The 72089-nt window shown below is 41.1% G+C and overlaps 2 protein-coding genes and 1 long non-coding RNA gene across 3 annotated transcripts; 1 reads left to right on the top strand and 2 right to left on the bottom strand.

Annotated features, from left to right (window-relative positions):
* Window positions 1-30179: 30179 nt before the first annotated feature.
* LOC132798020 (uncharacterized) lies at window positions 30180-34437 on the bottom strand. Its single transcript, XR_009633862.1, has 5 exons — window positions 34184-34437; window positions 34022-34132; window positions 31144-31299; window positions 31002-31072; window positions 30180-30941 (listed from the first exon to the last, which is right to left on the bottom strand). It is a non-coding gene; the product is annotated as an uncharacterized LOC132798020 (long non-coding RNA).
* A 6876-nt stretch (window positions 34438-41313) lies between these two features.
* Window positions 41314-42255, bottom strand: LOC132798021 (uncharacterized). Its single transcript, XM_060809750.1, has one exon. The coding sequence runs from the start codon at window positions 42088-42090 to the stop codon at window positions 41806-41808; it is 285 nt and encodes a 94-aa protein (XP_060665733.1). The 5' UTR covers window positions 42091-42255; the 3' UTR covers window positions 41314-41805.
* A 16576-nt stretch (window positions 42256-58831) lies between these two features.
* LOC132798018 (uncharacterized protein K02A2.6-like) lies at window positions 58832-59500 on the top strand. Its single transcript, XM_060809747.1, has one exon. It carries the CDS (start codon window positions 58832-58834, stop codon window positions 59498-59500), a length of 669 nt encoding a protein of 222 aa, XP_060665730.1.
* Window positions 59501-72089: the final 12589 nt, after the last annotated feature.

Raw genomic sequence — 72089 nt, 5'->3', positions numbered from 1 at the left:
CCGAATAATTTGTGGACAATCAACCTCAATGCGTTTTTAAATTTCTTGTCATAACGAGCTATCTTTGCTATTCCTTCATTTGCATTTAATTTCAAAAATGGCTTAATACCAACATAAGTAGATAGCAAGCAAACGGCTTTATTGTTTTCCATAATACATTTGTTATATCGATGCCATATGACGAACCGACATACTCAGTCGAAAAACCTCTCGACTGTTTCCTTATCGTAATGTCATTCGGAAGCTTGCAATTTGGAATGCGATTAACACGCACTGTTCCTAGGAACATATATGTATCCCTTTAGCACGCAGATAAACCATCAATGGTATAGAAGTATAAAAGTTGTCAAAATAAATTATGTAGTTTTTGAAACTTTCTACCGTTTTTGTCAGGCGTACAACAATGTTTGCCGAAGCTCCAAGATCTGGATGAGCAGGCAAGATAACGTTATCACCTGCACCACTATAAATTTCAAACCGGTAGGCATAACCAAATGAGTCGCACAACACAAACAGCTTAATACCCCACTTATGAGGCTTATGCCCAATAATGCCCAATACTGCCGAAGGTGGTGTCTCATTTTTGTGCTGCACATTTGTTCGTCGACACAGAGTCGTGCTTGTTTTGGCACGGAATCAAACCTCTGGTTAAGGTGATCTAAAATAGTACGCGTGCGATACAGTGAATCGTATCCTGGCTCACCTTTCTGGATTCGCTTGCTCTCATCCCGCAGTGAGAAGTATTTTTGATTTCTTCAAACTTGTTTCGCGACATGGTGTGTTTTACAGGTCCAAATGCATTTATACCCCAGTAGCTTTTATATTCAGGTATCGATAAATTGACATGTAAATTAAAATTCCAATGTAGTGATGGACATCGTCAATGCTGAATTTGAATTGATTGGTTATGTTTTGCGTTAGTGCTGACCGAATGGTTTCTTCAACAATCATATTCATAATCTGTGAATCGAAGAAGTAACAGAAAATCTGTAAAGGTGTTGCAAGTTCCTTTATACAATTTGGGAGTGAAGAATCTCCCCGAAAAGCTATGTCGTTGACATGTAACTGCATCGACTGCTGCCTCCATGTCACCTTAGTTGGCACCTTGTTTATAAATTCAACACCTGTTCATAAAATAATTACTTATTTAAGTACCACTTTATAACTTAGATTTCTTACCGGCACAATTAAAACCACCAGAAGAAGGCTCAGATGTACACACTGAATATTCAATTGTCGGCAGTGGTGAACGAGGTCTCTTTACAGGATTTTGGGAATTTTCCAGCTGCTGTACGTTTTCTTTGTCATTATCACCGCTATTGTCTATAAATGAAATAGTTTCGGCGTCCTCTAATGCCGCGTTAAGTGCTTCTACTAAATCCAAGCTGTCTTCATCGTCATCACTAGAGTTACCCAAGAGTTCCTCGTCCGTTTCAACATCATTGAACAAATCCAGCAACTGTTCATCGGTCAACTCGGATAATTTAAACCGACTACGCATTCGACCTGCCATTTCGGTTTGTCTTCAATGAGAAACCATTTAGTAAATAGAAACAAACACAAAAATTGCATGCAGTTGTGAAATAAGCGGTGTTTGTAAAAGGTCGCGTGGTGTCCCAACAGTGCCTCAAGGCACTTATCACAATTTCACCGCTGCAACGCATTATTTGTATAAAGTTGTATATATACAACTTGATTTGGATAATATAATATCTTACCTTCAAGAACAAAAATTTTTAATTGGCTGATTTTGAAGTTATTTCAGTTTTATTAATTAACACAAACACACTACGCATCACACAGCAATTTTTGCGCGCGAATGCATGATGCATGTAAACAACACGGAAAAGTCCCTTTTAAAGCTTCGAGAGCTTTCAAAGCTTCCACTCATAAGCTCACATTTTTATTGTGAACTGACAAATATAATTAAAATTATTAAAAAGTGTTTCGCTTTTAGATAATACAAATTATATAATAAGTGCCTTGAGGCACTCTTGGGTATTAGAGGGTTAATTATTTTTAGTTTTTATTTTAAGATAAGGCAAACTGTTCAATTTCTGCCTCATAAACACTTACTATGTTAGTCCGTTAAATTATTTATTTATTTATTTTTCTTGTCATTTCGATGTAATGTTAGAATTCAAGTCACTTTTGTCATATGTTAATAAATTAAGTATGTCCGCTTAATTGTTTAATCTTATTTGGAACCATGCATAACCATGCAGGAGTAGGTTAACCGAACCACTTTCTTTTAGGGATCCTGCCAACTTTTAATTTTTGGCATTTGAATGCAGGATCCCGGTAGGGTGGGCGTCTGCTCACAATAACAGCTGTGCTGCATGAGAGAGTGGCTCCGTCTTCTTTGTTAATCTACCTTCCTCTCCTTCCCTTTCTCGTCTCTTTCATTATTGTTTAATGTAATCTTCCCATTACACTCCTTCTTCTCTGTCTTCCCATATGTACGCGAATTTTAAATGTATTATTATTATAAGTGGTGCGTCCTATTAGTTGGCCCTTTCCTTGAACCCCATGCTATCTGAGCAAAGCCCGGAGAAGCCAGCGCGTATGCCACGCTAATAAACCTGACACCAGCACCAGACGAATACATCCTTGGTGATTGGTTACACTAGTGCAATAGGCCGCTTGTCGTAGTTGAAATTGACTAAGCCTAAAAGTATGCAACATTTTTTTCTTCTTTTTCTGCACTCATACATAATTATACCTATTATTTATTATATTATTTATTTATATGTTTATTGTCCTAGTTAATTTGTATTATTTAATTTGTTTAGTTGTATAAAATAATTTGTAGTCTGAGAAAATGGTACTCAATGTCTTGTCATGTTTTGTTCTGAGAAGCGGAGCTTTATTTACAAATGAGACTGAAAGCTCCAAAAATAGCGCCATCTATTGGTGGACCACGATATTTACAAGCGTGAGTTACAAGATCAGCTGATCGTGTTAAGTCCACACCAAAAGAGACAACGATTACCTTTTTGAGTAGGATTAGTTGTCAAATTCCGAAAAGAGGTTTTTGTTGTTGGGTTTTTGTAACACAATTGTTAAAAGGTTAGAAAAACCTGAGAAAAAATGTGTTAAAGTGCATGTGTCTGAAAAAAATTATCTCAGTGAAGTGGTTGGCGAAGCCTGTTGCATACATCTTACTTGTAAGTTCAATGATACTGCAATGTATAATTGTTTTACTGATACATTAATGGTGTTTGTTCTCGCAAAAGTGCACCTTTGCCGTCCACCCAACACATGCAATAGATGGTTGTCCACTTCAGGAGTTTGTCGTCCCATATCAAGTGCCGTTTTCCAGATTAGGGTAAATATTTGTTATACGTATATTTAGTTTTTTTGTTGTTCTAAGTTTAGTTTTGTCTATTTATTTTTAGATTCGGCACTCAGTCATAAATTATAATAAATCAGTCATAAATTACAATAACCCAGTTATAATTTATATAAAACCCAGCATGCAAACTAAAATCTAATAACCCAGTCACAATTAATATAAACGCCGTAATACTTCATATGAACGCCATATTAAGTTATATAAAACGCCGTAACAATTTATAATAAACCGATATCAAATTTGAATGTGGTCGAATTTTAAATTCGTTATACGGAAAATTCACCACCCACAAAGGAGGGATTAACGGCCATCCACCCAAAACTCGCCGTCACAGCTTTGCTGGCCACATCAGCTGTTGATACGCCACGAGCAGATGATCTGCTGTTGGTTGCAGACTCTCATTGATCAAAACCAAGCAGACTGAGTTTCGGATGAAGGAAAACATCTGCGGCCGACGGCTTTGCAATCTCAATTGCTATGTTCTGTGGTGTCCTCAAGGCGAATATCAGTGTCACCCAGTAGGAAGGCGAACAGCTGAATAGCAGCTAATGTTTTTTGGTTGTATTATTGTTAGCTTATTTTTCTTGTTATCTTATTGTTCGTTGTATTATTGTTAGTTTAGATTGTTTAGTGTGCATTTTTAAGTGAATGTTTGTAAGTGCTGTAAGTGTATTATGATGTGGCGAGAAAATTGAAAACAATCACTTTTCTTTGGCCCGCCTAGTACAAATACCACTGTTTAATTTTACAAGACCACAATGGCAAACACTTAAGAGTGCATATAAGGCAACAGAAATAGGCAAGATTTCATTGTATAATTGTATTTACTTATAAAATTTAATGATTTTGTATTGCCGCCAAGCAGATACAACCATACCTACATACGTGTGTATGTATGTATGTTTGTTTGATCGTCTTACATAACAAGTAGCTTGCAGGCATGCGCAAAAGCTCGGAAATTATTATCTCTCCACAGCTACACCACAGACAGGCACCAACACAAGGAAAGATCTTTCTGCGTGGGAGTCGCGACTGTATGTAAGTCTGATTCATTCTAACTAATTGATTTCTTATGAGCTAGAGCTAAAGCTTTCGTTTGCTTGTGGTCCCTCTGACCATAGCGCTGCTACAGCTGTTTGCAGTCCCAGCGGTCAATGACCTTGCGTGACTGGCAATAGCAAGTTATTTATTTGAGTGACAGCCATCAGCTGATCCACATTTAATTTCAATATAATGTTTGCCTATATTCTAAATGCTAGCCATGCATTCTAAATGAACCAAAATTAGTTAATTTTAACTATTATTTTAGTTTCACTTCATTTTATTTCCATTTAATACTTCCAAAATAATTATTTATATTATAATTATGCTAGAACATATTCTATATTTATAGGTTAATTATTTTTAGTATTTCTTTATTTATTTTTTTCCTGTTTGGCCTTATTTAATTAATTCCGCCTCATACACACTTACTATGTTTATCCGTTAATTTATTTAGTTATTTATTTTTCTTGTCATTTCGTTTGTGATGTTAAAATTCAAATCACTTTTCTTATATGTTAATAAATTAAGTATGTTCGCTTAATTTAATCATTTTTATTTGGAACCATGCATAACCAAGCAGGAGTAGGTTAGCCGAACCACTTCTCTTAGGGATCCTGCCAACTTTTTAGTTTTTGGCAATGAATGCAGGATCATGGTAGGGTGGGCGTCTGCACACAATAACAGCTGTGTTGCATCAGAGAGTGGCTCCGTCTTCTTTGTTAACCTACCTTCCTCTCCTTCCCTTTCTCTTCTCTTTCACTATTGTTTCATGTAACCTTCCCATTGCACTCCTTCTCTGTTTTCCCATATGTACGCGAATTTTAAATGTATTATTATTATAAGTGGTGCGTCCTATTAGTTGGCCCTTTTCTTGAACCCCATGCTATCTGAGCAAAGCCCGGAGAAGCCAGCGCGTACGCCACGCTAATAAACCCAACACCAGCACCCGACGAATATTACACTAGTTATTCCTTACACTAGCTATAAGTTAGCTGTATCCTATGTTTTGCACAGTTGGGCCACTGTGCAATGGCCACTGCCGATAGGGGCTAGAGAGTGTCGAGTCGCCGAGTAGAGCAGACGTGTTTGCTGCTGGTCTTGCTGCCACTACTGCGAAAAATCAATTATAAACTATAGTCAAGACTTGTGCAGTGGCCCCGCACAACAAACGGCCTATAAGCCCGCCGCCGGCGCCAAATCACTAGCCGAACACAAAAGCCAAATCGCCTGCGCGCGCCAATAAAAGAAAACAAGTTAGAAAGTTACAATCGAGTGTGCTCGACTGTGAGATACCCGCTACCCATTTTAATAAGAGCAAAATATTGCGGTATTATTTTCAAAATATACCGAAAATATTAAAAATACTATAAATACCAAATGGTATGTTTGGTATATCGATACAGCACACCATTCAAAATATACCATAGACGGCACAGTGTACCAGATTGTCGGCCAAAGCAACTAAGAGCCCTAGTAAGTAGGCGTTTTTGCCCATACAAAAGCATTTCCTGAATAACGTCCACAATTTTTATCTTACTATAGTAATTGTAGTATATACCAAAATTTGCAACTCTAGCTTTAAAATTACGCTTGTTATTAGAATTTTTTGATTTGCGGGGGCGGAAGTGGGCGTGGCAAAATTTTAAAAAATATTTGATCTGCGTGCAAACACAACAAATGCTGTCGAAAAAATTATAGCTCTATCTCTTATAGTCTCTTAGATCTAGGTGTTCATACGGACAGACGGACAGACGGACATGGCTATATCGTCTCGGCTGTTGACGCTGATCAAGAATATATGTACTTTATAGGGTCGGAGATTCCTCGTTCTACCTGTTACATACATTTCCTGCCGGCTCAAAGTTATAATACCTGTTGGCGCATTTGATGTACATTATGAAGTTGTCAAATGAAGTTATTAGAATTAGGGCGAAGCGAGAGCGCAATAAAGCTTTCGTTTTGCTCTCTGAGCGAATTCGCCTCGCTTCGCCACTCTAGCTAAGTTAGGCTTAATGTAACTTAGCATAGATTCATAAAGACAGTTGAAATCAAGAACTCTACAGCGCGTCATCTTTTCGTTTCGTTTTCGTTGTACCAACAACAATTACGTCTATTCTTTGTGTTCGCGAATAAAGCGGAATTATAGTTTCAAAAACTCTTGTGATTTTTCATGGCGCCCCGGGTGGACTCTAATTGTTGTTGAACGCGAGTGATTGATTGAAACATAGAAAACAAAAACAAAACAAATTCGCGCCGGTCGTTTATAAAATATAATAAAATATAAATAAACTATGTAACGTGCAACGAGAAGAAGCACAAGGCGACAGGGCTATCGGCATTTGCGGGGCACGCTTTAGAGTCCGGCTCTAGCTCGTCGGCTTTGGGGGTGGTGGTCTTGCTTATGCCAATAACCCTTCCTTCGCTGCTCATTATTATTAATTTAAGATCAGAAATTGAGCGTGCTGCGACGAAGAAGGGATTGCTAGAAAACTAGGTGGAAAGAGAAGGAAGATCCAAAATGTCTCAAAAATAAAAAACAAAGAGAACAAGAGAGAGAGAGACAGACAGAAAGAGAAAGAGAGAGCGAGAATTGAGGCAGGCCATCACAGCTGTTAAGTGATGAAGTCCCTCCCAACCTATGATCACAGCATCAGAGCATGGCTCTGGTGATCCTTTTTAACCCTACGACAGTGGTGTCGCTGGCTTGTTTCGGCTAAATGAAAAGTAAATTATTTCATGGTATACAATATTTAATTAATGAGAGATATTAAACAATATGGCATTATAAATAAAAATAGTACAAAATGATCAATAATACTACAAGAGGATAGTTCAATATTTCTTTTAAAGTTTTTTATACCCGCTACCCATAGGGTAGAAGGGTATTATAACTTTGTGCCGGCAGGAAATGTATGTAACAGGTAGAAGGAGGCATCTCCGACCCTATAAAGTATATATATTCTTGATCAGCGTCAACAGCCGAGACGATCTAGCCATGTCCGTCTGTCCGTCTGTGTGTCTGTCCGTCTGTCCGTCTGTCCGTCTGTCCGTCCGTCCGTATGAACACCTAGATCTCAGAGACTATAAGAGATAGAGCTATAATTTTTTTTCGACAGCATTTGTTATGTTTGCACGCAGATCAAGTTTGTTTCAAATTTTTGCCACGCCCACTTCCGCCCCCAAATCAAAAATCAAATAACAAGCGTAATTGTAAAGCTAGAATTGCGAATTTTGGTATATATAATAACTACTATAGTAGTTATGATTCCTGAAAATTTGGTTGCGATCAGATAAAATTGTCGAAGTTATTAAAGAAATACTTTTGTATGGGCAAAACGCCTACTTACTAGGGGTCTAATTTGCTTTGGCCGACAATCTGGTATATTGTGCCGTCTATGGTATATTTTGAATGGTGTACTATATCGATATACCAAATATACCATTTGGTATATTTTAGTATTTTTAGTATATTTGGTATATTTTTTATAATAATACCCCAAAATATATTTTTAGTATTTTTGTAGTATAATTGGTATGTTTTGAGAATAATACCGCAAAATATATTGCTTTTATTCAAAATGGGTAGCAGGTATCTCACAGTCGAGCACACTCGACTGTAGCTTTCTTACTTGTTTAAATATATAATGTATTTTAATTTCAGTGCTTTGTATTATTTCATGTACCAAATTTTAAACTTTAATTTAATTTTGTAATTTATTTTCAAACATTTTTTTTTATTTAATAGTTTTAATTTTTTTTTCGTATGCTTTTCTATAAATTTATATTTCGTGTTTGTACAATGTAAATCGAGGTGAAAGTATAAAGTGTGTATTTCGCAATAATAAACTCACCAACAGAACTCCTGCGGCGGCGATCGATCTCCGACGAAGGTGTGCTGGAACAGTGCTAAATTAAATAAAAAACAACTTTCGCCAAAACACTTCACATTGTACCTACGCGAAACTGGTACTAGTTATTCAATATAATTTGCATACGTTTTTGTTTTGTTTTATTTTTACTATTTCTTAACTTGCACTGATTTGCATAACTTATTCGTTTAATTTAATTTAATATAATTATTTTTATTTAGGCATTTAGCCTTCGAAGCTTTTAGCTGTTTTGTTTTATATTTTAAAATTTTTTGTAACTTGTGCACATCACATTCATATATGCACATTTGCTTTGTTTAATTCTTGTAGCGCTTCACCTTTTTAATTTGTTGTTTTACAATATCTTAGCGCTTTTATTGTGAATTGAATGCGGCACGATACATGTTCTGATTTTAACTTTTTATTCTTTTTATATCAACAAAACAGCTGCACTAATTCCTTTTGATTTCAACTCATTTTATCTTTTAACTTTTTAACTTAACTTTTAACTTTTATTTTCTCTGTGCAATTTGAAATTCTGCAATTGCAGTAGCGCTTTAATATTAATTTGAAATTTTAAATATTTTTTGTGAACAAATGCACTTTCGATTTTTAAATAATTTTTCAACTTTTTATCGTATTCATTTCTTTAAACAATTTTTACTAAATTAAATTAAATTTAATTATTTTAATTTTTAATATTTCTGTGCATTTTTTTTTTTGCGATTTGGCAATATTAAATTTCTTAACTTGTTTTATTTTAGCTCGTACTGAGCGGCGCTACATGTTGAGCTTTTAATCTATCGTATTGTTTCACTATTTTTCCGTTTTAAACAGTGTAGCGCTTCATTTTAAACTTTTCAGATTTGTTTTAAATTCTCATAAATTCACTTTAACACACACACACACTATATATGTAAGCGATCTGGTCGCTGATGTTCAGGAAAGTAAAGATGAGATGATGCTGGCACTGCCTACAGGCAGTGGCCTGTAGAAACGCTCCGCTGGCCGAGAGGGCCGGTGCAGGGGTGCTCCGCTGGCCGTGAGGGCCGGAGAGGTGCTCCGCTGGCCGAGAGGGCCGGTGCAGGGGTGCTCCGCTGGCCGTGAGGGCCGGAGAGGTGCTCCGCTGGCCGAGAGGGCCGGAGAGGTGCTCCGCTGGCCGTTGCAGGGGTGCTCCGCTGGCCGTGAGGGCCGGAGAGGTACTCCGCTGGCCGAGAGGGCCGGTGCAGGGGTGCTCCGCTGGCCGTGAGGGCCGGAGAGGTGCTCCGCTGGCCGAGAGGGCCGGAGAGGTGCTCCGCTGGCCGTTGCAGGGGTGCTCCGCTGGCCGTGAGGGCCGGAGAGGTGCTCCGCTAGCCGAGAGGGCCGACTCAGGGGCGCTCCGCTGGCCGAGAGGGCCTGCAGGGGTGCTCCGCTGGACAAGCTGCGGCTTGCGAAGGCGCTTGGTCGAAGCAAACTGGCTGTCTGCTTCGAAGCAAAGAACAAGGCCTTGAAGGCAACAAAACCAACCCTGCGAATAAAATTTTAGTCAAAGGAGTCCTCCTATGACATGATAAAACTTTTCTCTTACCAAATATTTGCTATAACAATAAAAAAATCGCCAATAGCGCTCGATGCCTTCCGATTTAAATCTTCTGTAATTACGCGTCTATGTACGCAGCCGGTCATTAGAAAAATGACCAAACCGGTACCGGCCTTCGCTAAGTTGGCCGCGCTCAAGCCGATGCAGCTGGCGCAGATGTCAAAGCTGAGCTTTCCAGTGCAACCGATGCACTTTACGCTTATCAGCAGTTTTACAACACTGCTCAGCTTATCAGCTGCTTACAGCGCTGCTTTAAGCTCAGCTTAACAGCAGCTTAAGCTAACTCGACAGACTAACAAATGCATACTTTTAGGAGCTACGTGCAACAACATGAACCTTGGCTTAAACTCAGCAGACTTTTAGGCCGAATTCAATACATGTTGCTGTAGGCGCCGTTACAACTATTGACTGTGCCAGTGCTGTGATTCTACTTGTGTTGTGTTGTCATCGCTGGATTCTTCGCATCATCGCTGGAGGATACCCTGCAACTGCAGAAAACACACAAGTGGAAAGTGGCTGGGATCATTAAAGATCGCCAATTCCAGGTACTGTGCGTAAAATTGAAAGTAAACAACTGAATTGGTTGCCAAGTTGCAAGATTCTAGTGATTTAAAGACACAATTTTTATTTGCCGTACAGCATAAGTGCAAATTACATTTTGTGCACATACATTGTGTTTGGGATTTCTTGAAAGTAAACAACTGAATTGGTTGCCAAGTTGCAAGATTCTAGTGATTTAAAGAAACAATTTTTATTTGCCGTACAGCATAAGTGCAAATTACATTTTGTGCACATACATTGTGTTTGGGATTTCTTGCAGTGCTTGCACCATCTTTTGCCACTGTCTCGACTCATCCAAACAGGAAAATGGTTGACTTGATCAAATCGTACATCCGAAACTGGATGCTTTGACTTTTCACCAACTGTGAGCGATGGCTTTGAAGATCTCGGCGTGGTTGGGGATTGCATTGTCCAACCTGGTTGTGCAGTTCGCTGGGATGATGGTGACGGAAATTTCCGATCATAATCACGGAATGTGCGACCGCGCTTACGCTTGCTTTGATATGCCACTAAACCAGCAGCAATTGATTCCCGAAACTCCGGAAGCTCCAACAATTTGTCTGTGCTCTTGTTTTCCTTTTTAATGCGCCTGTATAAAACATTCGCATTTGTCGCTGCCATATCAACCAAATGGTAAAAATTCGTGTCACTGCAACTTGTGTTTTGCTCTAATATGATAACGACCCATAAGTCCATCCATGAGGTCAACACCGCCCATGTGGGCATTATATTCCCGAATAATTTGTGGACAATCAACCTCAATGCGTTTTTAAATTTCTTGTCATAACGAGCTATCTTTGCTATTCCTTCATTTGCATTTAATTTCAAAAATGGCTTAATACCAACATAAGTAGATAGCAAGCAAACGGCTTTATTGTTTTCCATAATACATTTGTTATATCGATGCCATATGACGAACCGACATACTCAGTCGAAAAACCTCTCGACTGTTTCCTTATCGTAATGTCATTCGGAAGCTTGCAATTTGGAATGCGATTAACACGCACTGTTCCTAGGAACATATATGTATCCCTTTAGCACGCAGATAAACCATCAATGGTATAGAAGTATAAAAGTTGTCAAAATAAATTATGTAGTTTTGAAACTTTCTACCGTTTTGTCAGGCGTACAACAATGTTTGCCGAAGCTCCAAGATCTGGATGAGCAGGCAAGATAACGTTATCACCTGCAGGCATCACCAAATGAGTCGCACATCACAAACAGCTTAATACCCCACTTATGAGGCTTATGCCCAATAATGCCCAATACTGCCGAAGGTGGTGTCTCATTTTGTGCTGCACATTTGTTCGTCGACACAGAGTCGTGCTTGTTTTGGCACGGAATCAAACCTCTGGTTGAGGTGATCTAAAATAGTACGCGTGCGATACAGTGAATCGTATCCTGGCTCACCTTTCTGGATTCGCTTGCTCTCATCCCGCAGTGAGAAGTATTTTTGATTTCTTCAAACTTGTTTCGCGACATGGTGTGTTTTACAGGTCCAAATGCATTTATACCCCAGTAGCTTTTTATATTCAGGTATCGATAAATTGACATGTAAATTAACATTCCAATGTAGTGATGGACATCGTCAATGCTGAATTTGAATTGATTGGTTATGTTTTGCGTTAGTGCTGACCGAATGGTTTCTTCAACAATCATATTCATAATCTGTGAATCGAAGAAGTAACAGAAAATCTGTAAAGCTGTTGCAAGTTCCTTTATACAATTTGGGAGTGAAGAATCTCCCCGAAAAGCTATGTCGTTTACATGTAACTGCATCGACTGCTGCCTCCATGTCACCTTAGTTGGCACCTTGTTTATAAATTCAACACCTGTTCATAAAATAATTACTTATTTAAGTACCACTTTATAACTTAGATTTCTTACCGGCACAATTAAAACCACCAGAAGAAGGCTCAGATGTACACACTGAATATTCAATTGTCGGCAATGGTGAACGAGGTCTCTTTACAGGATTTTGGGAATTTTCCAGCTGCTGTACGTTTTCTTTGTCATTATCACCGCTATTGTCTATAAATGAAATAGTTTCGGCGTCCTCTAATGCCGCGTTAAGTGCTTCTACTAAATCCAAGCTGTCTTCATCGTCATAACTAGAGTTACCCAAGAGTTCCTCGTCCGTTTCAACATCATTGAACAAATCCAGCAACTGTTCATCGGTCAACTCGGATAATTTAAACCGACTACGCATTCGACCTGCCATTTCGGTTTGTCTTCAATGAGAAACCATTTAGTAAATAGAAACAAACACAAAAATTGCATGCAGTTGTGAAATAAGCGGTGTTTGTAAAGGTCGCGTGGTGTCCCAACAGTGCCTTAAGGCACTTATCACAATTCACCGCTGCAACGCATTATTTGTATAAAGTTGCATATATACAACTTGATTTGGATAATATAATATCTTACCTTCAAGAACAAAATTTTTAATTGGCTGATTTTGAAGTTATTTCAGTTTTATTAATTAACACAAACACACTACGCATCACACAGCAATTTTTGCGCGCGAATGCATGATGCATGTAAACAACACGGAAAAAGTCCTTTTAAAGCTTCGAGAGCTTTCAAAGCTTACGCCAATAGCGCTCGATGCCTTCCGATTTAAATCTTCTGTAATTACGCGTCTATGTACGCAGCCGGTCATTAGAAAATGACCAAACCGGTACCGGCCTTCGCTAAGTTGGCCGCGCTCAAAGCCGATGCAGCTGGCGCAGATGTCAAAGCTGAGCTTTCCAGTGCAACCGATGCACTTTACGCTTATCAGCAGTTTTACAACACTGCTCAGCTTATCAGCTGCTTACAGCGCTGCTTTAAGCTCAGCTTAACAGCAGCTTAAGCTAACTCGACAGACTAACAAATGCATACTTTTAGGAGCTACGTGCAACAACATGAACCTTGGCTTAAACTCAGCAGACTTTTAGGCCGAATTCAATACATGTTGCTGTAGGCGCCGTTACAACTATTGACTGTGCCAGTGCTGTGATTCTACTTGTGTTGTGTTGTCATCGCTGGATTCTTCGCATCATCGCTGGAGGATACCCTGCAACTGCAGAAAACACACAAGTGGAAAGTGGCTGGGATCATTAAAGATCGCCAATTCAGGTACTGTGCGTAAAATTGAAAGTAAACAACTGAATTGGTTGCCAAGTTGCAAGATTCTAGTGATTTAAAGACACAATTTTTATTTGCCGTACAGCATAAGTGCAAATTACATTTTGTGCACATACATTGTGTTTGGGATTTCTTGAAAGTAAACAACTGAATTGGTTGCCAAGTTGCAAGATTCTAGTGATTTAAAGAAACAATTTTTATTTGCCGTACAGCATAAGTGCAAATTACATTTTGTGCACATACATTGTGTTTGGGATTTCTTGCAGTGCTTGCACCATCTTTTGCCACTGTCTCGACTCATCCAAACAGGAAAATGGTTGACTTGATCAAATCGTACATCGAAACTGGATGCTTTGACTTTTCACCAACTGTGAGCGATGGCTTTGAAGATCTCGGCGTGGTTGGGGATTGCATTGTCCAACCTGGTTGTGCAGTTCGCTGGGATGATGGTGACGGAAATTTCCGATCATAATCACGGAATGTGCGACCGCGCTTACGCTTGCTTTGATATGCCACTAAACCAGCAGCAATTGATTCCCGAAACTCCGGAAGCTCAACAATTTGTCTGTGCTCTTGTTTTCCTTTTAATGCGCCTGTATAAAACATTCGCATTTGTCGCTGCCATATCAACCAAATGGTAAAAATTCGTGTCACTGCAACTTGTGTTTTTGCTCTAATATGATAACGACCCATAAGTCCATCCATGAGGTCAACACCGCCCATGTGGGCATTATATTCCCGAATAATTTGTGGACAATCAACCTCAATGCGTTTTTAAATTTCTTGTCATAACGAGCTATCTTTGCTATTCCTTCATTTGCATTTAATTTCAAAATGGCTTAATACCAACATAAGTAGATAGCAAGCAAACGGCTTTATTGTTTTCCATAATACATTTGTTATATCGATGCCATATGACGAACCGACATACTCAGTCGAAAAACCTCTCGACTGTTTCCTTATCGTAATGTCATTCGGAAGCTTGCAATTTGGAATGCGATTAACACGCACTGTTCCTAGGAACATATATGTATCCCTTTAGCACGCAGATAAACCATCAATGGTATAGAAGTATAAAAGTTGTCAAAATAAATTATGTAGTTTTGAAACTTTCTACCGTTTTGTCAGGCGTACAACAATGTTTGCCGAAGCTCCAAGATCTGGATGAGCAGGCAAGATAACGTTATCACCTGCAGGCATCACCAAATGAGTCGCACATCACAAACAGCTTAATACCCCACTTATGAGGCTTATGCCCAATAATGCCCAATACTGCCGAAGGTGGTGTCTCATTTTTGTGCTGCACATTTGTTCGTCGACACAGAGTCGTGCTTGTTTTGGCACGGAATCAAACCTCTGGTTGAGGTGATCTAAAATAGTACGCGTGCGATACAGTGAATCGTATCCTGGCTCACCTTTCTGGATTCGCTTGCTCTCATCCCGCAGTGAGAAGTATTTTTGATTTCTTCAAACTTGTTTCGCGACATGGTGTGTTTTACAGGTCCAAATGCATTTATACCCCAGTAGCTTTTTATATTCAGGTATCGATAAATTGACATGTAAATTAACATTCCAATGTAGTGATGGACATCGTCAATGCTGAATTTGAATTGATTGGTTATGTTTTGCGTTAGTGCTGACCGAATGGTTTCTTCAACAATCATATTCATAATCTGTGAATCGAAGAAGTAACAGAAAATCTGTAAAGCTGTTGCAAGTTCCTTTATACAATTTGGGGTGAAGAATCTCCCCGAAAAGCTATGTCGTTTACATGTAACTGCATCGACTGCTGCCTCCATGTCACCTTAGTTGGCACCTTGTTTATAAATTCAACACCTGTTCATAAAATAATTACTTATTTAAGTACCACTTTATAACTTAGATTTCTTACCGGCACAATTAAAACCACCAGAAGAAGGCTCAGATGTACACACTGAATATTCAATTGTCGGCAATGGTGAACGAGGTCTCTTTACAGGATTTTGGGAATTTTCCAGCTGCTGTACGTTTTCTTTGTCATTATCACCGCTATTGTCTATAAATGAAATAGTTTCGGCGTCCTCTAATGCCGCGTTAAGTGCTTCTACTAAATCCAAGCTGTCTTCATCGTCATAACTAGAGTTACCCAAGAGTTCCTCGTCCGTTTCAACATCATTGAACAAATCCAGCAACTGTTCATCGGTCAACTCGGATAATTTAAACCGACTACGCATTCGACCTGCCATTTCGGTTTGTCTTCAATGAGAAACCATTTAGTAAATAGAAACAAACACAAAATTGCATGCAGTTGTGAAATAAGCGGTGTTTGTAAAGGTCGCGTGGTGTCCCAACAGTGCCTTAAGGCACTTATCACAATTTCACCGCTGCAACGCATTATTTGTATAAAGTTGCATATATACAACTTGATTTGGATAATATAATATCTTACCTTCAAGAACAAAAATTTTTAATTGGCTGATTTTGAAGTTATTTCAGTTTTATTAATTAACACAAACACACTACGCATCACACAGCAATTTTTGCGCGCGAATGCATGATGCATGTAAACAACACGGAAAAAGTCCTTTTAAAGCTTCGGAGAGCTTTCAAAGCTTACACTCATAAGCTCACATTTTTATTGTGAACTGACAAATATAATTAAAATTATTAAAAGTGTTTCGCTTTTTAGATAATACAAATTATATAATAAGTGCCTTGAGGCACTCTTGGGTATTAGAGGGTTAATTATTTTTAGTTTTTATTTTTTTTTCTTTTTTTGCCTTATCTGTTCAATTTCTGCCTCATAAACACTTACTATGTTAGTCCGTTAAATTATTTATTTATTTATTTTTCTTGTCATTTCGATGTAATGTTAGAATTCAAGTCACTTTTGTCATATGTTAATAAATTAAGTATGTCCGCTTAATTGTTTAATCTTATTTGGAACCATGCATAACCATGCAGGGAGTAGGTTAACCGAACCACTTTCTTTTAGGGATCCTGCCAACTTTTAATTTTTGGCATTTGAATGCAGGATCCCGGTAGGGTGGGCGTCTGCTCACAATAACAGCTGTGCTGCATGAGAGAGTGGCTCCGTCTTCTTTGTTAATCTACCTTCCTCTCCTTCCCTTTCTCGTCTCTTTCATTATTGTTTAATGTAATCTTCTCATTACACTCCTTCTTCTCTGTCTTCCCATATGTACGCGAATTTTAAATGTATTATTATTATAAGTGGTGCGTCCTATTAGTTGGCCCTTTCCTTGAACCCCATGCTATCTGAGCAAAGCCCGGAGAAGCCAGCGCGTACGCCACGCTAATAAACCTGACACCAGCACCAGACGAATACATCCTTGGTGATAATAGGCCGCTTGTCGTACTTGAAATTGACTAATCCTAAAAGTATGCAACATTTTTTTCTTCTTTTTCTGCACTCATACATAATTATACCTATTATTTATTATATTATTTATTTATATGTTTATTGTCCTAGTTAATTTGTATTATTTAATTTGTTTAGTTGTATAAAATAATTTGTAGTCTGAGAAAATGGTACTCAATGTCTTGTCATGTTTTGTTCTGAGAAGCGGAGCTTTATTTACAAATGAGACTGAAAGCTCCAAAAATAGCGCCATCTATTGGTGGACCACGATATTTACAAGCGTGAGTTACAAGATCAGCTGATCGTGTTAAGTCCACACCAAAAGAGACAACGATTACCTTTTTGAGTAGGATTAGTTGTCAAATTCGAAAAGAGGTTTTTGTTGTTGGGTTTTTTGTAACACAATTGTTAAAGGTTAGAAAAAACCTGAGAAAAAATGTGTTAAAGTGCGTGTGTCTGAAAAAAATTATCTCAGTGAAGTGGTTGGCGAAGCCTGTTGCATACATCTTACTTGTAAGTGCAATGATACTGCAATGTATAATTGTTTTACTGATACATTAATGGTGTTTGTTCTCGCAAAAGTGCACCTTTGCCGTCCACCCAACACATGCAATAGATGGTTGTCCACTTCAGGAGTTTGTCGTCCCATATCAAGTGCCGTTTTCCAGATTAGGGTAAATATTTGTTATACGTATATTTAGTTTTTTGTTGTTCTAAGTTTAGTTTTGTCTATTTATTTTTAGATTCGGCACTCAGTCATAAATTATAATAACTCAGTCATAAATTACAATAACAGTTATAATTTATATAAAACCCAGCATGCAAACTAAAATCTAATAACCCAGTTGTTGGCGGGCGAACTAAATTTTCTACTGGGGCTTCGCCAGCGCATTTCCTACTGGGCAGTTGTAATCGGTGATTCTCCTTTGCGCATGGGAATTTCACCGTTACGTTCGCTAGATGTAGCAATGCAGCTGCAAGTTTCGGCAGCGTGATTTACTTTGAATTTGTATTTGAGCCCAAGCAGAGGCAAATAATTGTTAACAATTAAATAGGGATTTGAAGGTGTGCGCAGAGCACGAATGTAAGTAAAAACATGAAATTATAATGAAATGTACGAAATATAATGAAAATAATAAAGATTTCAGCAAATATTGATCCACTACAAGTTGTTGTTTTCGAGTAGTGGATTGCTCGAAGTACGAGCAACGGCACACCAACCAAGGCACGGATCCGGTGCCAACATTCTGAAATATTCAGTCTCACTCTGAATTAATCAGTCTCATCGGAAACATTCAGTCTGAATCTGGAATAATATCAGTTTTTGGAGATGGGGAGTCGTGACATAACCTCAACCACGACTATGGCAAATCGGGAGGAACACGTGCCTGGAAAAGAGATGACGAGTGATGGTCAGCAATTAGATGGAGCTGCTCCTCAAGATCAATTGGACCTGCCAATGGTTTACATGAAGCCGTTAATGTGCAGGCAGCTGTCGCGGGTTTTGAGCGCAATGGAGCAGCGAATATAGGCCGCTCATGTTCGTCATATGGAATCAGCACATCGTCGAGTTCATCAACTCCTATCCAGCATAAACCGGCAAACACACAAATGTACTTTGATAGCTCAGGATATGGCACGGTGATCAACAAGCTCCATATGGATTCATCTCGTGGAGGATTGTCAATGCCATATCAAGCGAACACTGCAGCAGCGATGGGTGGTATAATCAATGGATTGCCACAGCCGGGATCAATGGGATTGCCCAGTAATCTTCAACAACCAAATGACATGCACGCTGCCAATTCATTGGCTAGAGTGAGCCTTTACCGGCCGCTCAAATCAGTGCACGACATGTCATCAGCCGAGATCTACCTACTTTCACTGGAAAGCCTGACGAATGGCTGCTGTTCATTAGCAATTATGAGCAGTCGACGGAAAGATGTGGATTCAGTAACGAGGAAAATCTTATACGCTTACAGAAGTGTCTTAAGGGCCAGGCACTGGAAGCGGTACGCGGAAAATTGATGGTGCCAGATACAGTGCCGTATGCAATTGGAACATTGAGAATGCTGTATGGCCGACCAGAAATAGTACACGCCGCGTTACAAGGAAAATTGAGAGACGAGCCAGCGATAAAGGCAGATAATTTGGACTCCGTCATTCGACTAGCCCTTGCTGTCCAAAATTACTGCGCAACTATATCTGCATTGGGTCTTCATGACTTTTGCATGATCCTGTCTTGTTGAACGAATTGGTCGCAAAGATGCCGAGCAATATGAAGTTGGACTGGGGTCGACACCGATTGGCGAATCAAAGCGTCAACATGGCCACATTCGACAATTGGCTTTTTAATGTGGCAATGTGTGCCAGTATGGTAACTCCGTATGATGTCGGACGAACGACCTCAGCCAAAGCTTCAAAGGAAAGGTTGTTTGTGCACAGTGTTAGCGACAACAATGAGGAGACTCAACAGCGACAGCATCATGGAGAATCAGAGAGACTACATGCCCAAAATGTGGAGGCACGCACCGACTGTCGGAATGTGTCGACTTTCGAGCATTGAACGTTAAACAGCGCTGGGAGTTTGTGAAATCGAAACGGCTATGTTTCTGTTGTTTCTGGCGGCATCTCGTACGAAACTGCAAAGCTAAAGAAACCTGTGGCGTCGATGGATGCAAATCAATTCACCACGTACTGCTGCATACCGCCGCAGGCAGTGATGGCAGAACCAAGCTGACTGGGCAAACAGTGCCTCGATCTGCTAACAAGGAGGAGTCTTCAATCATGTTTCATGGAAAGACGGCGAGTAGCCCTCTCTTTCGCTATATCCCGATAACGATCCACGGCAAATCCAAATCTGTGAAAACATTTGCTTTGGCCGATGAAGGAGCTGCTTGTTCTTTAATTGAAAGATCCTGGTCTGAAGAGCACGAGCTAGAAGGACCGGCAACTCAATTGTGCCTGAAATGGACAGGTGATGTTTCTAAGGTTGAAAACAATTCGCAATCGTTGGACATCACTGTATCAACTACGAGTATGGAATCGCAGCGATACACTCTGAAAAGTGTGCGAACAGTGTCTGATCTCGACCTACCAGAGCAAAGCCTCGACCAGCAATTATTTGAGTCTCGGAGTCACCTCTGTACGTTGCCTATAGATCCCTATTCCAACGTACGAGCACGAATCATCATTGGACTCGACAACATTAAGTGGACTATTCCGCTGGAGTTGCATGAAAGTGAAGACGACGATGTTATTGCAGCACGTTGCAGGCTTGGCTGGGCTGTTTACGGCCGCTCAGCAAAGGAATACTCATCGATTCCACGCCTGTTACATATTTGCCGATGTAGTGAGACTGGCAGTTTGGATGTTGCATTGAAGAGTACTTTTCTTTGGAATCAATGGGAATTGTCGCTACGATCAATCCATTACGATCCAAAGACGATGAGCGATCGATGCAAATCATGGAAGCAACGACAACGTTCTTGGCAGACGAGAAAAGGTGGCAAACTGGATTACTGTGGAGATTCGACAAAGTGGTCTTGCCTGACTCCTATGAAATGTGTCTTAAGCGACTAAAATGTCTCGAATCGAAAATGTCGAAAGATCCGCAGTTACGCAATTTCATGCTAACGACGCTGAAAAACTATAAGGAAAATCGTTACATCAGACGCCTGGATGATAGTGAGTTGGCGCGTAAAGATATAACATGGTTTCTTCCTATCTTTACCGTCACCAACCCTAACAAGAAGAAGACACGTTTAGTGTGGGACGCCGCAGCGAAGATCCAAGGAGTGTCTCTAAACGACTGCCTGCTAAAGGTCCTGACACACTTGCATCATTGATGGGCATTCTAATACGCTTCAGAGAACGCCCAATTGCTATTTCGGGAGACATACGCGAAATGTTCCACCAAGTGAGGGTGCGACCAGAGGATCAGGCAGCTCAGAGATTCCTCTGGCGTGATGGAAACTCGCAACGGCCACCGGAGGTATATGTCATGCAAGTTATGACTTTTGGAGCATCGTGTTCACCTTCCTTGGCGAGTTACGTTTTGAAACGCAATGCTCAACGATATGAAGCTGAATATCCGAGGCCGTAAAGCCATTTGCGGCAACACTTTCGTCGATGACTGGCTTCAGTCTGTGGACTCAGTAGCTGAGATGACAAAGCTGGCCCAGGCTGTAAAACTAATTCATGCTGATGGAGGATTTGACATGCGACACTGGACATCAATTCTCAAGCAGTGGTCTGTGCTCTTGAGAATAGATATGACATGTTGGACAAGCCAATTTGTTACCCAGACGTTGGTCCGGAAAAGGTTCTGGGCATGTGGTGGCAACCTGGAGAAGATTGTCTAACGTTTATGGTGAAGCCAGATACGATCGCAAAGGCTCTGGATGGTCGGCCAACTAAACGCCGCGTCCTGAGCATGATTATGACCATATTCGACCCCTTGGAATTGTTGGATTTTTCAACGATCAAGTTCATTGCAGCCTTGTAGCGTCAAAACAAGGGTTGCTCCATTGAAACCAATTTCGATACCTCGCATGGAACTCATGGCTGCTGTTTTGGGACTGAGGTTGGCCAGATGTATCGAGTCTGAAATGTCAGTACACGTTGACAAGAAAGTGTTCTGGACAGACTCTAGAGACGTTCTATTCTGGATACGTTCGGATGTTCGTAAATTTCACCAATTTGTTGCACTCCGCATTGGCGAAATCTAAGAAGGATCAGATGTGAGTAACTGGAGATGGGTTCCGTCAGCGCAAAATGTGGCCGACGATGGTACCAAATGGACAAGAACGCCTGTCATTAACGAAGCGAATAGGTGGTTCAGAGGGTCTGAATTTCTATATTCGGATGACTCTCAGTGGCCGCAGATGAACATTGATGCGAGCCAACATAGCAATACTATTCTGCAACACGTCGAAGAGCAATTGGAAGCCATGTCACCTTTGAGCTGTATCTCACCAGACCCAGAAAGATTCAGCAAACTGGAGATTAAGAGCCGCACAGTTGCGAGTATTGGATTTCTTGCGATCTATTGTCAAGAAGAGCATGGGATCGGAATTAAAGAAGTTATTATTACTTGAGCGGCCAATCGAGATGGATATCATTCTAATACGAGTGTGCCAGGAAACCGAGTATTTCAGCGAGATGAAATGCTTGAAAATGGGAAGCAGTATTATAGATCGGAAGAGCAAGCTATTCAAATGCTCTCCGTACTTGGACGAAGTAAGCATACTGCGCGTCAAGGGAAGAATCGACCTAATAGAAGGAGTCGAAGTAAACCTAAAGCGACCCATAATCCTACCAAGAAGACATCGATTTACACTTCTGCTGGTTGAGTCGTATCATCGCCGGTACCATCATCTGTACGATGAGATCGTGGTCAATGAACTACGGCAAAAGTTCCTGATATTTGGTCTGAGAGCCTTGGTGAGAGAGGTTTCTCAAACTTGTCCAGCATGCCGGCTGAGGCGCGCGCGTCCTAGGCCTCCAGAAATGGGAAGTCTACCGCGTGAGCGTTTGGCGCACCACATGGCGCCGTTCACCTATACAGGAGTGGATTACTTTGGGCCCATCGACATCATCGTTGGACGACGGCACGAAGCGCTGGGGTGTTCTGTTCACATGCCTCACAATTCGTGCCGTACACCTGGATATTGCAACGTCATTGTCAACCGACTCTTTTCTTTGTATTCTAAAGGCATTTATAGCGAGACGTGGTTGCCCGCGACGAATGATGTCCGATAATGGGACTAACTTCCGAGGTGCGAGTAGAGTGTTAAAAGATGAAGTAGAGCGTATGTCGACCAGGGATGTGGAGACCAAATACCCAGAAATGGAGTTCATGTTCATTCCGCCAGGCTCACCGCACATGGGCGGTGCATGGGAAAAGATTGGTACGCTCAACAAAGTCCATTCTAACGGAGATCTTGCCGCCTGGTGGATTGCGAGAAGAAGTGCTTCGTGCTGCGTTGGCTGATGTGGAGGGTATTCTCAACTCACGCCCACTCACATATGTACCACTGGAATCGGCAGACTCAGAAGCGCTTACACCGAACCATTTCCTCTTGGGCCACTCTAGTGGAATTCGTGAACGAGACAGCGAAATCCATAACGGTGACAAGCTTGCCAAAGGATTCAGAATTTCGAGCCAGTTTGCCGATCAGTTCTGGAAAAGATGGATTCGAGAATATCTACCAACGCTTACGCGTCGTACCAAATGGTTCCAACCGCCGCCAGATTCGATCGCCGTGAATGACATTGTTGTTATCGCAGTTGAGAATGGCAAACGAAACAGCTGGCCCAAAGGAGTTGTGGTAGATGTTCACCGATCGAGAGACGGTCAGGTAAGGAGTGCCGTTGTGCGCACTCCAGAAGGTATTATGACTCGCCCCGCCGTAAAGCTAGCCAAATTAGATTTGAAAATTGGTAATACACAACGCGAATGCTAGTGAATTACGGGGTGGGGAATGTTGGCGGGCGAACTAAATTTTCTACTGGGGCTTCGCCAGCGCATTTCCTACTGGGCAGTTGTAATCGGTGATTCTCCTTTGCGCATGGGAATTTCACCGTTACGTTCGCTAGATGTAGCAATGCATCTCCAAAATTTCGGCAGCGTGATTTACTTTGAATTTGTATTTGAGCCCAAGCAGAGGCAAATAATTGTTAACAATTAAATAGGATTTGAAGGTGTGCGCAGAGCACGAATGTAAGTAAAAACATGAAATTATAATGAAATGTACGAAATATAAAGAAAATAATAAAGATTTCAGCAAATATTGATCCACTACAAGTTGTTGTTTTCGAGTAGTGGATTGCTCGAAGTACGAGCAACGGCACACCAACCAAGGCACGGATCCGGTGCCAACACCAGTCACAATTAATATAAACGCCGTAATACTTCATATGAACGCCATATTAAGTTAAATAAAACGCCGTAACAATTTATAATAAACCGATATCCAAATTTGAATGTGGTCGAATTTTAAATTCGTTATTCGGAAAATTCACCACCCACAAAGGAGGGATTAACGGCCATCCACCCAAAACTCGCCGTCACAGCTTTGCTGGCCACATCAGCTCTTGGTACGCCACGAGCAGATGATCTGCTGCTGGTTGCAGACTCTCATTGGTCAAAACCAAGCAGACTGAGTTTCGGATGAAGGAAAACATCTGCGGCCGACGGCTTTGCAATCTCCATCTACAGATTGCTATGTTCTGTGGTGTCCTCAAGGCGAATATCAGTGTCACCCAGTAGGAAGGCGAACAGCTGAATAGCAGCTAATGTTTTTTTGGTTGTATTATTGTTAGCTTATTTTTCTTGTTATCTTATTGTTCGTTGTATTATTGTTAGTTTAGATTGTTTAGTGTGCATTTTTAAGTGAATGTTTGTAAGTGCTGTAAGTGTATTATGATGTGGCGAGAAAATTGAAAACAATCACTTTTCTTTGGCCCGCCTAGTACAAATACCACTGTTTAATTGTACAAGACCACAATGGCAAACACTTAAGAGTGCATATAAGGCAACAGAAATAGGCAAGATTTCATTGTATAATTGTATTTACTTATAAAATTTAATGATTTTGTATTGCCGCCAAGCAGATACAACCATACCTACATACGTGTGTATGTATGTATGTTTGTTTGATCGTCTTACATAACAAGTAGCTTGCATGCATGCGCAAAAGCTCGGAAATTATTATCTCTCCACAGCTACACCACAGACAGGCACCAACACAAGGAAAGATCTTTCTGCGTGGGGTCGCGACTGTATGTAAGTCTGATTCATTCTAACTAATTGATTTCTTATGAGCTAGAGCTAAAGCTTTCGTTTGCTTGTGGTCCCTCTGACCATAGCGCTGCTACAGCTGTTTGCAGTCCCAGCGGTCAATGACCTTGCGTGACTGGCAATAGCAAGTTATTTATTTGAGTGACAGCCATCAGCTGATCCACATTTAATTTGAATATAATGTTTGCCTATATTCTAAATGCTAGCCATGCATTCTAAATGAACCAAAATTAGTTAATTTTAACTATCATTTTAGTTTCACTTCATTTTATTTCCATTTAATACTTCCAAAATAATTATTTATATTATAATTATGCTAGAACATATTTTATATTTATAGGTTAATTATTTTTAGTATTTCTTTATTTATTTTTTCCTGTTTGGCCTTATTTAATTAATTCCGCCTCATACACACTTACTATGTTTATCCGTTAATTTATTTAGTTATTTATTTTTCTTGTCATTTCGTTTGTGATGTTAAAATTCAAATCACTTTTCTTATATGTTAATAAATTAAGTATGTTCGCTTAATTTAATCATTTTTATTTGGAACCATGCATAACCAAGCAGGAGTAGGTTAGCCGAACCACTTCTCTTAGGGATCCTGCCAACTTTTTAGTTTTTGGCAATGAATGCAGGATCATGGTAGGGTGGGCGTCTGCACACAATAACAGCTGTGTTGCATCAGAGAGTGGCTCCGTCTTCTTTGTTAACCTACCTTCCTCTCCTTCCCTTTCTCTTCTCTTTCACTATTGTTTCATGTAACCTTCCCATTGCACTCCTTCTCTGTTTTCCCATATGTACGCGAATTTTAAATGTATTATTATTATAAGTGGTGCGTCCTATTAGTTGGCCCTTTCCTTGAACCCCATGCTATCTGAGCAAAGCCCGGAGAAGCCAGCGCGTACGCCACGCTAATAAACCCAACACCAGCACCCGACGAATATTACACTGGTTATTCGTTACACTAGCTATAAGTTAGCTGTATCCCTAAGTTTTGCACAGTTGGGCCACTGTGCAATGGCCACTGCCGATAGGGGCTAGAGAGTGTCGAGTCGCCGAGTAGAGCGGACGTGTTTGCTGCTGGTCATGCTGCCACTACTGCGAAAAATCAATTATAAACTATAGTCAAGACTTGTGCAGTGGCCCCGCACAACAAACGGCCTATAAGCCCGCCGCCGGCGCCGCACTGCCGAACACAAAAGCCAAATCGCCTGCGCGCGCCAATAAAAGAAAACAAGTAAGAAAGTTACAATCGAGTGTGCTCGACTGTGAGATACCCGCTACCCATTTTAATAAGAGCAAAATATTGCGGTATTATTTTCAAAATATACCGAAAATATTAAAAATACTAAACAAGTAAGAAGCTACAGTCGAGTGTGCTCGACTGTGAGATACCCGCTACCCATTTTGAATAAAAGCAATATATTTTGCGGTATTATTCTCAAAATATACCAAATATACCGCAAAATACTAAAAATATACCAAATGGTATATAGTATATATCGATATAGTACCGCATTCAAAATATACCATAGACGGCACAATATACCAGATTGTCAGCCAAAGCAACTCAGACCCTAGTAAGTAGGTGTTTTTGCCCATACAAAAGTATTTCTTAAATAGCTTCCACAATTTTTTCTGATCGCAACCAAATTTTCAGGGATCATAACTATTATAGCTATTACTGTATATACGAAAATTGGTAACTCTAGCTTTAAAATTACGCTTGTTATTCGATTTTTTGATTTGCAGGGGCGGAAGTGGGCGTGGCAAAATTTGAAACAAACTTGATCTGCGTGCAAACATAACAAATGCTGTCGAAAAAATTATAGCTCTATCTTTTTATAGTCTCTGTTCATACGGACAAGCCCTAGTAAGTAGGCGTTTTTGCCCATACAAAAGCATTTCCTGAATAACGTCCACAATTTTTATCTTACTATAGTAATATATACCAAAATTTGCAACTCTAGCTTTAAAATTACGCTTGTTATTAGAATTTTTGATTTGCGGGGGCGGAAGTGGGCGTGGCAAAATTTTAAAAATATTTGATCTGCATGCAAACATAACAAATGCTGTCGAAAAAAATTATAGCTCTATCTCTTATAGTCTCTTAGATCTAGGTGTTCATACGGACAGACGGACAGACGGACATGGCTATATCGTCTCGGCTGTTGACGCTGATCAAGAATATATGTACTTTATAGGGTCGGAGATTCCTCGTTCTACCTGTTACATACATTTCCTGCCGGCTCAAAGTTATAATACCTGTTGGCGCATTTGATGTACATTATGAAGTTGTCAAATGAAGTTATTAGAATTAGGGCGAAGCGAGAGCGCAATAAAGCTTTCGTTTTGCTCTCTAAGCGAATTCGCCTCGCTTCGCCACTCTAGCTAAGTTAGGCTTAATGTAACTTAGCATAGAATCATAAAGACAGTTGAAATTAAGAACTCTACAGCGCGTCATCTTTTCGTTTCGTTTTCGTTGTACCAACAACAATTACGTCTATTCTTAGTGTTCGCGATTAAAGCGGAATTATAGTTGCAAAACTCTTGTGATTTTCATGGCGCCCCGGGTGGACTCTAATTGTTGTTGAACGCGAGTGATTGATTGAAACATAGAAAACAAAAACAAAACAAATTCGCGCCGGTCGTTTATAAAATATAATAAAATATAAATAAACTATTGACTGTGCCAGTGCTGTGATTCTACTTGTGTTGTGTTGTCATCGCTGGATTCTTCGCATCATCGCTGGAGGATACCCTGCACCAAGCAGAACACACAGAGGAAAGTGGCTGGGATCATTACAGATCGCCAATTCCAGGTACTGTGCGAAAAATTGAAAGCGAACAACTGAATTGGTTGCCAAGTTGCAAGATTCTAGTGACGCTTTCAATTCTTGGCACATACGTAATAGTAGAGAATTTGATTTTTAAATTTTATATTTTAATTTTAAAAGTGAACCTCTGAGGCAGAATATTGTTTTGTTTTCTAAGTGAAAGTGACTAGGGGAAATTCTTATTTCCATTGCATCGAACTTCTTCTCTTAGTTCGTTGCAATTTTCGCTTTCGTCGCCCCTTTGTCTCCAGATTCGTAGCCGCTGTAAGTTGTGTGCTGTTGCTAAGCGTATATATACAGTATAAGTATATATACATATATACCCGCAAGCCAACACTGCACCGGTGCATTTCGGCTCCGTGTTGTTGTTGCTTGCAATTTCGTTTTCGTTTCGCGCGCTTAGAAACAGCGCACATACACACATACATACGTTAGCAAGCCAGCATCTGCACAGTGCATTGCGCTCTGTAGTCTGTGTTGTGGCTTGCACTTTTCGTTGTCGCGCGCTTTGCAGCGCTCAGAACTCGCTCCCTACATTCGTTGGTTGAGCATATCAGTGCGATATCTCGTTTGCTCCCTCGAATTGTGTACTCCCTATTATTGTCCAAGATAGCTTAGTGGTTGCTAGGACAATTTAAAAATAATAATAAAAATAAAAAATAAAATAATTCAAAATAATAATTAAAAAAAATAATAAATTTTTTTAAATTTTCTTTTGTTGTTGTTGTTGTTTTGAGCAAAAGATTTATTTTGTATTTTATTTTTATATTTTTTCGTCTCCTTTAATAAGTTAAACAAAAATGAATTCGAAAGAAACACTTGAAGGCTCTAAAAGAAACTTGCTATTTGCGTAAAAAGCATTAGCAGAATTAATGATCAAATTCTCGATGACACTATCGGTCGAGATTTGACAGAGCTAGAGTGCAGGCTTGAGATGTTGTCGTCGCATATTGAAAATGCTCTCAAATATCAAAGCAGAATTGAGACATTTGACGAATATGATGATTACCGGTGCGAGTTAGAAGAGATTTGCATTACTGCAAAGGCAAGGCTGAAGGCGATGGTGAAATCGTTGACCGATACTTCATCCGCCAATATATCGATTCAGCCGATTGCCGCTCCTCGTACCCGTCTGCCTAAACTCTCATTGCCAAAGTTCAGCGGAAAGTATTCCGAATTTAAAAATTTCATAAGTTTGTTTGAGACTCTTGTTGACAATGACCATTCAATTCCGCGCATTGAGAAATTCAATCATCTCATTTCTTGTCTCTCTGGTGAGGCTCTTGGAACGGTGAGAGCGTTTCAAGTCACCGAGGACGATATCAGCACTTCTCAGCTGAGAATTCGACAAAGTCCGATAGTCAAGCCGTTTCCGCTAAGCAGCTTAATAAAAGCTCGTTTTCGTGCACGACGCTCACAGATAAGATTGATCAAAAGACCCAAATATGCGAATATTGCAATTCCGAAGATCATTCCATCGTGAGTTGCTCGATGTTTGCTGCCTTGGCAGTTAAACAGAGATTCGACTACGCGAAAACAACTGCATTATGCATAAATTGTCTTCGGAAGGGTCACACTGTCGCCAAATGTAAGGCAAAAAGTGTCGTGTGTGCAGCCGTTCACATCATACGTTGCTGCACATATATTCTGCGACTACAAATAGTACACCACACCACGAAAGAAAATAAGCTTTTGTTTTTGATCTGCACTGACCGAATATGCGTTAAAATGTTGCGATAATTGTTCGAGATATGACTCCCAATTTTGTATTTCCTTGTCAAATACATGAAATGTAGGACACAGAGATTCACCCGCGTGGCTTGAATTACTCGCACTTGGAGCTGCGTTCTTTTCTAATACTGCTTGCATCCAATTGCGTTGCTGCTTCAATATCGCTGTTGTAAATTCTTGCTGTTGAGCAAGAATTGCTTGTATTAAATTTTCATCTGCCGGCATCTTGATGAGTATCAACGACTACGCGACACGATTCACTTTTATTTTTATTTTTCTTCGAATTTTTCTCCTCGTCGCCAATAATGTTGTGTATGCGTTAGCATGTGCATTGCGTGATGTGTGCATAAGAGCTGAACTTTATTAAATATGTATAAGTAATTGGTGATTACAGAGTTGCCAGATGATATAATGTTATGAGTATAATAATGTACGATAGTATTATTAGTATTGTTAGTGAGGAGAGATTTTAAAGTTTTTATCTCAGTATATATAACACTTATATATATGGCAAATAAAGACACAAAAAAGGAAATAATTAAAGGTCATATAGTTCGAGAATGAGAACAACAATTACTTTATAGTCAGCTGGGAATGCGATAACTAAGTGAAATGAGCTGATTACGTACTAAACACAACATACAAACAGTCAAAACCAATTTAAGGCGCACTGCAACAATTTACATAATGACAAAATCAACAACAACAACATGCAAATGAAAAAACAAAACAAATGCAAATATTGTTGAAGAATTTTGTTAGACAACTACTCGTAAGCAAAAAAGAAGTATGAGAGACACATACAACAAATCAAATCATAAGAAATGTTGCTGCCCCCAAAAATGTTATGCATACTCTAAACTTCCTTCACTCCAGTTCCACTTCCGGTTTCCCCACTCGAATATAGACCGAGTTGTGTTTCTTTTATTTATTCACACAGCTTGGACATTTGTTTCAATAAAATCAAACAAAAGCGATAACAATGCAGTAAACTAAAAATCTTCGGTATACCGAATCTGCAATTCCCTTGCAGACGATGTGCGAATCTATTGTATAAATGCAAATGCAATTTTTTTACTTGTTTAAATTAAATTCGACGAATTCTCAATCTTGTAGCAACTGCAGTTGCAGCTGTATTTGAAATCGTTGAACCGTCGTCGGACGCAGCATAAATTTCCCCTGTATGAACAGGCTGCATCTGCTGTTGCTGAGTGTTCTCTACTGTCCAAAAGCCTCTCTCTTAACACCTTATTAGCAGCTTCGCGATTAAAGTCGTCGGGGGTTTTGAATGGCACACTCCATCAATATTTGTGTCTAAAATTAATTATTATAGATACTATTGACAATTACTATATTGTTAATAATTGTATGCACTATTGCCTCAGTCTGAGTAAGTTTTTGTTCCATCATGATACATTCCTTGACTTTTGCATAATAGTTGTTCTTCAGCTCAACCTTCAAGACATGATTAAAATTAGTATTGAATTTAATAACATCAGAATGTATTAAGCTTTATTCGTCCAGCTTGACTTCTTTGGCCTCATTATTTGTTTTCAACTGCATGTCTTCCAGCTCAAGCTGGGTCACTTTCATTTTTCTTTTATTTAATTCACCATTCTTCCGGTTCATTATTTCTGTCCATGTAGCCGTCATTTTGTCAATTTCGTTCTGTGACTAAAATTAATTATTATAGATACTATTGACAATTACTATATTGTTAATAATTGTATGTACCTGCCTATGATTTTCTATTCCATCATGATATATTCCTTGACTTTTGCATAATAGTTGTTCTTCAGCTCAACCTTCAAGACATGATTAAAATTAGTATTGAACGAATTTATTAACATCGGAATGTATTAAGCTTTATTCGTACCAGATTGACTTCTTTGGCCTAATTATTTGTTTTCAGCTGCATGTTTTCCAGCTCAAGCTGGGTCACTTTCATTTTACTTTCATTTAATTCACCATTATTCCGGTTCATTATTTCTGTCCATGTAGCCGTCATTTTGTCAATTTCGTTCTGCTCCAGCTAAGTAATTAGAGGAAACAACAAAATATATATATAAGTGAGTATTAAATGTATGTAAAATATCTAGCTTCATTAAAATCAAAAGATAAGATATTTACAAACATATAAATACTATAGCAGGGTGCTCAAATTCATCTTATATCTTAACATATGTATGTAGCGCGCACTACCCATAAGCACAGGGCATCTACAAAACAAAAGTGCACTCAGTGTATAAGTTAAGAAGCAACACTTCCCAACATTAATTAAGCAGCCCTCGCATGCGCGGGCCGGCAACTTATTAAGCGACCCGCGCGGATAAGTCTCATGTGCCGCAATGATTGTGCACCGTTATCCTTAGCAAGCAGCGACGGATTTGTAGCCAGTACTTTTCCACTCGCGATGCTTAGCTTTAGCTGTAGAGGTTTATTTTATAAGTTTTAGTTTAGAGCTACCCAGCAGCCATAGCGTACGAATAAACGCTTCGGCACTTGTTACATCGACCTAACATATTTTTATTGGAAACTTCACTGAGCCACAAGGCCAGTGATTAAAGGGAATAGTTTCCTCCAACATATTTCATCTCCCAGGATTCCCAGCGGACAGCGAAATCACAACACTGGAGCTGATGACTTTAATAACTTATAGGCGTTGAGCAGTGCTCAATGAGTACCCCTGATATAAGGATACCGATGTATTTATCTGAGTCAACAACATACCATTGCCTCCATTGTTGTTGGTCTCCACTGTTCTATCCCCGTTCCTGTTGTCTTCAAAATTCACAAAATTTTAACGAATACTTTTGAGTCAAAAGCGTAGCTGATTTTCGATATACAAATAATAGAATATGTATATCGACTTAATTATAGAGTTGCATTCGGTACTTATTGACGGAGTAATCGGCGCTATATATTTTTATAAAATGATTACGTATTCATTGTCCAATACCCTCCGTCCTCATTTAATCAAACATAATCACTTCCTTGACCCCAACCCCGGCTAAGTGATTAATAATTAATTAATTAATAATAATAATATAATAATATTAATATTAATAATATTAATAATTACTTAATTATTAATAATTAATAATTAAGTAATTAATGGACAGCGCCTAACGCAAAGTATGTTAGGTAACTTTCTGATAAATGGACAAGCATCATTTGATACAAGCTCAAATGATCATGGCACTTGCAGTTCTTTGGCTGATGCAATAGAGACAATGCATTGTCAGCCACAACAATTTTGGCACGCTCGGAAGTAAACTAAATTTTACCGCGCTTTTAGTTTCGCACGCATGTAATCAAACAGCTGACTTTGCAGGGCTGTCAAAATTTCAGGGATGCATCAAAACAAACACTTTAGACATAGCGGACAGAACGAAACTGGTTTTAAATCAACCACTTGCTGCTGATTTATGTTCGTCCGGTATTTCAAATATTGACTTGGCACTTTTATACTTCCGTGGCGGCTGCAGGAAGCCAACACCAACAACAACAACTACTATAACATCAATAATTACAACAACTACTAATTATGTTAGTGTTGTTGTTGTCTACTCGATACCGCCACAAACTGCAGAAAAGTTCCAACCCACCAGGAGAAATACCAGGCGAACATAAACCAATAACGCGCAGAAATACAGCAAGTCACTTGCTTAACCCTTTCATGCCCACTGTTGCCTATAAGCAACATTGACTTTACAATTAACATTAACATTTTCGTACTCATTTATATATATATATATATGGTGGAAAAATGTTGCCTAAAAGGCAAAAGGCGTATTGAAAATCGGAATGAAAAATACTTAGGGCTACTTTTAATCATTTATGGAAATAATATTTTCTATGTGTCCCCATTTTAATTTGGGCTTGAAAGGGTTAATTAGTGGAGCCATCTATCGCAATGTTGTTGTAAGCGGCTGCACCTCAAAGTAAGAAAGCTACAGTCGAGTGTACTCGACTGTGAGATACCGCTACCATTTTGAATAAAAGAAATATATTTTGCGGTATTATTCTCAAAATATATCAAATATAGTGCAAAAATAATAAAAAATATACCAAATGGTATACGTGGTATATCGGTGTAGTTCCGCATTCAAAATATACCATAGACGGCACAATATACCAATTGTCAGCCAAAGCAACTAAGAGCCCTAGTAAGTAGGCGTTTTTGCCCATACAAAAGTATTTCTTTAATAACTTCCAAAATTGTTATCTGATCGCAACCAAATCAGGAATCATAACTACTATAGTTATTATTGTATATACCAAAATTCGCAACTCTAGCTTTTAAATTGCGCATGTTATTCGATTTTTTGATTTGTGGGGCGGAAGTGGGCGTGGCAAAAATTTAATTGTAGAAGTTATTAAAGAAATACTTTTGTATGGGCAAAACGCCTACTTACTAGGGGTTTGAGTTGCTTTGGCTGACAATCTGGTATATTGAGTCGTCCATGGTATTTTTGAATGCGGTACTATATCGATATACCACATATACCATTTGGTATATTTTTAGTATATTTGCAGTAAATTTGGTATATTTTGAGAATAATACCGCAAAAATATATTGCTTTTAATCAAATTGGGTAGCGGGTATCTCACAGTCGAGTTCACTCGACTATAGCTTTCTTACTTGTTTTTCTTATGGGTTATCGATTATCGCCGTTTAAATTTAACTTATTTAATTGAGATCATAAAGGAAGCTGTTAACTATTTTGGTTTGCGAGAGCTCCTGCACTCACTAATGAATTGGCCAGCTTTGCTGAAAATCGTCTCGACGCCGTGGAAGATGCTGGAACGCAAAAGTATTGCTTTGCAATGCTTTTCAAAGCTTTCATGGAATCTAGGCATATCTATAAAAAATAACCATTAGATTTAAAAGGATATATTGAACAATTTCAAACCTTGTAGAACTCTAGAGGCTCGACGCTCTCCGGGAATTTGGAGCCTCCTAATATTGCCTTAGAGCTATAATAGCGTCTGTCATGGTCGACTTAGATTTAACAGCGACTTTTTGCTGTAGGAACGTAAATTTCTTCTTTTCGGTTCTGGATTTGGTGGTGTTGGCGTATCGTGCTGTGTTTTGGACAATGTGTTGTACAATTCATTCTCTAAAGCCTTAGCAGCTTGGTCTGAATTTGACTGAGAGAGAAACCATCTTTTTGAACCTTGAATCCAGAATAGTTGCCACCTTTGGGACTGTTCTAACCTCATAATGGGCGAAACGCTCTGGCATACGAGCCGTTGGCTTAATATCAACCATCTTTATGTTTAATTCATATCTGAGAGGAATTAATATCGATATTGAAGCGTTTTTCTTGGGAAATAGACCGAGTAGCGTGCTCAAAAGGCTCCAAGATGTTAGCCACCAACACCACCAATATTGTTCACTATAAATTCAAGTAAAATAGATTAGTTTTGTAAAAATTGTAAAAATTTGTTCTCCGCTTACCACGCTTTCCTTTTCTCGGTTGCAAGTGACGATAATCGATGTTCCCAGAAAACAATCGATGTTAAAAATATTTTTGGCAACATCGATAACATCGATGTTACATCGATGTTTTTCCAACTCTATTTTCTTCGAGAATATCTTCCTCCAATATCAATTTGGCGATTTTAAATTTAGGGCAAAATTTTTTAATTGTTTGCGCATGAGCCAAAAACAACATATCTGTGTCGTCTGGCCCCTGTGACTTTAGATATTGTGTTATATCCTCTACGGAGGACGTAGCCCTTGGGATAAACCATCGATGCTCTCGTCCGTTAACGCCAAATAAACTGCTCCAGTTTCTGCTGGTTCGCATTCTTCTCTTTCTTCACTTACATTTGTTGAACAAATATATGGATGAAGCCACTCCATTTCATTCGCCCAAATCCACGTTTTACCAGCGTGCCCTGAACTGGTCTTCAAAGATTTAGCGAGAGTGACCCTCAAATTCTCCCATTTTTTATTTAATTTCCTAAAAATATAAAAAATAATTAATTTTCATTTCAAAGATTCCTTGTAATTCGATTTGATAAAACAATTACCACTTTCTTCCAGCTCCAATCCAATTTCGTCCCATATCTTGTTCCTTTTGTTAAGTTTTTATAGTCCGCGTCCGCCGAATCATATAAAATTTTATTTTTTCGACTAATTCGATGAGTTGCTCCACTGTCGACATTGTTGCTGTTTTGTCCGTCAATTGTTTTTACGCATTCAATATGCAGCTCCACTTTTGCCCTTGCTTACATTAGCGAGCGTGTGAATCGCAAAAGACAGCCGCAGCGTCGCGAATAAATCGCAAAGGGAACAGCGTGAATTAATCGCAGCGGCGTTGTAGCTTAAGAGATTTAATCATCTCTCACACCACAGCGACAGCGGCGGGAATATATAATTTTATTGCTTCTTATGATCGTATGTATGCACTAGAGGTCTGCATGAATACAGTCAAAACAGCATTTGGTACTCTCACCAAAGTTCTGACTGACTGAGTGAGACATTGTGTAAAACGGATTTGGCAAATGTGGTGAGGGCATGAGTAGAAAATTTACCGTATCCGGCGAAGCAATGCAAGAATGAGTTTCGCGACCGAGTACTCGGTTAGTTGTGCGCCGCATTGGCGATGCCAAAATTTTTGCGTGTTTGTTTTATACCCGCTACCCATAGGATAGAAGGGTATTATAATTTTGTGCCGACAGGAAATGTATGTAACAGGTAGAGGGAGGCATCTCCGACCCTATGAAGTATATATATTTTTGATCAGCGTTCAACAGCCGAGACGATCTAGCCATGTCCGTCTGTCCGATGGTTGACTGTCCGTTCGTCCGTATGAACACCTAGATCTCAGAGACAATAGTAGATAGAGCTATAATTTTCAGATCAAGTTTGTTTCAAATTTTTGCGACGCCCCTCTAGCCCTCGAAAATCAAAAAATCGAATAACAAGCGTAATTTTAAAGCTAGAGCTGGTGTATACAATAATAACTATAGTATTTGTGAGTCCTGAAAATTTGATTGCGATCAGATAAAAATTGTGGAAGGTATTAAAGAAATACTTTTGTATTTTTGTACAATCTGGTACATTGTGCCGTCTATGGTATATCTTAAATATACCATTGGGTATATTTTTAGTATTTTTGTAGTATTTTCGGTATATTTTGAAAATAATAATAATAATGGTATCTCACAGTCGAGCACACTCGACTGTAGCTTTCTAACTTGTTTATGTTATTGGCATGATCAGCTTCAAAGAATGCAATATTTCGTTCTCCAATTACAAATTTGTATGGCATAATTCCAGGTTTGTTTACATAAATTTAAAACGTAAATTTACTTATTCGTCTGTTGCAGTTCTCAAGTGGTTGTAGTACAAGGTGCGTTCCAAATTTATATTATTCAAAATAGTCTCCTTCTGCTTTAATACAGCTTTTGCACGGTCCAAAAGCAAGTCGAACGAGTGTTTTAGCTCGTTGCCCGGTATGGCCTCCAGTATGCCGGTGCAAGCCTTTTGAATGGCCTCGACGTCTGCATAACGCTTTCCTTTCATCGGCAAATGCATTTGTCCGAAAAGGTAGAAGTCGCACGGTGCAATATCAGTTGAATACGGGGAGTGGTTGATGGTTAAAATGTGATTTTTGGTCAAATAGTCGGTCCTTCGAATGTTTAATTCTGAGCAATTTTTGGACGTCAGTCAATTTCTGCGGAACAAACCGTGCACACACCCAAATGTTCGGTCAAAATGCGATAAATCGATGTTTTGGAGATGTTCAATTCTATTTCCATTAATTTCAATGATGATTTCGTCTGATTTTTTATGAATTCACGCACAGTTTCGATGGAATTTTCTGTGATCACGGATTTTGGTTGGCCCACATGTTCATCGTCATTTATGTCCTCACGATCACTTTGAAAACGTTGAAACCACTCGTGCACTCTGCTACGGGATAAGAAACCATCGCCATAAACTTTTTTCATCAATTGAAACGTTTCGGTAAAAGTTTTAAAACAAAATTTAGTGTTGGGTTTTTTGTTCGAAGCTCATTCTCGCACCGATGACAAAACATACTGACACTTAAAAGGCAATAACTTCACTTCCAATAGATGAAATGTCATGAAATTTTTACTGGAAGTCGATAAAGGATAGCAGATTCTAACGCACCAGTTGACATAAATATGGCGCCACCAGAGGGCGCTAGATTCAAAAGTCCTGTTTACTTTGGAACGCACCATGTATGTTGTTAAGGACTCATCCGTCAGTAAAAATCTAATCAAAGTAACGACCTCGCCTAAAATGAATCAGATGCTCTCAAAAAAACATTGCAAACTAGAGAGCCAAATGCCAAATTACCTGCGAAGCAGTCTCGAATGGCACATACCCTGGACCATGACTTTTAACTGTTGAACCGTTGACACCAAAACAATTTCTTCTTTTTGCGACATTTCTTTCTTTTACTTCATTTTCTTCAAAGTTAACTTCTGTCTCTTCTCCTTTTTCGACATCAATTTCTTTGCCTTCTGCACCAATAACTCCATCATCTTCTTCAGTGACGCATCTCTTTCCCCGAAAGTTGCTTTAGGCATGAGTGGCAACAAGGTCTTGATCATCAAAAGTGAGCAGCCACAACCAAGTTGGCCACCGTTGCCTCGCAGGGCTCCGTGTCTCCGAAGCTCATCATTGTATTCAAAGTGCTCATCATTCATGTGCTTCTCTGCCCACTCCTTCACCAAAAGCAATGTGCTTGAATGCACAAATGGCACGGATATTGACGTTGATCTGCTGGATCCACATTGATGTTCTCCTCCATGTACTTCTTGAGTTTCTTTGAGCATTTGGCAATTGGCTCATCCATCACGATTTCTTCAAAGTCTTCCGATACTAAAACGACTCTCCATTTTTTTTGCTTTAATTCTTTTCGGTTTATCTATTTTTGACAAAAAAAATAAATTTCACAATTTTTATGCTTTAATTCTTTTTCAGTTTTTCTATTTTTTGAAAAAAAAATTAAATAAATTCTACAATTATTTGATGTTTTCCGTTTGAGACACAAAACTCGAATGAACATACGAATTGTGAAATAAAGTACTTCTGCACTTCGAATTAAGTTTAATATCAACGCTTACTGCAAGCCAAAGGAAATTTTTGGAATACAACTTAGAAATGTGTCAAAGTAAATGTGATAATAATTATTAATTTACTGAAATGTCAAAAAGTATGTACGTGTGTGTATGTATGAGTGTACGTCAGAATCTATGTATGAGCGTATTATCGTCAGGGTTGCATGTTGTTGTTGTTGCACTAGGCTTGGAGTTGCCGGATCCGCGTTATTCCATGTGGCTGGAGAGGGCATGACCGGCTCGGAGACGTGTTCTTGGTGTACGCCACGAACTCTCCCGTTATTTTGAATTTGACTGCCAGCAGCAGTTCGTCAAAAATCTAATCAAAGTAACGACCTCGCCTAAAAATGAATCAGATGCTCTCAAAGCAACATTGAAAACTAGAGCCAAATGGCAAATTACCTGCGAAGAAGTCTCGACTGGCACATACCCTGGACCCTGACTTTTCAACTGTTGAACTGTTGACACCAAAACAAATTATTCTTTTTGAGACATTTTATTGCCGAGACCACCAATTACATATATGTATATGAAAGTTTAGTTTAGCTTCAACTTTGCTAAGTCTGCTTAGCTCTTCTTCTTCGACTTCATCTTCAGCACTCATTTCTTCATCATCTCCTTAGCGAAATCTATTTCTTTTACTCAATTTTCTTCAGAATTAACTTCTCTTCTCCTTCAACATCTATTTATTTTACTTCATTTTCTTCAGAGGTACCTTCTTCTATCTCTTCTTCTTCATATAATTCTTTGACTTCTTCTACCTCTTCTTCTTCGACATCTATTTCTTTGAATTCTTCTTCAGCATCAACTTCTTCTATCTCTTCTTCGACATCTATTTCTTTGAATTCTTCTTCAGCATTAACTTCTTCCTCCTCTTCTTCTTCAACATTTATTTCTTTTGACTTCTTCAGCATCAACTTCTTCTACCTCTTCACCTTTTTCGACATCAATTTCTTTTACTTCCTCTTCTTCAGAGTTAACTTCTACCTCTTCATCCTTTTCGACATCAATTTATTTTACTTCATTTTCGTCAGAGTTGACTTCTACCTCTTCTTCTTCATCTACTTCTCTGGCTTTTTCAAAATTAAATCCTTCATCTTCTTCAGAGTCGCACCTCTCACCCCCGAAACGAAGTATCATCCTTAATAACCAAGTGAACTTTAGGAAAAAGTCGCAACAAGGCATTGATCTGCATAAAGTGAGCAGCCACAACCAAGTTGGCCAGCCTTATCGCTGGGAGCCTATCAATGAATCCGCGATCCCACTCGCAGGGCTCATAATTGTCATTGTATTCAAAGTGCTCATCAATCATGTGCTTCTCTGCCCACTCTTCACCAAAAGCAATGTGCATGAATGCACAAATGGCACGGATATTGGACGTTGATCTGCTGGATCCACATTGATGTTCTGCTCCTCTTCTTGAGTTTCGTTGAGCATTTGGCTCATCCATCACGATTTCTTCAAAGTCTTCCGATACTAAAACGACTTTCTGCATTTTTATGCTTTTAATTCTTTTTCCGTTTTTCTTTTTTTTAAAAAAATTAAACAAATTTTACAATTTTTATGCTTTAATTTTTTCGGGTTTTCTTTTTAACTTTGAAAAAAATTAAATAAATTTCACAATTATTTGATGTTCTCCGTTTGAAATACAAAACTCGAATGAACATACGAGTTGTGAAGTAAATTATTTCTCAACTTTGAATTGAGATTAATATCAAGCCTTACTGCAAGCGAAAGAAAATTTTTGGAATACAACATACAAATGTGTCAAAGTAAATGTGATAATAATTATTATTTTATTGAAATGTCGAGTACAATTCCTTATTGCAGAGATAAGCCAGAACACTCAGAATTAATGATCGAAAAAACTTCCAATACAAGTGATTACAGCTACTTTTTTGTTAAGGACTGTTAAGATAACAATTTACGGTTGGACGCAATTGATGCTTTTGCCATTTGTTGTTTTGCGTAACATTTAATTACCGTTTTGGCTTCTGGCATATGAATTCATAACAACGGGGCAAATTTGTCTACATTTAGACACCCGCCGCCAACCTCTTCTTGGCTCTCATCACCCGCTGTTATTACTCAGCCTACAAGGCCGCACCTGACTCAAGAGCTTGCGGTCGGACCACATCAACAATAAAGTAATGTGTTTGACTGCGTGGCTATATTGCATATACATGTTATGAGTGTTTGTGTGTGTGTGTGTAAATCGAGTGCCATTTAAGCGATAAAATGCTCTCGCACGGATTTTCAGTTGCTGCCTTTTTACCGCATCGGAAAACCTGTTGTGGCCAACAAAATATTGAAGCTTAATCCTCCATCTTAAGCAAGAAATCAAAAATCCAAGCATATCCAAAACTTTTGACTTTCAATTGCAGTTCAAATGCAGCTTTCAACTTCATTAAATCGGTTTATTACATGACAAAATATCCTAATATTTTAAAATTCTAAACACAGTATTTATTTCATATGTTAATAGCAAATTTTCAACTATGATGAAAGAGTTATCAATTTCATCAAATCTATTTATAATCTCTGTCACTGTATAAAACAAGTAAGAGTAAGTTACAGTTGAGTGTACTCGACTGTGAGATACCCGCTACTCATTTTAAATAAAAGAAATATATTTTGCGGTATTTTTCTCAAAATATACAGAATATAATGTAAAAATACTAAAAATATACCAAATGGTAAGTTTGATATATCGATATAGTACACCATTCAAAATATACGATAGACTGCATACCATACCATACCAGATTGTCAGCCAAAGCAACTAAGAGTCCTATTAAGTAGGCGTTTTTGCCCATACAAAATATTTCTTTAATAACTTCGACAATTTTTATCTGATCGCATTAAATTTTCAGGAATCATAACTACTATAGTAATTATTGTATATACCAAAATTCTAGCTTTAAAATTGCGCTTGTTATTCGATTTTTTGATTTGCGAGCATTTGCAGCTGCATTTCCATTACCTCAATGTCATCGTCCTCCTCGGCCTCCAGTAGTTCCTCTTCGTCCTCCTCGGGTTCGGCCTCAGCATCAATCTCTTCCTCCTCCACCTGGGAATCGTATACACTTTTAATGGTTACATACTCAATGTCAGTAGGTTGAAAGTCTCCCTAAGATTCGCTGGCATCATCAGTTTCTGAGTCCAACTCATCCACCTCCATCTCGGTGACCTCCTCGACCAAGTATTTCTGTCCCGGCTCCGGCTGTTGGCTGTATGCCTCCACAAGAGCGGTCACATGATGTGGACCCGAGTTGCTGCCTTTGGCTGAGGCCACTGCTTCAGCCTCATTGGCGCCGTTGCCGCCCAGCAGCTCGTTCACAACATACTCTTGATTGGCGGAGGCAGCGGCAGCGGCAGCACTGTTGCTGTTATTATTGTTGTAGCTGCTATTGGCATTGTTGTCCATCTCCTAGAGGCCAAAACGCAAAAGTTCGTCGGAATCGATGACCATGCGCTTGAAATCGAACGCTTGCTCCAACAATTGCAAACAATGCATGCAAATGTGCTGTGGCAAATGTGCTGCGGCGCCATCTTGCGGCTCAAACGACGAGCTGGAGCAATAGTTGAGCATCTTTGCCAGCGTTGTGCTGCCCTCTGGCCCAATCTCGATCTCATCCTGCAGCGATTTGTATTGTTTACATGCCCGGCTACATGTGCGGCAATTAAGCACCACGCCCGCTTTGTTGCCGCTCATCTTGATTGCATATGTATATGTTGCGTACTTATTGCAAAATGACGTTTTCGAGTTTGGGTTTTGAAGTTTGTTTACGAAAAGAACAAGTGCAATTTGCTACTAATATAAATCTTGTTTATTATTCTATCAATATTTCAATTTATACTTTTTGATTGAAAAGTTTCCTTAGACATTTCCAAATGACATTGACAATCCTATGACAGAAGCTGAAATAGAAAACTTTCTTGGGTCACCTTGTCAAATGAGCTTGCCTATTAAAAGAATTCACTTTGACGAAGTCGTGTCAGAAATTAAATGCTTAAACAATAAAAATCTCCAGGCCCGGATAAGATAGACGGCATCACTCTTAAAACTCTACCATTAAAATGCATACGATTTCTAACGCTAGTATTTAACGCTATTCTCAGGATAGACCATTTCCCAAGTCAATGGAAATGTGCAGAAATCATTATGATCCTCAAGCCAAACAAGCCAGAAGCTGAACTATCATCCTACCGTCCCATTAGTCTGTTGACAATATTCTCGAAAGTATTTGAAAAAATACTACTTAAGAGGATGTTGCCAATTTCGGACGAACTTGCCATCATTCCTGAATATCAATTCGGATTTAGAAGAGGCCACGGCACCACTGAACAATGTCATAGGGTCATTAATGAAATTGTATATGCACTTGAGAACAAAAAATACTGTACTGCTACGTTTCTTGATGTTCAACAAGCGTTTGATCGTGTTTGGCACAATGGACTGCTCTTCAAGATAAAGAATTGGCTACCTGCCCCATACTATCTATTACTGAGATCCTACTTGTCGAAGAGATGCTTCTACGCTCAGCAGAGAAATGATACATCAACACTATTTCTCATAAACGCAGGCGTTCCTCAAGGGAGTGTACTAGGACCAGTCCTCTACACTTTATACACGGCAGATATGCCAGCAACAAACAAAACCACTGCAACATATGCTGACGATACAGCCATTCTGGTAACAAGCTCTTCTCGAGACGAAGCATCTCAACTGTTGCAAAGTGACCTCAGTCTGATTGAAGCCTGGTTTCTTCGCTGGAAAATTAAAATTAATTTCCTGAAGTCTGTCCAAATAACGTTTGCACTAAGACCAGGAAGATGCCCTAATGTAACACTTTACGGCTCAGCAATTCCAGAAGATACCTGTGTGAAGTACCTTGGCATGCACCTCGACTGCAGACTAACATGGAAACCGCACTTAAAAGCGAAATGTCAATAACTCAAAATAAAAACACTGAAAATGTCCTGGTTACTAAGTAGAAAATCCAGTGGTTACTTTGGAAAACAAAGTTTTCCTCTACAAAAGCCATTTTGAAGCCTAGCAATTCAAATATTGAAATTCTTCAGCGCTACCAATCAAAAACATTGCGACAAATTGTTAACGCTCCATTTTATGTAACCAATGCAAATATTCACAGAGATCTAAATATTCCAACTATAAAAGAAGAGATAAAGAAATAAAGTAAGAAATATACAGATAGACTTCACAATCTTGTAAATAATTTAGCCCTAGGTCTTTTAGACAATAGCTCAACTGTTAGAAGTCTTAAAAGATTTCACATTCTTGATCTCCCTGAAAGCTAAATTTAAGTAAACAAGAAGTTATATTTAATAGCAGATTTCCAGTGAAACCTGGAAATCTGCTATTCTGTTATGTAAATATTAGTCATAAAATTTACTTATTGTCTTAAGACAGATTGTAAATAAAAATTAAACGAAAAAAAAAATATATATATATATTCCAAGTGTTTATGTAAACTATTGAAATTTATTTCAACTTTTACCCCGAAGACTTAAACGTCTAATTGAAATGTTTCTTTGAATTTCACATGTTTTTATTGCGTTTTTACATTGTACAACTAATTACAGCCCTTTGATTTTATTTAATTATACATACTAAAATGTGAAACATACTAAAAACAAAAGCAAAAAACTATTTACTTGCATATTGCCGTTTTAATATCAATATTACAAGTGAAAATGAAAACAAAAATTAAATTGGTCAGCAGTAATTTGTATGATTTCAAATCTAATTGAAACCTTGATTTTTTGTCTGTCTGCTGCCCTTAATTTAACATATTATATGTTTTGAATCACTAATTATCAAACAAAAAAAATTATATTATTATAAATAGTTTTAATTTGTGAGACCCATTGCGCTCCTTAGGGTCAAAAATCTTGCAGCGGGCAACGGCTTCGTGAGGACATCAGCCACCTGGTGTTCTGTGGGAATATATTAAAAAATATAAAAAAATTGTAATTAAATGTGAATAAAATTTGGTGACAACAAAAGGAGCATACAAATATAATTGTGGAAATGTAGCATCAAACTGGATGCAAAAACAGTATATACATATCGCAACATCTCATCACTAATATATTACATCAGTATATATTATATATCGAATATCGGTTGATGTTTGGCCTTACATGGTCTCACTTTTTCTTAATCTGAGCTGAGCAGCTAATTGAGCTCTGTTTTTACGCATTCAATATGCGGCTCCACTTTTGCCCTTGCTTACATTAGTGAACGTGTGAATGGCAAAAGACATGAATTAATCACAGCGGCGTTGTAGCTTAAGAGATTTAATCATCTGTTACACCACAGCGAATAAATCGCAGCGGCAGCGGCGGGAATATATAATTATATTGCGTCTTATGATCGTATGTATGCATGCAGAGGTCTGCATGAATACAGTCAAAATAGCATTTGGTACTCTCACTCAAAGTTCTGACTGACTGAGTGAGACATTATGTAAAACGGATTTGGCAAATGTGGTGAAGGCATGAGTAGAAAATTTACCGTATCCGAACGGCGAAGCAATGCAAGAATGAGTTTCGCCACCGAGTACTCTGTTAGTTGTGCGCCGCATTGGCGATGCCAAATTTTTGCGTGTTTGTTTTTATACCCGGTACCCATAGGATAGAAGGGTATTATAATTTTGTGCCGACAGGAAATGTATGTAACAGGTAGAGGGAGGCATCTCCGACCCTATGAAGTATATATATATTTTTGACAGCCGAGACGATCTAGCCATGTCCGTCTGTCCGTTTGGTTGTCTGTCCGTTCCATTGGGTACATTTTTAGTATTTTTTTAGTATTTTCGGTATATTTTGAAAATAATACCGCAATATTTTGCTTTTATTCAAAATGGGTAGCGGGTATCACACAGTCGAGCACACTCGACTGTAGCTTTCTAACTTGTTTATGTTATTGGCATGATCAGCTTCAAAGAATGCAATATTTCGTTTTCCAATTACAAAATTGTATGGCATAATTCCAGGTTTGTTTACACAAATAAAAAACATAAATAGTAAATTTTATTTATTCGTCTGTTGCAATTCGCAATTCTCTAGTATGTTGTTGATAAGGACTCATCCGTCAGCCGGCAGAGGGCTGGAGGAAATTTTTATTGTTTCTTCTGACATTTGCTACTAATATAAATCTTGTTAATTATTCTAAGAATATTTCAATTTATTAATAATTTTTTAATTAAAAAGTTTCCTTATAATTTTACATATTTCTGTTACTGCGACGGCGACAATTGCGATTGGGCCTGTACTGAGCATGGGTGCGCATGTGTGCCGCCAGGTTGCGCCGATGTTTCACCATCTCGCCGTACACTTCGCACAATTGCAATTGGGACTGTGCTGAGCTATTATGGACACGCATATGGTTACTGAGGCCTTTCTTGGTTGCGAATGCCTTGATGCATTCGTCGCACTTGAAGGGCTCAATTACTTCATCGATTTGCTCTTCGCCCGATATGACCATCTGATCGTCGAGCATCTGCAGCTCGTCCCCTCGGCCTCCAGTAGTTCCTCGTCCTCTTCGGGTTCGGCCTCGGCCTCAATATCTTCCTCCTCCACCTGGGAGGCCACTGCTTCAGCCTCATTGGCGCCGTTGTCGCCCAGCAGCTCGTTCACAATATACTCTTGATTGGCGGAGGCAGCGGCAGCGGCAGCACTGTTGCTGTTATTATTGTTGTGGCTGCTATTGGCATTGTTGTTGCCAATATCCTCGAGGCCCAAACGCAAAAGTTTGTCGTAACCGATGACCGTGCGCTTTAAATTAAACGCTTGCTTCAACAATGGCAAACATTTCATGCAAATTTGCTGTGGCAAACGTGCTGCGGCGCCATCTTGGGGCTCAAACGACAATCCGCAGTAATAGGTGAGCATCTTTGCCAGCGTTATGCTGCTCCCTCGCCCAATCTCGATCTCACATTGCAGCGATTTGTATTTTGTACATGCCCGGGTGCATGTGCGGCGAGTGGTTGTTTTGTTTTAAATTAATTCTTGTTATATTTCTTTACCTGTACAACTTGTCGGTAGCAAAGAGCGAAACACTTTTAGTGTGACCAGTTCACGGTTGTTCAAGAATCTTTTATAATGAGAAATACCAAATTGGTATATTTCAATACACCTCCTCAAAAGATTCTTTGAACAATAAAAAAATTAGTATTACAATAATATTCTTATTCGGACAGTTGTATATTCTGGGAACAATAATAATGATTCATATTCATCTAGAAATAGTTTTAAACAAATTAAAACAAACTAGTTAAGGGAAACCCAGTAAAACCTTAATTAAATCATTGGTTACACAAAAAAAATTAAACTTCATTTAACATATTATATGTTTTGAATCACTAATTATCAAACAAAAAAATTATATTATTATAAATAGTTTTAATGGCTGGTAAAAATCCTCTGCTGAACCCTCCCTCCTAGCAGAATCCATGGTACGAGGTGTCTGGCGGTCAGACTGAAAACGCTATGGGGGCTCCCAAGAACAAAATTAGCCAACAATGGTCTCAGAATGGACTTATTAAACAATTCAACCCGGGCTGGGATGTCACCCCAAACGTCGGTGGAACGCGTGACTGCTACCACCGGCGGGCACGGGGAGAGATCCTCTCTGCGTGTCGCCAGCGGTCACACCTCTGAGGCGGCGGGAGCAGGCCGTATCAGTTGTAACAACACTGCCACCAAAATTCGAGGTTGGTGCGCGCGGGTGCTGTGGTCTTAACCGACACGGACCAAAAGAGCGCTGCGCCAACTTCTACGGTGGAGGGGAACGTCTTCCTCTTCAGTCAACCCTGCCTATCGCCAGCACCTCCAAGGTTGCGCAGCTGGGCACGGGGGCTGAAGGAGAAGGCCAAAAATAAGGCGGCGACCCGTATTCACGCAAGGCTCAGTGGCGTAGCTAACCTGTCCGTCAAGGACCAGGAGAGGCTTGCCTGGGCCAACACGTGGATGCGGGAAAACCAACTTAGCCCCCTTCCAAAGACACTAAAGTGCAGACCGGTTCTACCGGCCCTGCCAACAACAAGGTGGAGTCCATGGCAAGCAAGCGCCAACGGTCCGCTGAGAGTCCCAAGCAAGGGGCCCCAGGGGAGCAAGCACCTGGCTCCACCAACACGGACTCGAACCGGACGAGACAGAGAGCAACGGTTGCTGAAACTGCCAGGCGGCATCTCGCCGTTGCTCTCATAGACAGAGGGGACCCTAACGGGAAAATGTCTGCAGAGCGGTGGCGGTTGACCCATAGTAAGCTGGTCGACGCACTGTTTGTCAGGATGGAGAATGTCCCAGACAGTCCAATGCCTACATTCGAAGGCACTGGCTGGTCCGTGCTGAAGGTTGATGAACCTTTACCCAGTGGTGGGCAGCAATTGATCATTCAGATCAACAAGGAGGCCGAGGATCTGCTATACAAGCGCAATGGGAAGATGGCGTGGGGCTTAGGGAGCGTGTACCTTCGCCTCAAAAACGTCATCCCAACGACCAGGACACGCACACGCTGAGGTCAGGGAGGTTGAGGCAGATCTCGGTCTTGAGAGCGTGACCGACGCCACCCAGAACCTCAGCCTGACTGACAAGACGGAAGAGGTGGGGAGGAACTGTCCATGCAGACGGGCCCCGCGAGTTTGCTAACCTCTAATGAGTGTGCTGCAACTCAATCTCCATAAATCTAAAACGGCTTCGGCGGAGCTACTCCTTGCCCTGGAGGAAGTGTCCGCCTACGCGGCTTTGGTCCAAGAACCGTGGATAGCGTCGGGCAACACGGTGGCTGGGCTGAAGTCGCCTAACTATGATTTATACGTCCCGACATTGGTAAGTAGATCGAGAACTGCCATCCTTGTAAAAAAGGGGCTAAAAGCTCATCTACTACCTAATTACAGCAATGACGATCTAACCGTGGTGGTGCTGGAGAGCCGTGAAGGATGTTTGCTGCTGGCATCCTGTTATATGGCCCACGATAAGCCGGCTCCACCTGACGAGCTGCGGAGGCTGGTGGACATGGTCTGCTCCTCCAATAAGCATATTATAATCGGAACGGACGCCAACGCCCACCATAGCGTCTGGGGAAGTCCCGACATCAACGACAGGGGTGAGTCAGTTCTTGATTTTATCCTTAACCATAAGCTTAGACTAGCCAACAGAGGTGAGGTATCTACCTATGTAGGTCCCACCTCCAGTAATGTGCTGGACTTAACGATTGCAACTGGGTGTACCAATGTAGAAGAGTGGAGGGTCCTGGAAAGACCCTCCTTTTGGATCATAAGTACATTCAGTTTACCATTCCTTTCAATAGGGTACCTGCGGCTCAGCCGTTCAGAAATCCCCGAAATACCAACTGGGCGAAATTCTCTAGCCTTGTTTCCAAGTCTCTTGGTCCGCCGGGTAACATCAACTCGGTACAGGACCTAGAAACTACTGTCAATGTCCTCTCAGCAGGACTACTTTCAGCGTTTCGCCAATCTTGTAGGCTCTCAAGACCGACGAGAAGATCGAAGCCACCCTGGTGGAGCCCAGATCTCTCATCGCTACGTGGGGAGCTTACTAGCATGTTTCAACTTGCTAAGAAGGCGGATAACGAATATGTCTGGAACGAGTATAGGTCTCTCCTGAAGTCGTACAAGAAGATGATCCGATCATCCAAAAGGTCTTCATGGAGAACCTTTTGCTCGGACCTGGACCTTTCAGTCCTAGTCTGCTCAAGTCGGGCGATGGAGCGTGGACGGAGAGCAGTGCTGAAACTCTTGAAGCACTGCTCTCAACTCATTCCCGGGATGTATTGGAATAGAGAACAGTGACTGGCAGCTCTTTCCTAGTCTCCCAGTCGGTCTAATTACAGATAACAAAATAATTTGGGCTATCGACTCCTTTGCGAAGGTCAGGTCGCCCGGTCTCGATGGACTTTCGCCAGCAATGCTGCAAGCCAGCAAGCCCACGATTGTTCCGTGGCTATCGGGTATCTATTCGGCGTGCCTCGCATTGGGTCATATCCCCACTCTTTGGAGGACCTCGAAAGTCATTTTTCTGCCCAAGGCGGGCAAATGCAGTCATGTGGTCCTGCTAAAAACATGGAAAAGCTACTTGATTTGCACATCAGAAGCAACTAAATGCATCTGTTGTCCCCAAATCAGCATGCGTACACAAAGGGCAAGTCCATTGAGACTGCTCTCCATGCTCTAGTAGCCTCCATCGAAAAAGCAGACCACTATAAAGAATATGCCTTGGGTTCATTTCTTGACATTTCAGGCGCTTTCAATAACGTCACCACTGATGCTATTATTAAGGGCCTTACCTCAGTTAACACGGCACCAGCGATCCACAGGTGGGTCAACCGCCTTCTTTGCGACAGGCGGGTGGTGGCTACGTGGGGCGATGCGGCCATTACAAAGGTAGTGCGAGGTGGTACTCCCCAGGGTGGGGTTCTCTCGCCTCTCCTTTGGAATTTGGTCGTAAATAGCCTACTTCTAAAATTTACTAGACGGGCCCCAAGTTAATTGCCTATGCTGACGACATAAGCATTTTGATAACTGGGAAATGCCCAACCACCCTTAGTTCCGTAATGGAACTTTGCGGGAAGTTAAAGCATGGGCCGAATCAGCCGGGCTCGGCATTAACGCGGACAAAACGGGACCTTATCCTCTTCACGAAGAGGTATAAGGTACCTGCGTGGTCCCCCAAAAATAGGCTGCACTATGCTAAAGCCGAGCCTAGCAGTAAAATACCTAGGTGTGGTCCTGGACAGCAAACTGTCATGGAAGCTCAATGTGTTAGAAAGGGTGAAGAAGGCTACCGGAGCCTTGTACATGGCGAAAAAAGATGCTTAGTTGCACTTGGGGCCTCTCTCCTAATCTACTGCGGTGGATATACATCTCAGTTGTTCGCCCTATCCTCACCTACGGTGTTCTAGTGTGGTGGCAGGCCACGGAAAAGGACGTCAAGCGCTACTGTGTATCACAGGCGCTCTCAGGTCGACGCCACTAAAGCCCTCGAGGTAATAGCTGGTGTCGAACCATTAAACCTATACGCGCAATCCATAGCCGCAAAATCGTCCCTACGGATTGCCGCAACTGGCAATCTGGGTCTGCTAGGCTATGGTCACAGCGCCATTGGTAGGAGACTAGTAGAGACTGTAACGGCGCCTACAGCAACATGTATTGAATTCGGCCTAAAAGTCTGCTGAGTTTAAGCCAAGGTTCATGTTGTTGCAAGTAGCTCCTAAAAGTATGCAAGTTAAATTTCAACCAAGGGCGCTTAAGTGCATCAGCTGCGCTGTAAAGCCGAGCTTTAAGTAGTGCATCAGCTGCGCTGAAAAGCTCATTTGACGTTTAGCGAGTTGCACTGGAAAGCTCAGCTTTGACGTTTGTGTCACCACGCGCATGCGCAGCTAGCTGAAGCTAGGCTGGTTCCGGTCAAAGCACTTTTCTGGTGACCGGCAGCGTGCATAGACGCATATTGGTTGGTGTAAAATTTATACCACAAGACACTAGAGGTTAGAATTCTCTTAGTGCATTTGATACTTGGTAAGAATAAATAGTAATAGATTCTGGTAGGTGTTCTTTACTTATTGTTGTCGTTTACACAGGTCGTTTTCGAAATTTTCTGCTTTTGGTTTGGCTCTTTTTGAGCGTGACAGTGCCTAAGCTAGCGGCCGGCGGAGCGCTACTAAGCGCCATCTTTGTCGCCGCCCTAGCGGCCAGTAAAGCGCGCCAAAGTGCTCTCATTGCGGCACATAGCAGCTAGCTAAGCGTCCTTAGCGCCACCTTTGCGCGCATAGCGGCCAGCGGAGCGCCTTAGCGCTACCTTTGCCGCCGCGGCCAGCCGCATAGCGGCCAGCGGAGCGCCCTTAGCGCCACCTTTGCCGCCGCATAGCGGCCAGCGGAACGCCCTTAGCGCCACCTTTGCCGCCGCATAGCGGCCAGCGGAGCGCCAGTGCGCGTCTTCTTGGCTACCGCGTCAGCGGCCAGCGGAGCGCCACTGAGCGCCATCTTGGCTGCCGCAGTAGCGGCCAGCAAAGCACCAGCGAGCGCATCTCTGCTCGAGCCGCCAGCGCAGCACCCTGCGACTTCTTGGCCTGCATCTGCGTCGTCAACCTCAACTTTAATCATCACCAGTATCTTTTTCATCATCTCATCTCATCTTTATCATCTCATCTCATCTTTATCATCTCATCTCATCTCATCTTTACTCCTGATCATCAGCGACCAGATCGCTTGTACAAATATAGTGTGTGTGTTAAAGTGAATTTATGAGAAATTAAAACCAAATCTGAAAAGTTTAAAATGATGCGCTACATTGTATAAAACAAAAAAAATAGTGAATCAATATGATAGAGTAAAAGCTCAACAGTGTAGCGCCGCTCAGCACAAGTTAAAATGAAACATGTTGAGAAAAATTTAGTATAGCAAAAATCGCAAAATTGCACAGAAATATTAAAAATTAAAATAATTAAATTTAATTTTATTTAGTTAAAATTGTTTAAAAAATGAATGCGCTAAAAAGTTAAAAGTTGAGCAATTATTAAAAAATTTAAAGTTCATTTGTTCACAAAAAATAGTAAAAATTCACATTAATTTTAAAAGCGCTACTGCAATTGCAGAATTTCAAAATTGCACAAAAAGAAAATAAAAAGTTAAAAGTTAAGTTCAAAAGTTAAAAGATAAAATGATTTAAAATCAAAAGGAATTAGCGCAGCTGTTTTGTTGATAAAAAAATAAAAATAAAAAGTTAAAATTAGAACATGTATTGTGCCACATTCAATTAAAAATAAAAGCGCTAAAATATTGTAAAACAACAAATTAAAAAGTTGAAGCGCTACAAGAATTAAACAAAACAAATGTACAAATATAAATGAAATAGTTGAAATTAAATAAGAAATTGTAGAGCCATGAGAATTTAGAATTTAAAACAATTGTTGAATGTGAAGTGCACAAGTTACAAAAAAATTAAAATTAAAACAAAACAGCTAAAAGCTTCGAAGGCTAAATGCCTAAAAAAAAAATGATTATATTAAATTAAATTAAACGAATAAGTTATGAAAATCAGTGCAAGTAAAAATAGCAAAATTAAAACAAAAAAACTGAAAACGTATGCAAATTATATTGAATAACTAGTACCAGTTTCGCGTAGGTACAATATGAAGTGTATTGGTGAAAGTTGTATTTTTTATTTAATTTAGCACTGTTCCAGCACACCTTCGTCGGAGATCGATCGCCGCCGCAGGAGTTCTGTTGGTGAGTTTTTATTGCGAAACACACACTTTATACTTTCACCTCGATTTACATTGTACAGACACGAAATATAAATTTATAGAAAAGCATACGAAAAAATTTAAAAACTATTAAATATTATAAAAAAATGTTTGAAGATAAATTACAAAAATAGATCAAAGTTTAAAATTTGGTACATGAAATAATACAAAGCACTGAAATTAAAATACATTATATATTTAAAAGAAACTTTAAAAGAAATATTGCAACTATCCTCTTGTAGTATTATTGAGCATTTTGTACTATTTTTATTTATAATGCCATATTGTTTAATATCTATCCTTAATTAAATATTATAAACCATGAAATAATTCATTTTTTTTAGCCGAAACAAGCCAGCGACACCACTGTCGTAGGGTTAAAAGGGATCACCAGAGCCATGCTCTGATGCTGTGATCATAGGTTGGGAGGGGACTTCATCACTTAACAGCTGTGATGGCCTGCCTCAATTCTCGCTCTCTCTTCTCTCTCTTTCTGTCTCTCTCTCTCTTGTTCTCTCTTGGTTTTTTTTTTTTTTTTGAGACATTTTTGGATCTTCCTTCTCTTTCCGGCTAGTTTTCTAGCAATCCTTCTTCGTCGCAGCACGCTCAATTTCTGATCGTAAATTAATAATAATGAGCAGCGAAGAAAGGGCTATTGGCATAAGCAAGACCACCACCCCCAAAGCCGACGAGCTAGAGCCGGACTCTAAAGCGTGCCCCGCAAATGCCAATAGCCCTGTCGCCTTGTGCTTCTTCTCGCCCGTTGCACGTTACAGTTATAATTAATTATTATTAATTAAGAAAAGTGGCGCCCAACGTGTAGGGCCTTAGTGAGTACAGTAAATACTCATTAAGACTCTCGGATAAATTCAAATATCGTACTCTAAAATCTTTTTATCTTCTTTTCATTCATTTTCTTTTTCATTCATTTCTTTTCAAAAATTCGACTTTATCTCAAATTTGTTATGGATTACAAGAAGGAATGCACAATCAGTTCCTTTTTGGCCAAAAGAAAAAGTTGGATTGGAATTTTCCCTTTTAATTTTTTGTATTTGCCAATGATGAAGTTATATTTTTATGAGGAATACAAATAAATTCAACCACGGTTGGTTATTTGGCCCATTTAAATTGGTTTTCATCATTGGTGAAGCAGGCCGAAAAGGAAAAGTTGTGTAGGAATTTTCCCTTGTAATTCTTGTACTTGCCAATAATGGAGTATTTATTTTTATGAGGAAATACAAAATAATTCAACTACGGTAGATTATTTTGGCCCATTTAAATTAATTTTCAGTATTGGTGAAACAGCACAAATTTTGATGTTCTTCATGTCAGTCGAATGGAATGTGTAAATATTTTGTTTAGAAAATTTTGCAACCTCGAATGACTGAAGAATATCCAAAATTGAATTCTTCTTTCGAATTTTCGTTTCTAATTATTGAATTTGCCAATAATGCGGAATTTATTTGTATGAGGAAATACAAATAAATTCAACTACGGTTGGTTATTTGGCCCGTTTAATTTATTCCTCATTATTGGTGAAACGGTTCAAATTTTAATGTTCTTTATGTCAGACGGCTTGGAATATGTAGACATTTTAATTGGAAAATGCTACAACCACGAATGACTGAGGAATACCTAAATTTGAAATTCTTCTTCTTAGGAATTAGGCTTCTCTGATTTGCTGGAATACAACAAAAGTATTGTAAACTGCTTTGTTGTCCGTAAATCAGGTCTAATTTTGATGGAAAATACATGTAATACACTATTTCTATTTCTTTTTTTTTTTTTTTTTGAGAATTTTGGTAGTGAATGAAATTACCCTACGATATGTGGTTGTCAGGCTTTGTTATCGGCTAAAAATATTTATGAATTATTTCTTTATATCTCTACGTTATTTTTGGTTCCTTTGAATAGTACCATTTTTGTATTTTTTTTAATTTTTATTATTTATTTATTTATTATTTTTTTTGTTTATATACATTGTTCGTTGGTTAGTAAATTTTTGGTTTTTCTTCTGTTGATAATTTTCGATTAAGATCGACTCTGGAAACATTTATTAGCTCTATAGTTTGTTTCGTTCCCTTTGAAAAATGAGTGTTGCTCGATCGCCGAACAAAGGAGCAATGGGCTTGCCTATCGCTTCATGTCCTTTATGCAAAAAGGAAATTAAGTCCGTTGCAGAGGCGTATAGAACCGCATGCAACCACGAGTTTCACAAAAAGTGCATAGAATTGCATTTTAAAACGAAGGACAAATGCCCAGTTTGTCAAGTGCAATCCAGGCCAGTTGAGCCATCGAATACTCAAGGGTTGCAAACTCGCTCACAGTCTAAAAGCCGTCAGGCAGAAGAGCGGAGTAGCGATTCAGTGACGGATGACGTTGCTAGCACATCGCAAATGAGATCGAACATACGCGTAAGTGATTCAGAGAATCCTGAATCCGTGAATGCTCTTTCCTTGCTCGCTATGGAGAGAAGATTGCTCACTACTCTCTCCGAGAGGATGGCCGAACTAATTCAGAGTTCGGTCGTAGATAGTGTGCAAAGGTTGATCGCGACTCCAGCAAATAGCGATGCTAGAACCAGCACACCTCCAACAGGGCAGAGAATGGAAAGTAGGCCTGAGTATGTCAGAGAGCAAAACTTCAATGCTGACTCTGCAAGGATCAATTCTGGCACTCCAATGTCGCATGTATCCGACCTATTAAATAGGCCAGACAAGGTAGTGCAAGTATTAAATGGTTGGAAAATGAAATTCTCTGGAACAGGAGTATCCGTTGACAATTTTATATATAGAGCAGAGGCACTCACACATCAGACCTTAGGCGGGAATTTTGTTGTTCTATGTAAGCATGCTAGCGTACTTTTCGAAGGCAAGGCCCTCGAATTCTATTGGCGTTACCACAAAAGCGTCTATGATGTGAAATGGGAAGAATTGTGCGCAGCCTTGCGATCACAGTTCAAAATCGCACGAGACGATTGTGACATAGAGGAGCTTATTAGGAACAGAAAACAGAAACCGAATGAGTCGTTTGACAGTTTTTACGAAGGCTTATCTGTGTTAATAGATCAGTTAGAAGTGCCGTGGTCTACTCTGAAGGTCGTTCGCGTCCTTAAAAACAATTTAAGGCCTGAAATACGGCATGAGCTGTTAAATGTAGACGTAAAACTGTGTCAGATTTGAGGGAGATATGCCGTCGACGCGAAACCTTTTGGACGATGTCCAAAAGTCTCACGGCTACGTAAAAGGACACCATTAAGACGTGAAGTCGCAGAGTTTGTAGATTGTCAAACTCAGAGTATGGAGTCAGAATGCGAAAGCGAGTTAGACATAGAAGCTCTATCCTTGGTATGTTGGAATTGCCGTAAGGAAGGACACCGATACCAGGATTGCGTATCAGACCGAAGAGTCTTTTGTTATGGCTGTGGAGCAGCTAACACGTACAAACCGAGTTGTGACAAGTGCTCAAAAACTCCAAGCCCGGCACGTCGAAGTCAGCGTACAAACCGAAGACTCCGAGTGCCTCACGAAGCCAAGCGACAATGACGGACGAGTGACGGAAGTCTCACAACTTCCACCATACACTTTACCAAATGTGAAAATTTTACCGGACTTACAAAACGATGGCAGCTTATTGCTACATCAAAAATACCAATATTGAAAGAGAAACCGTTCTTACAAATGATTTTTCACCAGATTTTACGAAATCCAAAACTCGAAGCACAAAGCGCATTAAATCGTTTTGGCAGCAGGTCAAAAGTGTGTGCTAGGGTTAGAACACATAGGCACACTCTCACCTGGATCTAGTGATCCTCGACCATTTTTGTCCGTTCGAATTCTCAATCGCACTGTGTACGGTCTGCTGGATTCAGGGCTTCAATAAGTTGTTGCGGAGGAGCGCTAGCAAAAGAAATTATTGAGAATAAAAATCGCATTTAAAGAAATTAAGAAAAGCGCAACCACTGCCGATGGAAGACTTCAGCAAGTTGTAGGGCGGATGAAAGTTAAGGTAGAGTACGCTAATCTTGAAAAACTCTTAGAAGTTTATATTGTTCCATCCCTGAAACAAGACCTGTATTTGGGTATTGATTTCTGGAAGCTTTACGATCTTCTTCCGAAAAATCTAGAAGTAGCCAGTGTCGAAGATTTTAACACCAAAGTTGAAGATGAGGACCAACATGAATTATCGAACAGTGACAGGGCCAAGCTAGCTCTTGTGATAGAGTGTTTTCCTTCATTTGCTCGAAAGGGATTAGGGAAGACAAAGTTAATTTCGCATTCTATAGATGTGGGCGGCGCTAAGCCTATTAAGCAGCGACATTTCCCAGTCTCGCCTGCTGTAGAAAAGGCGATGTATGCTGAAATAGACAGGATGCTGGAACTGGGAGTGATAGAAGAGTCAGAAAGCGCCTGGTCTTCTCCAATCGTTATGGTAACAAAACCAGGCAAAGTGCGAATCTGTTTAGACTGCCGTAAAGTTAACAGCTTCACGGAGAAAGATGCGTATCCACTTCCTCAAATTAACGGCATTTTGAGTAGACTACCTAAAGCTGAGTTCATCACCAGCTTAGATTTAAAGGATGCGTATTGGCAAGTGCCTCTCGAGGTGCAAGCCCGAGATAAAACGGCTTTCACTGTCCCTGGTAGGCCGTTATATCAATTTAAGGTTATGCCTTTTGGATTATGTAACGCGACTAGCACTATGTCGCGATTGATGGACAAGGTAGTACCGGCCCATCTTAGAAATGAAGTATTTGTATATTTAGACGATTTGCTTATAGTCTCATCTAGCTTCAATGGCCATTTAGAGGTGTTGAGAGAGATAGCTCTCCACATTGAGCGTGCAGGTCTGACAATCAACATTGGCAAAAGTCATTTCTGCATGCGCCGTGTGCGCTATTTGGGCCACATAATCGGAGACGGTGGAATTAAGACTGACCCAGAGAAAGTCAGAGCGATAAAAGATTTTCCACTTCCGAAAACATTGCGAGGTTTGCGAAGTTTCATGGGTTTGTGCGGTTGGTATCGCAAGTTCGTTCCGAATTTTGCCTCGTTAGCTTCACCTTTAACCGATTTAATGACCACTAAACGAAGATTTAGTATGACACCGGAAGCTTGTACAGCATTCGACGTGTTGAAATCACGCCTTAGTGAAGCTCCCGTGCTATGCAGCCCTGATTTTACTAAGCCATTCGCAATACACTGCGACGCAAGTAAATCTGGCGTTGGGGCAGTATTAGTTCAATTGAGTGAGAACGGAGATGAACGTCCAGTGGCTTTCATTTCGAAAAAACTCAACAAAGCTCAACGCAATTACACTGTCACCGAGCAAGAGTGTTTAGCAGCGATTGTAGCACTGAAGAATTTTCGTGCTTACGTGGAAGGTCACGAGTTCACCATTGTGACTGATCATGCTTCGTTAAAATGGCTGATGTCCAACCATGATTTAAATTCACGTCTAGCTCGTTGGGCATTATCGTTACAAAGGTATCGTTTTAAGATAGAACATCGGAAAGGCACAATGAATGTGGTACCAGATTCTCTGTCGAGAGTGAATGAAGATGGCGTGGCTGCCATAGACTTACGACAGGGTTTAATTGTGGATTTAGACTCGCCACATTTCAAGTCTCAAGAGTACTTGGAGTTGCTCGATAGCGTAAAAGCTAATAGTACAAATTTTCCGGATTTAAAAGTTGATAGTGGCTACGTGTATCGTAAGGCCGAGCATTTGACAGGAGAGCAGATTCACGATGAGTATGCCTGGAAACTCTGGATACCAAAAGAATTGGTCCCTGAAATTCTTTCCAGTCGCATGACAGTCCTTTGTGCTCACATGGTGGTATCCACAAAACCATCGAAAGAGTGAGGAGATATTATTTCTGGCCTGGTCTCGTTTCTGATGTTAAAGCTTACATCAACGCTTGTGAAGTTTGTAAAACTACGAAAGCACCAAATCATGCTCTGAGACCTCCTTTGGGTAAAGCTCCTGAAAGTCAGCGGTTTTTCCAACGCCTTTTATTGACTTTCTTGGACCGTATCCCCGATCAAGGAGTGGAAATATTGGAATATTTATAGTACTAGATCATTTCTCAAAATATGTTTTCCTTAAGCCAGTAAAAAAAATAAACGCGGCTCTCGTAATTAAATATCTGGAAGGAGAACTATTCATGACTTTCGGCGTTCCAGAAACTATTGTCTCTGACAATGGATCGCAGTTTCGCTCTGAGGCGTTTGAAAAGCTCTTGAAACAGTATGGAGTAAAACAAATGTTCACCGCTGTTCATTCCCCTCAAGCGAATGCATCCGAACGAGTTAATCGCTCGGTAATTTCGGGAATAAGAGCTTACTTGCGTCCAGATCAAAAGGATTGGGACGAAAGCTTAAGCAAAATATGCTGTGCTTTGAGATCGTCCGTGCATTCGAGCATCGGTACTTCTCCATATTACATGGCTTTCGGTCAGCACATGATTACATCTGGGTCGACATATGCATTACTTAGTAAGCTAAACATGTTGGATGATCGATCATTAGTATTTAATCGACAGGACTCTTTTGATTTGATCCGTAAGAATGCATGTAAGCTGATGCAACTGAAGCATGATGTGAACGAGAAGCGTTACAATTTGCGGTCAAGAATAATAACTTTCGCGCCTGGACAAGAAGTGTTCCGTCGAAATTTCAAGCAAAGTTGCTTCCAGACTGGCTATAATGCAAAGTTTGGTCCTGCATTTGTAAAGTCGCGAGTTCGTAGAAAACTCGGCAACTCGAATTACGAGCTCGAGGATTTGCAAGGCCGTTTGCTAGGCAATTATCATGTCAAGGACATTCGACAATGATGTTGCTTCCGGCGGTATCAGTCTAGGGTATCTATTGAAAAGGAATACCCTAGTCTGATTGTAGCAGGGGTTTTGTAACGGCGCCTACAGCAACATGTATTGAATTCGGCCTAAAAGTCTGCTGAGTTTAAGCCAAGGTTCATGTTGTTGCAAGTAGCTCCTAAAAGTATGCAAGTTAAATTTCAACCAAGGGCGCAGCTTTAAGTGCATCAGCTGCGCTGTAAAGCCGAGCTTTAAGTAGTGCATCAGCTGCGCTGAAAAGCTCATTTGACGTTTAGCGAGTTGCACTGGAAAGCTCAGCTTTGACGTTTGTGTCACCACGCGCATGCGCAGCTAGCCGCTGAAGCTGGGCTGGTTCCGGTCAAAGCACTTTTCTGGTGACCGGCAGCGTGCATAGACGCATATTGGTTGGTGTAAAATTTATACCACAAGACACTAGAGGTTAGAATTCTCTTAGTGCATTTGATACTTGGTAAGAATAAATAGTAATAGATTCTGGTAGGTGTTCTTTACTTATTGTTGTCGTTTACACAGGTCGTTTTCGAAATTTTCTGCTTTTGGTTTGGCTCTTTTGAGCGTGACAGTGCCTAAGCTAGCGGCCGGCGGAGCGCTACTAAGCGCCATCTTTGTCGCCGCCCTAGCGGCCAGTAAAGCGCGCCAAAGTGCTCTCATTGCGGCACATAGCAGCTAGCTAAGCGTCCTTAGCGCCACCTTTGCGCGCATAGCGGCCAGCGGAGCGCCTTAGCGCTACCTTTGCCGCCGCATAGCGGCCAGCGGAGCGCCCTTAGCGCCACCTTTGCCGCCGCATAGCGGCCAGCGGAGCGCCCTTAGCGCCACCTTTGCCGCCGCATAGCGGCCAGCGGAGCGCCAGTGCGCGTCTTCTTGGCTACCGCGTCAGCGGCCAGCGGAGCGCCACTGAGCGCCATCTTGGCTGCCGCAGTAGCGGCCAGCAAAGCACCAGCGAGCGCATCTCTGCTCGAGCCGCCAGCGCAGCACCCCTGCGACTTCTTGGCCTGCATCTGCGTCGTCAACCTCAACTTTAATCATCACCAGTATCTTTTCATCATCTCATCTCATCTTTATCATCTCATCTCATCTTTATCATCTCATCTCATCTCATCTTTACTCCTGATTATCAGCGACTAGATCGCTTGTACAAAAAAGTGTGTGTGTTAAAGTGAATTTATGAGAAATTAAAACCAAATCTGAAAAGTTTAAGATGATGCGCTACATTGTATAAAACAAAAAAATAGTGAATCAATATGATAGAGTAAAAGCTCAACAGTGTAGCGCCGCTCAGCACAAGTTAAAATGAAACATGTTGAGAAAAATTTAGTATAGCAAAAATCGCAAAATTGCACAGAAATATTAAAATTAAAATAATTAAATTTAATTTAATTTAGTTAAAATTGTTTAAAAAAATGAATGCGCTAAAAAGTTAAAAGTTGAAAAATTATTAAAAAAATCGAAAGTTCATTTGTTCACAAAAAATAGTAAAAATTCACATTAATTTTAAAAGCGCTACTGCAATTGCAGAATTTCAAAATTGCACAAAAAAAAAAATAAAAGTTAAAAGTTAAGTTCAAAAGTTAAAAGATAAAATGATTTAAAATCAAAAGGAATTAGCGCAGCTGTTTTGTTGATAAAAAAATAAAAAAATAAAAGTTAAAATTAGAACATGTATTGTGCCACATTCAATTAAAAATAAAAGCGCTAAAATATTGTAAAACAACAAATTAAAAAAAGTTGAAGCGCTACAAGAATTAAACAAAACAGATGTACAAATATAAATGAAATAGTTGAAATTAAATAAGAAATTGTAGAGCCATGAGAATTGAGAATTTTAAAACAATTGTTGAATGTGAAGTGCACAAGTTACAAAAAATTAAAATATAAAACAAAACAGCTAAAAGCTTCGAAGGCTAAATGCCTAAAAAAAAATGATTATATTAAATTAAATTAAACGAATAAGTTATGAAAATCAGTGCAAGTAAAAATAGCAAAAATTAAAACAAAAAAAAAAAACTGAAAACGTATGCAAATTATATTGAATAACTAGTACCAGTTTCGCGTAGGTACAATATGAAGTGTATTGGTGAAAGTTGTATTTTTTATTTAATTTAGCACTGTTCCAGCACACCTTCGTCGGAGATCGATCGCCGCCGCAGGAGTTCTGTTGGTGAGTTTTTATTGCGAAACACACACTTTATACTTTCACCTCGATTTACATTGTACAAACACGAAATATAAATTTATAGAAAAGCATACGAAAAAAATTTAAAAACTATTAAATATTATAAAAAAAATGTTTGAAGATAAATTACAAAAATAGATCAAAGTTTAAAATTTGGTACATGAAATAATACAAAGCACTGAAATTAAAATACATTATATATTTAAAAGAAACTTTAAAAGAAATATTGCAACTATCCTCTTGTAGTATTATTGAGCATTTTGTACTATTTTTATTTATAATGCCATATTGTTTAATATCTATCCTTAATTAAATATTATAAACCATGAAATAATTCATTTTTTTTAGCCGAAACAAGCCAGCGACACCACTGTCGTAGGGTTAAAGGGATCACCAGAGCCATGCTCTGATGCTGTGATCATAGGTTGGGAGGGGACTTCATCACTTAACAGCTGTGATGGCCTGCCTCAATTCTCGCTCTCTCTTTCTCTCTTTCTGTCTCTCTGTCTCTCTTGTTCTCTCTTGGTTTTTTCTTTTTTTGAGACATTTTTGGATCTTCCTTCTCTTTCCGGCTAGTTTTCTAGCAATCCCTTCTTCGTCGCAGCACGCTCAATTTCTGATCGTAAATTAATAATAATGAGCAGCGAAGAAAGGGCTATTGGCATAAGCAAGACCACCACCCCCAAAGCCGACGAGCTAGAGCCGGACTCTAAAGCGTGCCCCGCAAATGCCAATAGCCCTGTCGCCTTGTGCTTCTTCTCGTTGCACGTTACAAGACTTGGACTATTATATCCCCCACCAGTACTGACCATATTAGCACAATATTCTTGGAACCGGAGTGGTGGCGGGAAGGGTTATGCATTCCCGAAGCCCTCAACCTCGTCAGCGACGGGTCGAAGATGGATGATGGTGTCGGAGCGGCCGTATACTGCCCAGACCCGGTCTCCAAACAATCCTATAAACTCCCAGACCATTGCAGCATCTTCCAGGCGGAAGTTTTGCCATTGGCAAGGCTGCCGAATTGGCTCGGGGTTTACAGCGTAATCACACCTCTATTAACATCTTTGTTGACAGCCAGGCTGCAATAAGATCAATATACTCTGATGTGGTCAAGTCCAAAGTTGTCCTGGACAGCAGAAGAGCAATAGAGTCGCTGAACGCATCTGCGGTCGTTCGTATCTATTGGATCCTGCCACCAGGGCATCGATGGCAACGAGATCGCAGACACTCTCGCCAAAGAGGGAGTGGGGCTCGATGTCGGTAACATGTGCAATGTTCCGATATCCCTGCGAACTCTAGGCAGTGAAATTGAGGCGCGCTTCAGACTTCAGTGGGACGCGAGCTGGCGTAATGCCAACTCGTGCAAAACTGCAAGGCTGATGTGTGCCTCTACTAACAAAAACTTAACCAAATTCGTCATGCAGCTTTCAAGGAAAGACTGCAGGCTAATGCTAGGCATTTTAACTGGTCACTGTCTGTCAGCTGTCCATGCTGTAAAGCTGGGCATCACGAACAGTGATCAGTGCAGGAAATGCAACGAACCCGGGGTTAAGGAAACACTTGAGCATCTTCTTTGTAGATGCCCTAAACCTACCCTAAATAGTTTTAATTTGTGAGACCCATTGCGCCCTTAGGGTCAAAAATCTTGCAGCGGGGCAACGGCTTCGTGAGGACATCAGCCACCTGGTGTTCTGTGGGAATATATTAAATAAAATATAAAAAAATTTTAATTAAATGTGAATAAAATTTGGTGACAACAAAGGTTAGGTTAGGTAGGACCGGCTGCCCCCTGTACGGGGCAAAGCATAGACCAGAGGAGGTCCGTAGCTGTACCGGTAGCTTATCTACGTCTCAGAAATCGCGCAGTATGGATGCATTTTGGCAAAAGCCAGCAGCATCCTAGGAGGTAGCCGTGAGACGTCCCGAAGATCGTTGTAGCACGGCGAATTAAGGTATTTCAACCGGAGTCGGGATAACGCTGGGCATCTACAGAGAAGATGCTCGCGTTTCCTTAACCCCGGTTCATTGTATTTCCTGCACTGATCACTGTTCGTGATGCCCAGCTTTACAGCATGGACGGCTGACAGACAGTGACCAGTTAAAATGCCTAGCATTAGCCTGCAGTCTTTCCTTGAAAGCTGCATGACGAATTTGGTTAAGTTTTTGTTAGTAGAGGCACACATCAGCCTTACAGTTTTGCACGAGTTGGCATTACGCCAGCTCGCGTCCCACTGAAGTCTAGAGCGCACCTCAATTTCACTGCCTAGAGTTCGCAGGATATCGGAACATTGCACATGTTACCGACATCGAGCCCCACTCCCTCTTTGGCGAGAGTGTCTGCGATCTCGTTGCCATCGATGCCCTGGTGGCTTGGGATCCAATAGATACGAACGACCGCAGATGCGTTCAGCGACTCTATTGCTCTTCTGCTGTCCAGGACAACTTTGGACTTGACCACATCAGAGTATATTGATCTTATTGCAGCCTGGCTGTCAACAAAGATGTTAATAGAGGTGTGATTACGCTGTAAACCCTGAGCCACCTGGCAGCCTTGCCAATGGCAAAAACTTCCGCCTGGAAGATGCTGCAAATGGTCTGGGAGTTTATAGGATTGTTTGGAGACCGGGTCTGGGCAGTATACGGCCGCTCCGACACCATCATCCATCTTCGACCCGTCGGTGAAGAGGTTGAGGGTTTCGGGAATGCATAACCCTTCCCGCTGATTCGGCCCATGCTTTAACTTCCTGCAAAGTAAGTTCCATTACGGAACTAAGGGTGGTTGGGCATTTCCCAGTTATCAAAATGCTTATGTCGTCAGCATAGGCAATTAACTTGGGGCCCGTCTAGTAAATTTTAGAAGTAGGCTATTTACGACCAAATTCCAAAGGAGAGGCGAGAGAACCCCACCCTGGGAGTGCCACCTCGCACTACCTTTGTAATGGCCGCATCGTCCCATCGTAGCCACCACCCGCCTGTCACAAAGAAGGCGGTTGACCCACCTGTGGATCGCTGGTGCCGTGTTAACTGAGGTAAGGCCCTTCATAATAGCATCAGTGGTGACGTTATTGAAGGCGCCTGAAATGTCAAGAAATGCACCCAAGGCATATTCTTTATAGTGTTCTGCTTTTTCGATGGAGGCTACTAGAGCATGGAGAGCAGTCTCAATGGACTTGCCCTTTGTGTACGCATGCTGATTTGGGGACAACAGATGCATTGAGTTGCTTCTGATGTGCAAATCAAGTAGCTTTTCCAATGTTTTTAGCAGGAAAGAGGTTAGGCTGATAGGCCGGAAGTCATTTGGGACCACATGACTGCATTTGCCCGCCTTGGGCAGGAAAATGATTTTCTAGGTCCTCCAAAGAGTGGGGATATGACCCCATGCGAGGCACGCCGAATAGATACCCGATAGCCACGGAACAATCGTGGGCTTGCTGGCTTGCAGCATTGCTGGCGAAAGTCCATCGAGACCGGGCGACCTGACCTCGCAAAGGAGTCGATAGCCCAAATTAATTTGTTGTCTGTAATTAGACCGGCAGGGGGTATCATAACAGGGAGACTAGGAAAGAGCTGCCAGTTACTGTTCTCTATTCCAATACATCCTGGAATGAGCTGAGAGCAGTGCTTCAAGAGTTTCAGCACTGCTCTCCGTCCACGCCCATCGCCCGACTTGAGCAGACTAGACTGGAAGCCTGCTTGGACAGCAGCTTCCTCAGTCTGGAGGTGTCTTTGATGTTATCCAGGTCCGAGCAAAGGTTCTCCATGAAGACCTTTTGATGATCGGATCATCTTCTTGTACGACTTCAGGAGAGACCTATACTCGTCCCAGACATATTCGTTATCCGCCTTCTTAGCAAGTTGAAACATGCTAGTAAGCTCCCCACGTAGCGATGAGAGATCTGGGTTCCACCAGGGTGGCTTCGAACTTCTCGTCGGTCTTGAGAGCCTACAAGATTGCCGAAACGCTGAAAGTAGTGCTGATGAGAGGACATTGACAGTAGTTTCTAGGTCCTGTACCGAGTTGATGTTACCTGGCGGACCAAGAGACTTGGAAACAAGGCTAGAGAATTTCGCCCAGTTCGTGTTACGGGGATTTCTGAACAGCTGAGCCGCAGGTACCCTGTTAAAAGGAATGGTAAATTGAATGTACTTATGGTCCGAGAAGGAGGGTCTATCCAGGACCCTCCATTCTTCTACATTGGTACACTCAGTTGCAATCGTTAAGTCCAGCACATTACTGGAGGTGGGACCTACATAGGTAGATACCTCACCTCTGTTGGCTAGTCTAAGCTATGGTTAAGGATAAAATCAAGAACTGACTCACCCCTGTCGTTGATGTCGGGACTTCCCAGACGCTATGGTGGGCGTTGGCGTCCGTTCCGATTATAATATGCTTATTGGAGGAGCAGACCATGTCCACCAGCCTCCGCAGCTCGTCAGGTGGAGCCGGCTTGTCGTGGGCCATATAACAGGATGCCAGCAGCAAACATCCTTCACGGCTCTCCAGCACCACCACGTTTAGATCGTCATTGCTGTAATTAGGTAGTAGATGAGCTTTTAGCCCCTTCTTTACAAGGATGGCAGTTCTCGATCTACTTACCAATGTCGGGACGTATAAATCATAGTTAGGCGACTTCAGCCCAGCCACCGTGTTGCCCGACGCTATCCACGGTTCTGGACCAAAGCCGCGTAGGCGGACACTTCCTCCAGGGCAAGGAGTAGCTCCGCCGAAGCCGTTTTGATTTATGGAGGCTGAGTTGCAGCACACTCATTAGAGGTTAGCAAACTCGCGGGGCCCGTCTGCATGGACAGTTCCTCCCCCACCTCCTCCGTCGTGTCAGTCAGGCTGAGGTTTTGGGTGGCGTCGGTCACGCTCTCAAGACCGAGATCTGCCTCAACCTCCCCTGACCTCAGCGTGTGCGTGTCCTGGTCGTTGGGATGACGTTTTTGAGGCGAAGGTACACGCCCCTAAGCCCCACGCCATCTTCCCATTGTGCTTGTATAGCAGATCCTCGGCCTCCTTATTGATCTGAGTGATCACGTGCTGCCCACCACTGGGTAAAGGTTCATCAACCTTCAGCACGGACCAATCACTCGTCGGTATGGCCGGGTTCTGCTTTTAAGCAACTGAAGCGCCCGCTCTCCCTGAACAACTATTGGGAAAAGGACTTTCGCCTTCGGCATGGACGGAATATTATTCCTGTCCACCACGTCCAGCTTGGCCCCTCCCCACAGCCCGTCCAGTTTGGGGTCGCTTGCAGCCACTGCAATGTTGGGTCGTCCTTGCATGTCAGATCTTGACACCATTCAGCCAGCCAGTGCCTTCGAATGTAGGCATTGGACTGTCTGGGACATTCTCCATCCTGACAAACAGTGCGTCGACCAGCTTACTATGGGTCAACCGCCACCGCTCTGCAGACATTTTCCCGTTAGGTCCCTCTGTCTATGAGAGCAACGGCGAGATGCCGCCTGGCAGTTTCAGCAACCATTGCTCTCTGTCTCGTCTTGTTCGAGTCCGTGTTGGTGGAGCCAGGTGCTCGCAGCCTCTTGCTCACTGGGGCCCCTTGCTTGGGACTCTCAGCGGACCGTTGGCGCTTGCTTGCCATGGACTCCACCTTGTTGTTGGCAGGGCCGGTAGAACCGGTCTGCACTTTAGTGTCTTTTGGAAGGGGGCTGTTGGTTTTCCGCATCCACGTGTTGGCCCAGGCAAGCTCTCCTGGTCCGTGACGGACAGGTTAGCTACGCCACTAAGCCTTGCGTGAATACGGGTCGCCGCCTTATTTTGGTTTCTCCTTCAGCCCCCGTGCCCCGCTGCACAACCTTGGAGGTGCTGGCGATAGGCAGGGTGACTGAAGAGGAAGACGTTCCCCTCCACCGTAGTTGGCGCAGCGCTCTTTGGTCCGTGTCGGTTAAGACCACAGCACCCTTCGCGCACCAACCTCGAATTTTGGTGGCAGTGTTGTTACAACTGATACGGCCTGCTCCCGCCGCCTCAGAGGTGTGACCGCTGGCGACACGCAGAGAGGATCTCCCCGTGCCCGCCGGTGGTAGCAGTCACGCCTTCCACCGACGTTTGGGCTGACATCCCAGCCCGGGTTCTGAGACCATTGTTGGCTAATTTTGTTCTTGGGAGCCCCCATAGCGTCTTCAGTCTGACCGCCAGACACCTCGTACCATGGATTCTGCTACTTATCTTCAGGCAGATGCCCGAAAGATAAGGAACAGTGTCCTCAGCTAGGATCTGCAGTTCCTGAAATATCGACGTATAGTAGAGATCTGCTACCCGTTGACAATGAGGTAATACAGATCCTACCCAGCCAGCACACTCGGGAGGGTTCAGCAGAGGATTTTTGCCAGCCTGGTGACAACAAAAGAAGCATACAAATATAATTGTGGAAATGTAGCATCAAACTGGATGCAAAACAGTATATACATGTCGAATCATGATCGTTGTTGTTGTTGTTGTCTTCCATTATGGCGCATCGAGTTTCGGCCTTGTACACACTTCAAGTTCTGGTACGCAACCGCCTGCGTCTAATTCTCTACCTACTCTGCATACTACCGAACCACGATCGGCGACAGCGACACAACGCTGTGGCCTCGCTACAACGGTACTTCTTAAAGCGACAACATTGAATCAACGGTCGCTCGCCAACGGTTGCCTGGCAACCACACACTCACAGCCGCACGAGGCCGATGCAATATTATCACTCTGGTGAAATACCCGAAAATGTGTATTCGCACACACACACACATACATTCGCAACCACGCAGTTTCAATGCGCCGACATACATATGTTATCGCAACATCTCATCACTAATATATTAAATCAGTATATATTATATATCGAATATCGGTTGATGTTTGGCCTTACATGGTCTCACTTTTTTAATCTGAGCTGAGCAGCTAACTGAGCTCTGTTTTTACGCATTCAATATGCAGTTCCACTTTTGCCCTTTACATTAGTGAACGTGTGAATGGCAAAAGACATGAATTAATCGCAGCGGCGTTGTAGCTTAAGAGATTTAATCATCTCTTACACCACAGCGAATAAATCGCAGCGGCAGCGGCGGGAATATATAATTATATTGCGTCTTATGATCGTATGTATGCATGCAGAGGTCTGGATGAATACAGTCAAAACAGCATTTGGTACTCTCACCAAAGTTCTGACTGACTGAGTGAGACATTATGTAAAACGGATTTGGCAAATGTGGTGAAGGCATGAGTAGAGTTTCGCCACCGAGTACTCGGTTAGTTGTGCGCCGCATTGGCGATGCCAAATTTTTGCGTGTTTGTTTTATACCCGCTACCCATAGGATAGAAGGGTATTATAATTTTGTGCCGACAGGAAATGTATGTAACCAGGTAGAGGGAGGCATCTCCGACCCTATGAAGTATATATATTTTTGACAGCCGAGACGAGATTTTTGGTATTTTCGGTATATTTTGAAAATAATACCGCAATATTTTGCTTTTATTCAAATGGGTAGTGGGTATATCACAGTCGAGCACATATCTGACTGTAGCTTTCTAACTTGTTTATGTTATTGGCATGATCAGCATCAAAGAATGCAATATTTCGTTCTCCAATTACAAAATTGTATGGCATAATTCCAGGTTTGTTTACACAAATTAAAAACGTAAATAGTAAATTTTACTTATTCGTCTGTTGCAATTCTCAAGTGGTTCTAGTATGTTGTTGATAAGGACTCATCCGTCAGCCGGCAGAGGGCTGGAGGAAATTTTTCTTGTTTCTTCTGACATTTGCTACTAATATAAATCTTGTTAATTATTCTAAGAATATTTCAATTTATTAATAATTTTTAATTAAAAAGTTTCCTTATAATTTTACATATTTCTGTTACTGCGACGGCGACAATTGCGATTGGGCCTGTACTGAGCATGGGTGCGCATGTGTGCCGCCAGGTTGCGCCGATGTTTCACCATCTCGCCGTACACTTCGCACAATTGCAATTGGGACTGTGCTGAGCTATTATGGACACGCATATGGTTACTGAGGCCTTTCTTGGTTGCGAATGCCTTGATGCATTCGTCGCACTTGAAGGGCTCAATTACTTCATCGATTTGCTCTTCGCCCGATATGACCATCTGATCGTCGAGCATCTGCAGCTCGTCCCCTCGGTTAATTCGTTTTTTTTCGTGAGCATTGTAGTGTGTAACGATACGAAAGGTTCAAAGATCGGAGAGTCTGTTGCTGTCTACTCGTTGACATCAGCAGTTTACGCTTACCCTCAGTTGGGCCACCAACGTTTGCCATCAGCTTACTGAGTGATGCCACTGCCCTTGACGCTTTTCCACTGTATGGTGTATTTGGGTCCAGAAAGTCATTCTTGGGTCGATACGGATGCCTAAGTAGTTGAGCGATAATTTTGTTTTATTATGTCGTCGCTCACGTGCATGTTCACTTCGAGAGGGATGTGCCGTTTTGTTAAAATTATTAGTTCAGTCTTCTCTGTGGCGTCAGTCCATCGCAGACTGTTGAAGGCGTTTCGAACGTCAAGAGCGGCCAGGAGCACTATTTTCTTGGAGTAGGCGTTTCCTCTCTGTGCATCGCTTACCGCTTCTATGATGCACTGCAGCGCTCCAGATGTCGATCTACCTGGTCGAAAGCCATGCTGTCTATTTGATAGGCCACCTGCTCTTACTATGGCTGTAGATAGCCGAGGTTTTAATAATCTTTCTAGTGGTCAAGTCCAAAGTTGTCCTGGACAGCAGAAGAGCAATAGAGTCGCTGAACGCATCTGCGGTCGTTCGTATCTATTGGATCCTGCCACCAGGGCATCGATGGCAACGAGATCGCAGACACTCTCGCCAAAGAGGGAGTGGGGCTCGATGTCGGTAACATGTGCAATGTTCCGATATCCCGCGAACTCTAGGCAGTGAAATTGAGGCGCGCTTCAGACTTCAGTGGGACGCGAGCTGGCGTAATGCCAACTCGTGCAAAACTGCAAGGCTGATGTGTGCCTCTACTAACAAAAACTTAACCAATTCGTCATGCAGCTTTCAAGGAAAGACTGCAGGCTAATGCTAGGCATTTTAACTGGTCACTGTCGTCAGCTGTCCATGCTGTAAAGCTGGGCATCACGAACAGTGATCAGTGCAGGAAATGCAACGAACCCGGGGTTAAGGAAACACTTGAGCATCTTCTTTGTAGATGCCCTAAACCTACCCTAAATAGTTTTAATTTGTGAGACCCATTGCGCCCTTAGGGTCAAAAATCTTGCAGCGGGCAACGGCTTCGTGAGGACATCAGCCACCTGGTGTTCTGTGGGAATATATTAAATAAAATATAAAAAATTTTAATTAAATGTGAATAAAATTTGGTGACAACAAAGGTTAGGTTAGGTAGGACCGGCTGCTCCCCTGTACGGGGCAAAGCATAGACTCAGAGGAGGTCCGTAGCTGTACCGGTAGCTTATCTACGTCTCAGAAATCGCGCAGTATGGATGCATTTTGGCAAAAGCCAGCAGCATCCTAGAGGTAGCCGTGAGACGTCCCGAAGATCGTTGTAGCACGGCGAATTAAGGTATTTCAACCGGAGTCGGATAACGCTGGGCATCTACAGAGAAGATGCTCGCGTTTCCTTAACCCCGGTTCATTGTATTTCCTGCACTGATCACTGTTCGTGATGCCCAGCTTTACAGCATGGACGGCTGACAGACAGTGACCAGTTAAAATGCCTAGCATTAGCCTGCAGTCTTTCCTTGAAAGCTGCATGACGAATTTGGTTAAGTTTTGTTAGTAGAGGCACACATCAGCCTTTGCAGTTTTGCACGAGTTGGCATTACGCCAGCTCGCGTCCCACTGAAGTCTAGAGCGCACCTCAATTTCACTGCCTAGAGTTCGCAGGATATCGGAACATTGCACATGTTACCGACATCGAGCCCCACTCCCTCTTTGGCGAGAGTGTCTGCGATCTCGTTGCCATCGATGCCCTGGTGGCTTGGGATCCAATAGATACGAACGACCGCAGATGCGTTCAGCGACTCTATTGCTCTTCTGCTGTCCAGGACAACTTTGGACTTGACCACATCAGAGTATATTGATCTTATTGCAGCCTGGCTGTCAACAAAGATGTTAATAGAGGTGTGATTACGCTGTAAACCCTGAGCCACCTGGCAGCCTTGCCAATGGCAAAAACTTCCGCCTGGAAGATGCTGCAAATGGTCTGGGAGTTTATAGGATTGTTTGGAGACCGGGTCTGGGCAGTATACGGCCGCTCCGACACCATCATCCATCTTCGACCCGTCGGTGAAGAGGTTGAGGGTTTCGGGAATGCATAACCCTTCCCGCTGATTCGGCCCATGCTTTAACTTCCGCAAAGTAAGTTCCATTACGGAACTAAGGGTGGTTGGGCATTTCCCAGTTATCAA

Source organism: Drosophila nasuta, unplaced genomic scaffold, assembly GCF_023558535.2.
Source record: "Drosophila nasuta strain 15112-1781.00 unplaced genomic scaffold, ASM2355853v1 ctg61_pilon, whole genome shotgun sequence".
Lineage (NCBI taxonomy): Eukaryota > Metazoa > Arthropoda > Insecta > Diptera > Drosophilidae > Drosophila > Drosophila nasuta.
Note: the sequence above shows the minus strand (reverse complement) of the source record. Positions and strands in the feature narration are given on the sequence as shown.

Coding starts and splice junctions, on each gene's coding strand:
- LOC132798021 (XM_060809750.1), bottom strand. CDS start 42,090: ATGAGCGGCAACAAAGCGGGCGTGGTGCTTAATTGCCGCACATGTAGC.
- LOC132798018 (XM_060809747.1), top strand. CDS start 58,832: ATGACTTTCGGCGTTCCAGAAACTATTGTCTCTGACAATGGATCGCAG.